Below are 71,631 nucleotides of genomic sequence, written 5' to 3' on the forward strand. Positions count from 1 at the left end.
CCACCAGGTGTACCCTCCCCCAAAAGAGCTTTGAAAATTGGCTTTTGCCTGATTTCATCTGGTAGCTCTTGATTCCCACAGTTTGGAAGCCAGTGAAACCCCACCAAGCATGTAAGCTCACTTTATTCAGTGTCACAGGTATAATGTAAACAGAATAGCAGCTATCCAAATATTTCCTCTTGAATGTGCCTGTCACAGAGGCTGGGGGAGGGAAGAGGTGGGGGTGGCTGGAGGGACATCGGGAACACTGGTGGTGGTGGAGAAAGGGCACTGGTGGAGGGATGGGTACTCGAACACTGTTTGATTGAAATATAATGACAAAAATTTGTAAGTCTAACCGTATCTCACGGGATTCATTAAGATAAAAATAAAATAAAATAAAATCTTTTTCTTTTATAAAAAAAGCCCAATTATTTCCTCTTATTAAAATATGTATATTCACATGCGCTGTGCATAGCAGGGTTTATATAAGAAATCCAAGGATAGTTCCACATTTAAAAAGTGTATCCTTTCAACTTACCATATTAAAGGGCTAGGAAAAAGACCAGAGGAACAAAGAGAGGAAGAAAGAATATTTCTTAGTTTAATACCCATTTCTGATTTTTTAAAAAAAACTCAGGAAACTGAAAACAAAGTTAACTCTTTAAAGACTTTGATACCCCAAGCCCTAAAGAACAGAAATCATTTTTATTGGATAGGATCTGGATACATTAAAGATCACGCTAGGGGTGCTGGAGTGATAGCACAGCATGTAGGGTGTTTGCCTTGCACGCGGCTGATCTGGGTTCAATTCCCAGCATCCCATATGGTCCCCCGAGCACTTCCAGGAGGCAGAGCCAGGAGTAACCCCTATGCATTGCCGGGTGTGACCCTCCCTCCCAAAAAAAGAAAAAAAAGATCAGGTTAGGACTAGGGATAACACACCTGCCAAACTTGATGTTGCAGGGTGCAGTCAACACTGTAAAGCAAAAGACAGACATAAGAGACATGAGAATTGAAGAAGAAAATGAAAATCTTCCCGTGCAGGATGGTCTTATAATAGAAATAAGGAAACGTGGCAAGAATAAGTAAGAATAAGCAGGCTTGCTCCAAACATTTGTGGCATCTGAGAGAAGAAGGCAAATGAAACCTCACCATATATTAATTAACTAAAAGGAAAAACCAAAACTCTTGAAGTGAAGCCAACATGGAAGTCCATACATAATGCTGATGCACTGGCAGGCTCGCCATTGTTTCGTCTCCCAACACAATCCTCTGAAAGTAGAGGCAGAAAACAACATTTCTTTCTGATGCTGTGCCAGATGGTCTACATCTAGGTCAGGTTGCCTGGAAATACACTCAAGGCAGAGTTTTGCATGTAAGTGGTTTAAAGAGGAACAACACCTATAGTGTAGGATGAGGCTTGTCTGAGGGCAATGGTATTGAACAGATGGAGTAACTGAGACATTTCATTTAATGTTTGGAAAAAAAATAACTATTAGGATATGCCTTTTTAATACAAGGAAAACTCAATCCATTCTATTTCCTATTTGAACTGTCAGTGTGAAAATTCACTATCATGCTTCATGCACGCTAAGTCTAACCCTAACATATTTTTTGTCTTTTGTTTTCAGTGTTTTGATTATGATAAGACTAGGTGGTACTTTCTTTGAGTTTATTTTGGGGAGTCACTCTATTTCTTCAATTTGTAGAGTTTGTCTTCCCCTGGGTTTGGGGAGTTGTCAAACATTATCTCTTCAAATATATGTTTAGCCTTGCACTTTGTTTTCTCTTTCAGAATTCCGGTAACATGCCCCTTGGTCACCCAGGAGGTGTTGATTCATTTTTTTTTTTGCAATCTCTGTGTTGTTTGGTTTGGTTATTTTGTATTTCCTTTTCTTGAAATTTATCGACTCTTCCCTTTGTAATCTCCACTGTGATACTGAGGTCAGTAAGTGAGCATTTTCATTGCAGATATTGGATTTTCAGTTTTAGATTTTCATTTGATTCCTGTGTCTATTTATTTTGCTGACATTTTCTAGTTTTCCATGGGTTTTGAGTACTCATTATTGCTCTTAGGAGAAAATTTATGGTAGTCCTTTTAAAATCTTGGCCCTAAGGCTGGAGAGACAGTATAGGAGTTAAGTGCTTGCTAGTTTGATGCTTGGCACTAAGCATCACCAGGAATAATTTCTGAGTACTGTTGGGTGTGGCCCCCAAGCAAATAATATAAAATAAAATCTTGATCTATAACTCCAGTGCTCTGTCTTTGTTAATATAACCTGATGTTTTTTTCATGCAGGATAAAGTTTTCTGGGTCATTCTATGCTATTTAATAGTAGTGATTCAGTGTATTATGAGACTCTCGTATCTCTTTAAATCTATTTTAGCAGGCAGGCAACCCATTTAGATTTTGAACACATAGCCTGACCACATTTGTGGCTTGTGGCTTGAATATTAATTTAACTTTTGAACCTTTGTAGTCCTATTCTGGCCTCCCACTGTGCACTTATGCGAGACCAATATGAAGTCTGGGTGGTATTCTACCCTAGGCTCAGCTCTCAAAGCTTCTACTGTGTTGATTCTCGTCAGTTTAATGCTTGGACCACTTCAGAGATGAGCCCAATATTCCATACTTAGATTATAAAGATCTCTTTCTTCTACTCACTCCTCTTCATAATCCTCTTCCAGTCCTCTGCTAGGAAGGGGGAGGGGGTGGTGCCTTTATGCTGCTTTGTGCTGAGTGGACACTGTCATCAAGCATCCATCCCACAGTCCCTCACTGTACTTGGGGACAAGAAATGCTCTGCTTGCATTTACTTAATGCAAGTCAGGGATGGTGGGCAGAATCTTCCCTACAGTCTCAGCGGCAGCAACTGTACCCTTGCAAAGGGAAATGATAGCTGCTTCTTCGGGACATTCATCAAGACCCTAGTGCAGAGAATTACCGGGCTCTGTCTGTGGTCCTTTAGCACGGCAGGCAGGTGGGGCTGTGACCTCTTTTATGGTGCTTTGCCTGAAGAAGCACAGATTGAGTAAAAATGGCTTCATCCTCTCATTTTGGAGAGCCATCCTCTTCCTCGTCCTTCATTAAAAGCTTGTGTTTTTCTCCTTTTCTTGGTTCTTCTCCCCGTTTCCCTCCTATATATTTGGTAGAGGTTATGGATTGTACTCATTCCCAGAACAGGATATATTCAAAACAAAACAAAACAAAACAAAACAAAACTATCCCAATGAACTTGCTGCTGGTTTGCTCATGTCCTAAGTCCTAAGTTCTCAAGGCTACCACCTCCCTCCCCATTGATAGCTGCTTTACATGTTCTCTTAAATTTTTAGTGGGAATTAGCAGAAAGAATAGGGTATATTACACTGAATCTTGTCTTGAATGGAACCAACACCCTCTATCTTGGAGATCTGATCAATTTTATTTTATGTCTTTATCTTTACTTATTTTATAGTTTTCTTTCTGACAAAAAGGAAAGATTGAGCATGTGTTGTAGACAACAGAGTTGTCAGAAGCTTGCCATATGCATTTGTTGAGTTGTGCCAGATTCTATGACTACAGACTTTTGCTCGTAGTGTATTGTAGTGTATATTTCCTTAAGAACTCTGCTAGTCTCCTTGTGAGCCTACATTAAAATTGGACTTTATCTGTGAAAACTCTGTGCCTCTGTGCTATGAATTATATGTCTATGTTCTTCTAGAAGTGAGATTCTTTGTGTGTGTGTGTGTGTGTGTGTGTGTTTTGTGTCAAGGATATATATGTAAGATACAAGTTTCAACTCTCCATCTCTGCCCACAGACAGAATTTACTCCTGTCCCTTTGATCTGCTAAAATAAATCTCTTATATGTAACAACCCTACATTAAATAAAAATATAAATATTTCAAAGCCTACATATAAAAAATATAAAATATGGCTGAGGAAGTAAAAGACTAAAGTGAAGAAATATGCCATGTTATTGGGTTAAAAAATTGAACTAAGATGCCAGTTTTTTCCACTCACTGACTCACTGTAATCCCAACCAAAATTCCAACAATCTTTTTTTTTTTTGAGATGCAAGCACATTCTAACATTTCAAATAAATTATAAGTACTCAAAATCATTTTAATATTTTTTGTTAGACTTTAGGGATGGCAATGCTCAGGGGTACCTGGCTCTGTATCCAGGAATCACTCTTAGTAGTGGCTCAGGGGATCATATAGGGTGTTGGGGCTCAAACCAGGGTTGGCTGTGTGCAATGCAAGTGCCTTACCTGCTGAACTGCTGCTCCAGCCATCAAAAAAGAATAATAATATTGGAGAAATTATTTTTATTTCAACACTTACTATAATTAAAGTGATTAGAACTGTAATCAAAATAGCATCATGGGCCACACCCAGGGATCGCAGGGGCTATTCCTGATACTGTGCTCATGGATCATGCCTTACAGTACATGGGGGAATATACACAGTGCTGGGAATTTGAACCTGCATGCAAGGCAATGACTTCTAGCTTATAGTGTGTATGCAACCCTAGTTGGTTTTTATTTTTAGTAAGCAAAATCGTTTTTATTAAATTTACTTAGAGAAGTCTGAGAAGAGAAAGAGGAATATGTTCAAGAGAGAATGTGTAATTGATTCTTTTGACAAAGGTGTAAGAGATTTAATAGAGGAAGAACAATCTTTTCAATAAATGACACTGAAACTGTGGGAAGTATATATGAAAAAATTAACTTGATCCATATATTAATCACAAAATGAATTCCAGATGGTTCATACACCTAGGTATAAAACCTAAAACTTGTGAGTTAAACCTCTAACAAGAACACTTGGGAGAAGATATTTGTGACCATAACTCAGGCAAAAGTTTCTTAGGACACTGAACTATAATCTATAAGTGAATGCTTTTTTTTATTTTTAAAATTGTTCTTGGGCCACACCCAGCTATGTGCTGGGTTTACTCCTGGCTCTGCACTCAGGGATCACTCCTATCAGTACTCAGGCTGTGGTCCAAGAGATTGAACCTAGGTCAACTGCTCTCAAGGCAAGTACCTATCCTGCTGTACTATCTCCGCAGCCCTTTGTTTTTATGTATTCCTGTGCTGGATCAAATCCAGGGTCTCACAAATGCTAGGCAAATTACAGCGTCACATCCCCAACCTCAATATAATCCATGAAGGGAAAAAATAAGGAATTCAACTTAGTTAAAATGAGAACTTATTTTTAAAATATGCTCTTAAGAGAATAGAAACTGCTGGGGACAAATTCAGGAGAGGTTTCGGTGCAGTGGATCAGACTAACTGCTGATTCTTGTGGATAGTGAGTATGAATAGCATGAAGAACACCAGAAGTCTTCTATGTTACAGCTCTTTTTTCCATCGGACTGGTACATCTCTACAGGTTGGCTCTTCAATGGAAGCAGCAACAGCAGCAGCAGGTTGCAACATCAGCAACCTCACAGTCTGAGGCAGCAACCCCAACTCCTCTCTATAAAGTGATCTGAATGTATAGGTATTCCATATCTGCATGCTAGTTGGTTGGTTACACCCTATGTAAATGAGGATTTGTACAACTGGCCAATTGGATTGCGTATGTCCTATGCAAATAAGGGTCTGTGGAACCACCAATCAGATCATGTATGCAAAATAAGGTGACAATCAGAGGTCTTGGTTACCATCTGCCACTGTCTCCTCCCTTCCTCCAATTTGAGAGTTGGATGTGGAATGGTCAGTGAGGGGTTAGTGCACATCCTAGTACATTATAATCAGGTTCACTAGATTTGCTCCTTCAACCACTATCTGTTGCCTTCTTTGTAGCTGGAGCTGAAGACACAAAAGTGAACAAATCCCATGCGGCCTGAGTGATAGTACACCGGGTAGGGCGTTTGCCTTGTACGCAGCTGACCAGGGTTGATCTCCGGAATCCCATATAGTCCCCCAAATAATTACCGCCAGGAGTAATTCCTGATTGCAGAGCCAGGTGTAACCCCCTGAGCATCGCAGGTTTGACCTAAAAAGCTAAAAAAAAAAAAAAGTGATCAAATCCCACCCTGCCCATGGAGTTCTCATTCTGGCAAGGAAGCAGACTGGAGCAGATTGACAAACCCTGAAGGTCCTTAAAGGCTTCTTCTCCCAGGGATCTTCAGATGCAAGTCAGGTTTAGGCGGATAGTATCCCCATGCTGCAATTATCTATATCAACCTCTTTGAGCCACCCTGTGCCCGGACTGTGCATTATTTCTGGGAGTGTCTGTGAGGGAGTTTTTGGATGAAACCAGCATTTGAATCAGTGAACTCAGTTGATGGTGCTCCCGACAACCAGTGGGCATCATTCAATTCACAGAACACAAAGCGGAAGGAAAAACTCAACCTTTTTGTTTTCTGCCTGAGTAGTTGAGTTGGAACATGGATCTTCTCCAGACCTTGGACTAGGTAGGATTTACACCATTAGTGTCCCTGGTTCTTCATCTTTGGACTCAGATAAGAACACACTGTTGATTTTTCTGGGCCTCTAGCTTGCCAACAGCAGATCATATGACTTCTCAGCCGCTGTAGTTGAGTGAGCCAATGCTGTCATCAATCAGGAAGCATAATCTAGGCAAGTCAGGGTTCCCACAAGGAAAGCAATGCCAGATAATGAGAAACACTCAAAGCAATAAACTCAACAGGGAGAACTAAGCCCCTCTTCCCAAGGAATTTTCTAGGGGTTTGGTGGTTGGGTTTGGCCACACCCAGCTGTGTTCACAAAGCATTCCTTCCTGTGCTCAGCAATCACTCCTGGAGGTGCTTGGGTACTATATGTACTATTGGGAATTCAAACCAGGGTCAGCTGTGTGCAAGTGCCTTAACCCAGATACTGTCTTAGACAAAAAAGAGGTGCAAAAGGTTTACATCTTAAAATGAACACAGCCTTGAAGAGCAATTTGTTGCTTCTTGCATTTCCACAGGCCATACTGGTCTCCAAGTTGATGTTAATAAGTCAATAGAAGTTAATATAGATATCTAAGTTAATATAGATATCTATAGATATCTATAGGTCTATTCTGTATCTATATGCCTTCACTACCATCTCAATCTCGTATATATTCTTATCTATAATGAGACAACCATCTTTTACCTTATTTCACTGTATGAATGTCGTAGATTTTGTTCCCCCTGCCAAAAGTGAGATGTGATCATGATGTGAAACATTATTCTAGAAGTGACAGACCAACTTTTGGACTGGAAAAAAAATCAAACAAACCAGGAAGCAACTATTATGCGGTGATGACAATGATGCAATAAAATCTTGTTAAGACTGACTGAAACTGGTAACTTTCCCCCCAAAAGCCTCCTGGTTCTCTCACTGGGCAGCATCTGAAATATGGACAATAATTACATAGTATATGTGTGCACATTCCAACACTGTATCTTCAACTATTACTCAAAGAATAAAGTTCCTCATGAAATCTACAATTGTTTCCATTCTGATAATTCCCAAGGAAAATCCAGCTTTACTCTAGTATGTCCTTAGAACGGTTTTTTTTTTTTTTTTTGTGGGAAGAGATGGCATGTCACACCTAGCTCACCACTCCTATGCCTTATGCTCAGTGGACCATATGCATGCCAGGGATGGAACTGGGATCTGCTGAGTGTAAGGCAAGCATCAAGTCCCTGTACTATCCCAGGAATGGTCTGGTTTGAACTCAGCTCATGTCATCTTACCCGTCTATGAAGTAGAGTGGGAGTATAGCCAACCATCCGAACTAATCCAAGCCAATAGTTCAAGTCACATATCAGACCCTTGAAGCCTACAGTAAAATAGACATTTGTATATTCCAACCTGGAGAAGACAACTGGACTACTGCAAAGGCTGACTTCATCTTCTCCAGACCTTCTTCCACTCATCAGCTATCAAAGCAAGTCATGTGATAAGGTACCAGCTAGCCATTTTGCTCAAGGTCCATTCAAAAGGCATCCTGAAGGAAGTGGTGAGGTCCAGCAAGCCAGGACCTTCCATCCAGTTACGTTTGGTAGGAGAGAGGCTATTGCCTTTGATTTCAGAGAAAGAACACTAAACCCCAACCAGACACCTTCACTCAGTGGTGTTGCTGGCACTCACAGTATTGTCCATGGATGTGGCTTACTCAAGGCTTGAGAAACAACTGTTTACCCAGATTTACTTGGCCAAAGTTATCTATCTGTGGCTGCAATTCTGATTTGTATCGTATTGAAAGCTTACTGGAAATATTACACATACATCTCTTAATTCAATGAAAATATTTTTTGGAGGCAGGTGGGATCATAACACATATTTGTTGTATGTCACTTAGGAATTTTTTCCAGCTAGGTTTTTCTTCCTATTAGTAGATGACTTTCAATTAGTGACTTAAGTGAATTTTCTTAATATGGTCTCCTACATGTTACTGGCTATTTGCTCTGTTCCCAGTGATCACTGCATATAGTAATCACATGATCACACTTAATATTCTGATGGTTTTATTAACAAGTATATAATACATATATTGCATACTGTATATAGTATATGAGGACTGTACAGTACAAATTTATGTTCACAGTTTGACATGACAAAATGTCATTACTGAATTCCCATTGGACTACAGAGTAGAAACAGAGAAGGTACGTTAAACATTCACATCTTTAGTAAGAAAGATTACCAAAATGTTTCAGTATTTGCAAGTATACTAATGCATGCTAAAAACCTTTACCCATTCAGTCTTATTAGCTTATAAAATATATTACACTTTATTAAAAATTTCTGCATAGTTTATACAAGTATTAAAGTACTGTAAATGTAATAATCCTGCTATACTTGCAGGCATGGTTTAAGAGATGCTAAGCAGAAAGATTATTTTGACCCTCTAAGACTAAGTACATAACAGCAAAAAACAAAAAAAAAAGTGCTAGTATTTGTAAAACAATATTGTTGTAGCCCTCATTTAATGCATGTAAAAATGGCTTTGTAAATGTATTATTTCTTAAGTGAATTTGCAATCATTTAGAAATTGTTAACCTTGACCAAGAAGAGAATAAAGACAACTCTGAGCCATTTCATGTATGACAGCAGTTCCTTCAAGACTGTATTTCCAAAGCAGATGATTTAAAACCTTAGATCTCTGAGACTGTCGTTAAAACAATCTAGCCAGGCAGAATGTGCAGGTATACAGGATCTGCAATATGGTCTTTCAAATTCCACATTAGTGCAACACTGATAGTGCAGACGGGCGCTTAATAAAATAGAATATACATACATAGATAGTTCCCCTGTAAATCTGTTCCAAGGTCCTCGAAACATCTGAGTATTTAGCATTTCCTTAGTTGAACATCACTATGCTGCTAAGACATTCTCAAAACGAAGTGATTTAGAATGTTAATGCCCATTTATGGTAGAGATTCACATTTAGAACTCTAAGACAGGATGGATTTCAGATTTAATTTTTCTGACTTCTTTCCCAAGATGACACCTGGATCACCATAGAAGAAATTCTCTTAAACAGAATTTGTACAACACTATAACTTCATGTGTATAAAACATTCTTATCGATTCAAAATATTGCAATGAGAAAAATCACCATTGATAGTAACATGGCACATCATTAAAACCACACATTTTAAGGGCATCTTGTATTTGAGGTCTTCCACATTAACAGCTAAAAAGGACTAAGAGACTAAATTTCTCAACTATCATAGTAAATACAAATATATATATATATTTATATGTATAAAGACATTTGGATAAGAGCCAATTGGTAACTAAAGTACACAAACCAGCATGAGAATAGAGAATGGCCTCTGCAGATTTCCTTTCAGAGTTATAATGGATCTTTGTTAATGAACTTCTAACAGAATCTAAGCAATGTCATCTAAGCCACATGATACAGCCTCTGCAGGAATCTGCTTCCTCCTTTGAACAAAAATTTCATATGCCATAGCAGACACATCAAATTTCATGAGAAACCCATTGAGTTTTCTATTAATTGGACTCAAAACTCCAAGCTAACTATTTAAAGATCAACTCTACCCTTTCTTGTCCCCTCCCTCTCCCCCACCTTTTTCACCTTTTCTCTGGGTTGGAAACACATAAACGGGTTAAGCTCTATCAACACAAACATTCCTTGCTTTCCAACTGAATTCTTCAGTGTGTTATGGAAGGACTATTTCAAGAAATAAATGCCCTGGCAGGAATGTGACTAAACATTTATAAGACAGACCAGTACCCACTTTTCCAAGAGCCATTTTTATCCCTCAAGTCATGTTCTAGTTGCAAAAGATGAAGAAAAAATAAAGCCCAATTAGTATGTTTTAATCTTCTATACAAATTTTGCAGTGCTTACAAATCAAACCAAACCAAGTGCCAAGGTAACACATCACTTTGCATGTCTCAGCTACCTTCCCTCTGTTGGTTCAGAGGGCTGGTCACAGGTGAAGTCCCAACAATTCCTTTTATGAGCATGGCGCCATCCAAGTCAGCTCCCCACACGATTTGCAGGCCTCCCAAGTAACTCATGCACCGGTGTTTTTATAAACAATAAAGCAATGTATTCCTCCCAGGTAAGACTGGGTGGGATCCTGATTTGCAGCTGGGATGAATCTTCAGGATTCCACTCTCCTTTCTCCATCTTTTATCGAGGGATGATGAAGGCGCGTTTGGTTCTATGGACCCATGTTTGACCACCGTGGCCCACTTTCTTCAAATCTGACACCAATGGCTTTTAGGCGTGTGGAGTATATCTCACGGGCATTTAGACTATGGTGCTCAAAAGCCTGCTTTTGAAAAACTTCCTCCCAATAACGGTGCTCTCTATTTTCAACCTGAACAGGAGTCATTTTCAGTTTGTTCTTCAGACAGGAAACTTGATAGTGAGGAGATGACAAGCTCCAATAGCAAATGGGGCATTTTGAGCTACGTTAGGAATCCCTGAATTATGTTTTTCCTCTATTTTTTGGAAATCGGTCCCCCCCCACCCCCAATAAAAGTTGGTGTGCTTCAACAACTAGCTATATTTACAGACAGTGTCACTTGGGCCTTCCATTGGACGCATTGACTAAAGCATGGGAAGGTGGTCATGTGTGTGCATGAACACGGATGAGAGCCAATTTGGAACCTTGGAGCTCATGGGGACGAGTGTTTGTCTAAAAGCTGTGTCATCGATATGACAGAATACAACAACCAGAGCTTCGGTTTGCCAAAGAACAAAACAAAAAAACAAAACCCTGTATATAAGTAGTTTAGGTCAAAAAAAAAGGCCATCCATATTGTCACCCCAAAGATTTTTCTTTCTTTTTAACTATTACTGGGTGGGTATTTTTGTGACATCCCTACTATCAATACTTGACCGTCCACGTGAAGGTTACCCTAGGAATGGGAACAGGTGCGTGGATTTGGCTTGGCCGTGACATTCTGCAAAGCTGACCATGCAGACACAAAAGCCCAGGGAATGCACCACACAGTCCCAACGATGCTCCCACAAAAACCCAGGCCTGGGACCAATAGGAACAGAGGCTGATTCCTCCTCTGCTCAAAGCCCCCTTTGCTCTTCCTCCAGGGACAGCCTCTGTCCCTAAAATTGATGGACACAAAGGTCACAAAGCAAGGCTGGGAAAGGGGTGGCCCCACTTCTAACTGTCGCGAGCACAAAACATGATCCCAGGGCTTGGAGGTATGTGTGTCTCTGGCAAGGACTAGCAGGCTGGATACTGTATTTCTAATACATTTACTTTTTGATGTTATTTCAAGGAATACACGGAGAAACTGACAATAGATAATGTGAGCTGACATGTTCCCTTGTTCTCATTACATTAAATGTATCTCTAAGAAGGGTTTGCTTAGCATCCCCGGAAAAAAAGAAAAAAAAAAAGTGTTCACATTCTTTAGGTCTGACCCGTGGTAAGGAGAGGGAGGACGAGAAAAGCTCTACTACTGACCATGTGGAGGTTTGATGATAGAAATTCAGAGATTCAGGCCAGCTGAATCAAAGGAAAATGTACATGTAAAAAATGCGTTCGAGAATGGGAAGGAAGACAGTGAGGGAGCCGGGCACGTGGCAGCCCCGAGAAGGTGGGCGCGGGAGACGACGAGGGGGGTCTTCACACCAGCATGTGGCGCTTCCTGTGCAGGGCAAGGTGGTCTGAGCGAGAGAAGCTACGGTCACAGTCTGGACACTGGAAAGGTTTGATACCAGTGTGTTTCCGGAAATGTCTTGTCAGTTCATCGGACCGAGCAAACTTCCACGTGCAACCTTCCCATGTACACTTGTACGGTTTTTCTCCTGCGACAGAAGGTGAGAAATGGAGAGAGTTGATTTCTTCTGGAGAGCAAACGGCTAGCAGGAAGTAAAGACAGTTAAGGATTTTGAGGCAAAACCTCTTTTGCAGGAGAGATGGTGAGGGAGCCTCAACCTGGAGGTGTCTGGGAGGCCCAAGCCAGGGGCTCCCACATCCTTGGAAACATCTCCCCCCTTCCCCCAAGCTCAGGTTTTTACTGAAAATGTTATTTCCAAGACATTTTCATTCCATCACCCCTCAATAATAGTACATACGCCAAAGCTAGCAAGAGAAAGTGAATTCATTTTTATAAGTCAATAACTCTTGAAACACAGGAAGGCTTTTAAGAGTTCTTAAAAACAGAGTTTTGCATACAAGAGGCCCAGGTTCGAGCCGAGGCACCAGATGATTCCCCGAGCACTGCCAGGTATGATCCCCAAAACAAAAGAACCAGAAAGTTCCAAAGGCATGAAGCCACTGAAACCCACGCCAAGGAGAGCTAGCTAAATTTGCTTTGCCCTCAGTAGCCTGGTTAGAAAGTCTGCAAAGCCCTTGGTCACCCTGATTTGAATAACCTCCGTCTTCAACTCAGTAACTCAGTTGCTTACTTCCATGCAGCGAAAACTAGTAACGTGATGAGGAGTGCAAATAGAAGTCTGTGAGGTTTTCTTACTCTAAGCAGTAGTTGTCTAAAAACAGGAAGCTCTCTGATGAAATATCTATCAGTATGTCAATGTCTGATCTTTGGGTCCACAAACTGCAAGCAGGCTGAGGTATCGGGCTTTTACTCAGGAGCACCCTAACCAGAGCAATTCCTCGCCATTTTTTCAGAAGCCCAGCTCCCACACTCACTCCCAATGGGCACCCAGTAATGGCCAGGTAAGAGCAGAAGAGGGTGGGAGGGACAGGGACGGGTAGTAAGAAGGTGTTTTCCATGGGACAACCATGGCTGTTTCACCTGCTTTAATGCCTAATCAAGGAAAACCAGTCAATGCCCCTTTAACCAACCTTCCTATCCACTGTACTGTGCTAGAGCACAGTACAGTGCATAGGAAGCCTCTCTTGCACAAGGCTGACCCAGGTGCAATCCTTGGCACCCCATACGGTCTCCTGTGCCTGCCAGATGTACCATCCCCACAAACAAGGGTACATAGCCGCTTTTCCAAAAAAAGTCCAATTCCAGTGAGATATTTGGAATCTGTAATCACAGGCTTTGCTGTACTAAATACAAATGCTAAAAAAAGCATTTTTCCCCGGTCTTATTTTTTTCCAAATAGTATTATACTGACCTCAGGTTGCAGGATGAAGACATTTCCCTTAGTGCCCTAGGGTGCTCCTAAGAACAGATTTGGCTTTGGGGCTAGAGAAATAGTACAGCGAGTAGGGCACCTGCCTTGCCCACAGCCAGCCCAGGTTCAATTCCTGTGCCTGCCAGGAATTGATTCCTGAGTGCAGAGCCAAGAGCAACCCCTGAGTGCCACTGGGTCTGACCCCCAAACAAAAACAAAACAAAGACCTTGGCCCTGGCCACTGGGAGCCGCCCTGAAGTAGCTTCTCTCTGCAGCAATATGACCAGCCAGAAGCTACTGGGTCTGTGCAGTCCAGTGTTACCTCAATCCCTCTCTGCCACCTAAACCTGATCAATTCCAACAATTTCCCCCTCTCTGGGTGGTGGTAAGATAGAATGACTCTTAGCCTGCATTCTGAGGTCATCCATCCAGAGCCAGGGTCTCTGCTATGCTAGCTCTCACACCCTCGCGGGCATAATTACAAGTGATTGAGTGGGAGTAGAGATGGGGGAGGACAAACCTCGAATATAACTTATTAGAAAAATACACGAACAACCCCACTTTGTTTTTGAGCCACACCTGACGGTTCTCAGGAGCTACTTCCGGCTCAGCATTCATGGGGATCGCTCCAGATGGTGCTGGGGTGAATGACGTGGTACCAGGGATGGAACCCAGGGCCTCATGCATGCAAAGTGTGTGGTGGGTCCGCTGAGCCCTCTCCTCAGCTGCTTAGCACCATTTCTGGGACAGGAAGCTGGAAGGAGTCGGGAACGTGCCATTACCTGTGTGTGTCCTTCTGTGTGCTTTCAAGTGAGAACTTTTCGTGTACACTTTGTTGCATCCCTCATAGTCGCATCGGTGTATCCTCCGCTTCCTTTGCGTGTCGGGCGATTCCACAGGTAGCGGTCTCTTCCCGGGCTGCACAATGACCGAAGGATGATTCCTAGGGAAGCCAACGGGAAGCAGAGCCTGTTAAATGCCAGGGCACCTCACTGCTCCTCCGTCAACCGAAAGCGTCAAACACACCAGAGAGAACCCAGCAGGAGAAACCAGAGGAAATGAGTGGATCAGTCCATGCTGTGAGAGTCAGTCCATGAGCCAGGAGGGAGCACGGATGTATCAGGAGCCAGGCTCTGGGTTCAGCACTGGGACCTGGGGATGCAAGAAAATGGGGCTCCATTGGGGCTGGAGCGATAGCAGTGTGTAGGGCGTTTGCCTTGCACACGGCCGACCTGGGTTCGATTCCTAGCATCCCCTGAGCACCGCCAGGAGTGATTCCTGAGTGCAGAGCCAGGAGTAACCCCTGTGCATTGCTGGGTGTGACTAAAAAAAAGCCAACAAAAAAATGGGGTCTCTGCTCCTCAAGAAGTTCACACTTGGGGAGACAGACATGGGGATAAGGCAGAGCAGTGAGAAGGGCCTGACCTAAAATAGAGTAGGAGGGAGGACCAGGGCAGTTACTCATCAGTACCCACTGGCCTGGTCCGAGAACGCTGTGATCCTGTGGGGACAATGTGAAATACTATGCACCCTTTTCCTTACCCAAGCGGCTCTACTGTTCTTGGTGAAATGAAAAGGTCAAGCTCCTCACTGTTTTGAAGGGTGTGGCAGGAGGGACTATGCACACTGAGCTGTTCTCAGGGTTTACTTCTGTCTCTGCTCAGGGATCACTCTTGGCAGAGCTCAGGACAGCACATATGTGCTGGTAAGCAAGTTGGGGTTAGCAGGGGACACTGGATCAGCTGTGTGCAAGGCAAGTGATTTATACCCCTGTGCTACTCCTCTGGTCACCTTTTTATTTCTGAGGTGCTGGGAACTGCAACAAGGCTCCCATATGCAAGGCGAGAGGGCCTGCCACGAGCCACCTCCCTGGCCCTAACGGTCAAATCCTTAAATCTCAGCAACCAGTATTTTTGCCCTGACATTCAGCTGGAATCTCCCCCCCTCCCCCACCCTTCTTGCCATGCTGGGTATGTTCCTTGGCCTGCAGACATGGCAGGCATGCGCCAATTCCTACAAAACCTTTCGGTCCTGGGTATCTCTCTCAGCCCTAAATGCTGGCATCACTGTTTGGCAGAATCAAACTGCTGCTGTTCCCATTATTGCTGCTGCAAGAGGAATCCAGCAGAGTGCTAGGAGGCGTCTTGGGGTGCAGGGGTTCCCTCACACTGACCCACAGAGGCAGGCGCCTGGTGGTACCTTGTCCTGCTCGCTCTTTCACCTACATCCACATTCCAGGATCTACACAGTCTTCTGGGGGCAGGGCGGGGAGAAAAGGGAGAGTCAGGCTGGCTTCCTTGGCGAAGTTGGAGACTTTAAAAGAGTCCAGATCTGGGAGCTGGAGCAATAGCACAGCAGGTAGGGCGTTTGCCTTGCATGCGGCCAACACAGGTTTGATTCCCAGCATCCCATGTGGTCCTCAGAGCACTGCCAGGGGTGATTCCTGAGTGCGGAGCCCTGTGCATCGCCAGGTGTGACCCAAAATGCAAAAAATAAAAAAGTCCAAATCTCAAAGATGCTATCTTGTACGAGTGTGGAAGAAAGGAGACTTCCCAGGAAGGAAATTGATGTGGCTGAAGTTTTGAGTGTAAAAAAACTAAATACAACAATGCAGTCCTTGAACTGAAGCTGTTCTCACTGCCCTCCCTCCCACCCCCCAGGCTTAATTTATGTCTCTGAACTGGCTGCAGTTCAGCATGTCTGGGGCCTGGACTTGTTTCCCAGCACACGGGTGTGGGGGGGGGGGGGGGGCTAAGGAATGACTACTGTGAAGACAAAAGATTGTTTTGCTTATGATTTAGGGAACACACTGGTGGTGTTTAGGGCTTACTCCTGACTCTGTGCTCAGGGATCACTCCTGGAGTGCTCGGGGACCATTGGGGTGCTGGGGACTGAGCCCATATCGGTTGCAAGCAAGGCAAATGCCTCCGCCTGTTGTACTGCTCCGACCCCCAAGAGGTTATTTTAAATGATCTGACGCATTTCTTAGCTTAGTATTAGAAAAGAAAGCTGTCAGTTTTAAGAATTACTTCAGCTTTCTATCTTAAGACATAGTAGGGAGATACAGATAAATAAAATCACCAAGTTTTGGTAAAGGAAAAGTGGCTACGAACCCCCGCTTGGGGGAACAGTACACCCAAGGACTTACACACGTGTGTGTAGGTCTAAATACAGATGAGCAGGGAACACAAGAGGCTATGAAGAGGTGCTATAAAACAGTTCTCAGCTTATTTTTAATTTTCAACCTGAATGCCATCGATTGAATGTGCTTCCTTTACATTTCAGAGAACTTCAGGGAAGGTGCACTGGAACGAGCAAGGTTAAATGATGAGGTCTGGCTGATGTGATATTTAACTGAGCCTCTGGGCTCCTGGGAGCAGTCCGATGACCCGGGAAGTCTCTCGAAACGAGCAGACTCACGGGCTGGGATGGTTAAGTGTCTATGCCATTTTCCCCCAGTGGGCCTCTTCTGTTCTGTCCAGGAAGGGGCTCGCCAGGGCTGTTAATTCCCAACACTCTCACTGCCAGGTCCTCTGTCTCTCAGATGGCCTCTCTGTGCCTCAGTTTCCCCTCTGTAAAATGGGGGTGGTCATCTTCTCTCAGGGGTAGCTTGTCAGCGAGTACACAAAGCACTAGAGACCAGGATGGATTCTTCAATGAAGCACGTCCCCCTCCCAGGGCCCAGAGACCCATGAGCACCTTCGGCCCACAGCTGTTCCTCTCAGAGCATCTGGCTCAGCACCAGGCCAACATCTCTTCTTCCACAGAGGGGTCCCCCTGTGGAAAGGTGAACTCCTCTGGAGTGCATGAAGCAGCTCCGGCTTGCAAATGTCAGGGGCTGGGGCAGGCTGCAGGGAGAACTGTTTGTTTGGGATCATTATGATCGAGGCATCAGAACCACCCAGAAGTGTGAAATGTATCTGGCGGTGGTTTGGAGTCCCTAATCCCCCTCTGAGATAAGACAAAAATCACACACGCAACTACGTGGGGGAAATTGCATCTTCCAGCTTTGATCCTAGAGTTCTTTCACCTAAATAACAGAAGATTGGACTGGAGAGATAGTACAGAGGTAGGGTGCAAGCCTTAGCACAAGGCCAACCTGAACCCCATATGGTCCCCTGAGCACACCATGTGTGATCCCTGAGTGTAGAACCAGGGTAAGCCCTAAGCACCACTGGATAGGACCCCAAAACAAATCAAACCAACAAAAATTTAACAGAAGAGTTTGGATCAACATAGGAGTATTCTGAAAAATAATTCTAGGGGCACAGGCCTGGTATGTGGGATGCCCAGGGTTCCAGAGCTGGCAAAACTCACACACTCCCCACACCCCCCAGTAAAACAGACAAACACACAGTGACATACAAAAGGATATTAAAGCTGTGTCTTAAAGCCTATCTCTGGAAAGGGAGGGTTTTCTGAAAGCAAATATTATCAAGGCTGCCTCATCACAAGGGGACTGGGCGCTTGAAACTGGGTTTCAAGTGATTCTTTCCTGGCGAGCTGGTTTCCTATGTGGGCCGCTACTGGGCGAGCTCCCAGACATGACTTAATTACATCTGTGAGAGCATGACTTGGAAGAGCAACAAACTAACTGTGGCTCATTTTGTTCAATTTTTTGAGAGGCAGGCTACATTTTTTAAGTCGGCATTAAAATAAGCTGATTAATCATGAAAGCCGCAGAGCTCGGGAAAATTAAAATAACCTAATGAAAGGAAAGTGGAAAAAATAAGAGTGCTGACTTTAAATATCTTTCTCCAGTCATATTTTATGCTGGATTTCATGGCCATCGAGATTCGGGAATATCTGGATCTATATGCCCCTGTGTGGGTTAACTTGACTTTATTTTGGTTTTGTGGGGATGTTTTGGGATCACACCTGGCGGTGCTCAGGGATCACTTCTGAGCATGCTTGGAGAATCACACAGGGTACTAGGATTTGAACTTGGATTGGGCTGTTTGTGAGGCAAATGCCTTAACTCCTGTAGTATCTCTCTAGCTCCTAACTCTTTTTTTACCACATTGGCTGGTCAACTTAAGTCACAGTACGTAGTACATAGTACATAGTACATAGTACATAGTACATATGATCCGGTCAGGGACACTGCCACCAACACACACACACACACACACACACACACACACACACACACACAGAATTCAGACTATCAGATGTATCCATCTTGATTCATTTTCCTGGCTTTTCCTTTTGCCTTAGAGCACGAACAGATGCAGTAGGTCAACCACAGGCAAGAAGGCAAAACAAGGACCCCCTGGAAGCTGGAGTTCTTGCCCAGCCCCCGAGGCTATTAACAGGATGATTACAGTCAAATTATCTAATTATCTAATCATCTCAGCAGTTTTCCATTTGCTCTAACTCCCACATGCTTTTTTTTTGGGGGGGGAGAGGAGAATAATTCCTCTGATAATACTTGGAAAGATTTTTGGCCTAGGGTGAGGGTGGCTAGTGACTATGGAAGATAATAATGTAAAACAATTTGGGGGACATTCTCTTCTGGAGGATGCACCTGTGTGATATTTGTATACTTGTTTTCTCCCTGGTCTAGTGTACAAAACCCTCCCCACCTCCCCCCAATTTATTCTGTTTGGTACAACAGCCAAGTAATACATGAACTCATTAATAATCTCTACCTACTTGGATAGAATGTGGATGCAGTTAGACTATATCTAAAATTACAGAAAACAGTTTCTCTTACACTAAAGGATTCATTGGGATGTCAGGAAGAGGGAGTGGAGAAAATAAAAGAAAGGTGGGCAGAATGTTGAAAGGTAGGATAAAAGATGGAATCGAAGAAGCTGATGGAAGGAACCTTAATGAGACAATAGTTGTTGCCTTTGTACTAGAAAAGAGGGGACAAATTCAATGCTAAAAGCACCAGAACCAAAGACAAACACAACATGAAAAATCACCATAAAAAAAAAAAATTAAACTAGAAGCAATGGAGGTAGCAAGATTCACTAATCAGCCCAAGTCCATACATTAGGCGAGAGCAGAGTTGGAATCCAAAGGTCAACTCAGCTGCCACCAACATGGTCACCAGTATTATTGGTACAAGTCAAAGTTTATCTCTGACAGCAAATCCCATAAATGGCATTATTTAACCTATATGTGGTACATTACGCTAGGGCTAAAGCCCTGTTACTCGGATGCCAATCAATACAGTATCCAGTACTTCTGGATGATAGTTCGAAGGCAGAATTTTTTGGTGTGTTTTGCTTTGGAGCCACACAAGGGGCTACCTTCAGTGCCAGGGATACCCCACTGCACTGTCTCTCCTGCCCCAAATACTACTCTGTTAAGTGGTGAAGGAGAAGATATGTCCATGGGAGAAGTTCTCATTATAATACGACTTCAACTGGAATATCTGGAAGACCAAACTCGAGTTATAGTGGAATTGAGATTAGGGGCAAACTATGGATATATAGCCTGGAAGGAAGGAAAAAAAATTACAGTATGTGATAAGGTGGAAGAAACAGCAACTGAATTCACCCCAAACTTGATGCAACTGCAGTCAGGCAAGAGATTGTTAAGGCAACGGGATGCTCTGCTTTTGTGGTGAAATGCCGTCTTGCCCAGCGGCTGCCACAAGCTACAAGGTGATCTTGGCGATTTGCATGTTGGACGTCTATGCATCTGCCCTGTCCCAAGATACCCAGCCGTATGAATACCAGGAGCCCCCTAAGTACTTACTCTTGCAACAACGCTCGTGGAGGTGAAACTGAATCCATTAGAGGGGGTGACATATCTTCAGGATAGTAGTCTGTCCTCTGTGGTTCGAGTCCAGGTTCTATTTTAATTTTTTTCTGTAATATGGGCTTCTCATATGATTCAATGACAGGTACTAAAATTTAAAAAAAAGGGAAAGAAAGAAAAAGTTTATTCTATGTCCAACTGACCAATTTCAGTCTATAAATAAACACAGATTCTATGTAGCCTTTGGTTAAATTACAGCAGAAGAACACCTTTAGGGTGCTCTCACTTTTCCCGAATACTACTTTTCCCAGCATGCAGAGAACAAAGCATCTAGATTTTTTTAAGACATTAGAACCAGACTTGATTATTTCTGGTTTTTGGTTATCTTATTTTAGCCCCGCAGTCTTCTGCTTAGAATCAGTCAGCAAACAAGACAACTTAACAGTAGCTGTGAGCACCAAGATAAAAAACAGACAAACAAAAAAAACAACCAATGGGTTAAATGCCTTTTATTTAATATACGTAAAACTGCAATGGAGACATTAAAAGTCTTTGGAAGCTGAAAATTAGGACGGAAAGAAAGCAGGAAGACAGTTGGATTCCTGGCAGGTCTTCCAGTATCAAAATTAAAAAAAAAAAAAGGAATGATTTTTTGATGAATACAGTATTTTGGTTTTGGTTTTTGGGTTTGGGGGAGGAGAGGAGGGTCCACCCAGCAGTGCTCAGAGCTTATTCCTGGCTGTGTGCTCAGGGATCACTACTGGTGGGGCTCAGGGAACCAGGTGCAAGGTAAGCACTTTCACGCCTTTCACTCTCTGTCCTCTCCTTTTTTAAATACAGGATGGAGGCTCTCAGGGCTGCAGCAGATGCTTTGTAAACACAAGACCTGATTCATTCCTCAGCCTGCCGGTTCCAAGCTTACCAGGAGGGACTCCAAACTGCTAACTGAGCTGGGAGTAGCTTGGGTGAGGCTCAAAAACCAAAGAAGCAGAGAAAACAATTAGTGTGGTGTGGGCACCTCCCAAGCTGTGCTCAGGGTCCCTGGGATCACTCCTAATCGGGCCTGCTGGTTCAATGCCCTGAGACCCTCACTCCTAATCGGGCTGGCTGGTTCAATGCCCTGGGGCCCTCACACCCAATCGGGCTGGCTGGTTCAATGCCCTGGGACCCTCACACCCAATCGGGCCGGCTGGTTCAATGCCCTGGGACCCTCACTCCCAATAGGGCCGGCTGGTTCAATGCCCTGGGACCCTCACTCCTAATTGGGATGGCTGGTTCAATGTCCGGGCCCCAGGACCTGAATCTACTTGACTCTACAGTGCGGCAGGCCCCCTGGGGCACCCCAGCAGTGCCCTGGGTTGGGATTCTCCCTGTGCTATCTTCCTGGCCCTTTCGTCCTTCCTTCTTGAGAAGAACCCCATCAGCATCTCATATGGTCCCCTGAACACTGCCCGGAGTAATGCCTGAGTGCAGAACCAGGAGTAACCCCTCAGCATCACCAGGTGTGATGTGACCCATAAAGATAAAAAAAAAAAAAAAGGAAAGAAAAAGAGGCACCTCCCTCCCGGCTTTATTTCCTCTCCCCCCACCCTCCCAGACCCCCAGAAAGGAGAGACGCATGCTCTCACCTTGCATGCTGCTGTTGGAATTCTCCATCTCCTCCGACAAGGAGACCATGAGCGGCTGCTGGAGGTGGCTGGTGTACATGAAGGGGACAGGCTGGACCACCACCGGCTGGATGACCGGCAGGATCCCCGGGCTCCGGATTCCATGCCGCGAGAGTGCCGCGGCCATCACCGGAGGCATGGACAGCGGCACCCCAAAGGGTTGCACTCCGGGGGGTGGGGGCGAGTACTTTTTCATGGGGGGGCTGGAGGAGGGCATGCTCAGTCCCGGCGAGGCTCTCCGGTGGGACGTCTGGAACTTGAGCGAAGACGGTGAGCTGCCGGTTGACGGGGGCGAGCTCCGCTTGTTCACTGTCAGGTCCACCGGCTCCAGCTGCATGCCGTGCGCCAGGCCCTCTGGCGTTTGGAAGAACTTGTCGGACAGCGGGGTGGAGTAAATGACCCCATACTTGTTGGGCTTCATGGACTCCATGTAATTTGATGGATAGGACTAGAAAAAGAGAAACAGAAAAGATACAGGTGAAGGGCCCAGTTAATGCATCTGCTTCTAACCTGAATTTTAAGATGAAAATGTCTTAACTTTTCAGTGACGTGGGTTGCTGAGAGCAATTTGGAGAAAGGTCCTTATGGATGGAGCTGGTCTAATAAAACACAAAGATGAAGGAGATGGTGGCACCCACACAGGCATGTGGACAACTTCACTGAATTCTAAGCGGAAAGATTCTCAGGGGGCAAGGCGAGGGGTGAGGCAGCACCCGACAGCACCGTGAGCAGGTTCTAAAACAAGGCTCAGTATGGTCCAGACGCCAGCCTGGGGACCCTGCTGCAGGCCGGGACAGCTAATGCAGTTGCTTTCCTGGTGGGACTGCTTCTCTTTTCAAACTTTCAGGCTCGGGGCTGGAGTGATAGTACAAGCGGGTAGGGCATTTGCCTTGCACGCAGCCAACCTGGGTTCGATTCCCAGCATCCCATATGGTCCCCTGAGCACTGCCAGGAGTAATTCCTGAGTGCATGAGCCAGGAGTAATCCCTGTGCAACAATGGGTGTGACCCAAAAAGCAGAAACAAAAAAAACTTTCAGGCTCTTGATTCAGCAGTGGGGCATGTACATCTAGACGATCTGCCATGTTTGATAGAGAAAAACAGCACATAGTGGTGGCCATTTACGTGAGCTTCCATGGCTGAATGGTCCCGGCCTAGAGGACCAGCAGTCCTGGCTGGCAAGGTCACACACCCCAGCAAACCTGAAAAGCAGGTCGGTGTGTTTCATGACACACCCACGAGCTGCCCACCCTGGAAATGACAGGCCCTTGGCTACAGCTGGTCCGCTGTCTGATTCATCCCGGGACTGAAGCTGCAGAAGATGACCCAGTCCCCAAATAGGTCTGGGGTGCACCCAAGCTGAGGCCCAGGTCTCCCCCAAATCTTTTCTCCCCACCCCCAACTTCAGTTTTTGGGCCATATGCAGCAGTACTCAGGACTTACTCCTGGCTTTGTACTCAGGGATGGCACCTAATGTTGCTTGGGGGATGATATGGAATGTCAAAATCAAAACCAGGCCAGCAGCGTGCAAGGCAGACGCTCTACCCACTGTGCTATATTCCTCCAGTCCCTTCCCCCAAATCTAAAGAAGTGACCAGAATTATCTTCAAATACCTTTCTCTGGAGCTGGCAGAGCAATTAAGACGACTGACCTGCAGCACACTTCACCTGAAACCACCAGTAGTGACCCCTGAGCAGAGCCAGGAGCAAGTCCTGAACACCCTAGGTATGACACCCCCGCATAGCCCCCACTTCCCTGTATATCCTGCGGGGCAGGGGGACCTTTCTCAGAAAATCAGGATAAATGAACTCGCTGCAACGGCATTCTGGTATTGCCCTCAGCTTTGGAATTCACCTAGGAGTACTTCTACCCTAACTCAAAACAGTAACAAAACCTTTGATGCAGAATGTTTAAAAACAAAAACGAACCAAAAAAAAAAAATCTCAACCTAGGAAATTTTTTTTAAAAAATTGTAGGCCTTTTTAGGGAAACTGAACGCTTTCTTGATAACATGTCAAGTCCGCAGGCAGAAAATTACTTGGATTTGAATGCTTTGCAGTGAAAGGGACAAGCAGCACTGTGCCTTGCTTCTAGCTCTGCATTTATGATGCTGTGGCAATACTGACTCACAGTCTAACCCAGGGATCCCACCCAGGGGGCCTGAAGTACAGAAGTAGCTCAAGCTCACTTACTACTCATTCCAGAGCCTACACCCCCAACCCCAGCAGTAACGGGGGAAGCAGGGGTTTGGACAGGGATTCCCACTGAGGCCCAACCTCTGCGCTCCGGGTCCACATGGGGTGAGTGTCCATGGGGCTCTAGGCATTGGCAGAACCTCCGAAGCTATCTTTAAAACCCTGGAAATCTGCCATGTCTGGATAGTGACACGGGGCACATGAGGTGGTAGCCTTATTCAAATTAAATAATAAAAATGACTAACAGTACGATTCTCAGGGGCCGTCATGGGGGGTGGGTGAGCACTGAAGAGAGCTCAATGGGTAGGGCACTTGCCTTGCATGCAGCCAACCAGGGTTCAATCCCTGGTAGCCCATATGGTCATCTGAGCCCCACCAGAAGTGATCCCTGAGTGCAGAGCCGGGAGTAAATCTTGAGCACTGCCAAGGGTAACCCCAAACCAAAATAAAAAAATAAGAGTTTAAGTAATCAAGTATGTGGATGAAAGGGAGAGCGTTTTCCCAGTTCTGAAGTTTCACATGCTATAGAATAGTCCTCTAATTATCTATTTTTTTTCTTTTGGGGGGTCACACCTGGCAAGGCTCAGGGGTTACTCCTGGCTCTGCACTCAGGAATTACTCCTGGTGGTGCTCGGGGGACCATATGGGATGCTGAGGATCTATCCCAGGTAGACCTCGTGCAAAGCAAATGCCCTATCTACTGTGCTATCGCTCCAGCCCCTAATCCTCTAATTCTCCAATGAGGATTTCCACTGTCTTTACTGGGAAACTATATGGGTCATTATCTAGGTGTGTCCCCTGTGTGGAGACTGTGTACAGCATCCTTCCATGGAGCCACTTGTGAACATGGGGAAAAGAGCGAGTCCCGGGACAAGCCACCCCAAGCAATCCCCACCCCCCACCCCCCAGGCAGAGTTCTGAGGGCAGGAGGGCGGGTGCACGTACGCCTGCCACTGGCCAAGGCCCAGAGCATGTCCCTCTGTGCAGACATGCTCCCAAAGCACGCTTCCCAACTGGCTCATCAAACTGTGGAACAACTCTGGGAGAACAGGGCATGTCTGTCAGGCTGTGAGATGGAAATTTTCACCACGCCAACAGACAAAAACAAAACTGGAGAGATAGTACCAAGGCTCATGCCTTTCTTTCATGCCACTGACCTCTGATGGATGCCAAGTACAGAACATGGTCCCAAGCCCACTCAGGAGTGACCCTGGGACAGAGAGCCAGGAATAAGCCCTGACTAATGACAGGTGTGACCACCCCCCTCTAACAAAAACAAAAAGATAAAGAAAAAGGGGGGGGACAGGGGGAGAAACGGGAATTTGCCTTCAAAAATAACCTTCTGGGAGGATGAGTAGGGAAAAATAACTTTATTACAATGGCCGGAGAAATACTACAGTACCTAAGGGGCTCACAGTACTTAAGGTTGCAGATATCTAACCTGGGTTCAATCAAACACCACCAGATGTGGCCCGGAAGGTTTTTTTTTTTTAAAGAATTAAATTTGCTTCTTGAATCAAATTCTTTCATTTTCACCCTTCTTTGTAAGAGCATCGATAAAACACACACCTTTGGGTGTCATTTTATAGGCACTATCTCACATTTTACAATCTCCGATTTTGCAAATTAAAAAAAAAAATGACATCCTAGAAAACCCCTAAAAGCCCAGGAGGCGCAGAACACAGCAAGTGATTTCTACCACTGCTGCCCGGGCAGGGTGCGGCCTCTGCAGCAACTCCTGCCTGGGAACAACCCCCAGCCTTGGGAGAGCCTTGTCATCTGCCTGAAAGCACGCAGGTCGGCAAAAGAGTGTGAACGCCTGTCTTTTGATGAGAAAGAAAGAGCATTTTCTCCCTCACTTTCTCTAAGCTGCAGAAAAAAACCATGGTGCTGCAGCTTGGTGGCACTACACATATGCCTTGCAGGAGACGAGGCGCTGGGCTCGAACCCTGGCACAATCAAGAAAAAAGGGTTTGAAAGAACAGATAAGTCACTGTAAAATAATTTTATTCCTATGTGGCATGAAAAAAAAAATCTTTGCAAATGTCCTATGTTGCCTTCATGTTTAGAACGCTGACTTAAATAAGAAAGGGAGAAATGAGTAATAAATCAAGCTTAATACATACCAACAACGAGGGCAGGACAGATGAAATCTGAAGATTCAAGAGTGGAACAAAAGCTTTTAATGTTGTTCTATAAAACATATTCCTCTCCAAATATTTCCACCTTGCTAACTAGGAGTTTACTGAACGAAAGGGGAGGAAAATCCTTTAATGGAAGACCGTCACTAATTTTGGGTGAAAAGATCTAACTCAATTCTGGAAGCATCAGAATAAATTTTAAAATCACAATAAGGGGCTGGAGTGATAGCACAGCGGATTGCGTTTGCCTTGCATGCAGTTGACCAGGGTTCGATTCCCAGCATCCCATATGGTCCCCCGAGCACTGCCAGGAGTAATTCCTGAGTGCATGAGCCAGGAGTAACCCCAGTGCATCGCCGGGTGTGATCCCCCCACAAAAAAAAAATCAGAACAAAAAAGACTACTTAGTGCAAAAAATACTTCCATATATTTTAACTGCATGTACCTATACAACTTACAGCACTGAAAGGAAAATATTACTTGAATGTCTTGTGTGTTCTGGGGACATGCCTGACTGTGCTCAGGGGTCACTGCCAGGGGTCCTCAGAGTGAAACCAGGTCTCCTGTAGGCAAGAGTGCCCACTGAACACTCTCCCTGGCCCCAAAACTCATTTTATTTCCTTTCATTATTATTATTTTTTGTTCAGTGAAGTGCATTTCTTTGCACTTAATTATATCATACTAAGTTAGCAATGTGGCTCTTCATTTGTGCTTGAAATTAGGCTCTTGAGCCCTATTTTCACGCTTGATTAAAAGCATTAGAAGTATACCGCGTAATAAAATGCATCATGGATGGTTCTGCATCACTTATACAATTAATCATATCTTCCGCTCCTAAAAGCCTATTCATATTTCAAGGGTATAATTAATGAGGAAATTTGATACCTTAATCTACCTCCAACATGGGGGAAAAGGGGTGATGACTATGACAACAGCATGAATACGATGAGAACATCAAATGAGTCTTTTGATTAATAAAAGTCTTATTATGGCTCAGTTCTCATCATCTTAAGACACTCAAGTTACCCAGTGATCACGCAAGAATGTAAATGTTATTTCCTACAAGCCTCTGAGACTTAACTTTTCATGGTAGGGGGGAAATAATTCACTGGCTTCTCCAGGAGCATCCAAGGCAACTTGGGTCCATGGGCCTCACAGAGGATCCCTCTAGGTCCAGCAAAAATATTTTGGGCAGGAGCCTCTGGTAGCCAATGCAGAAGATGCATCTCCTTTTGCATGTGTGTCATTAATAACTTTTGGATACATAACTCAGGCCAAGCTTCTCTCCCCGGGATTTTCCAAGCCCACGAAGACAAAGGCCAAGACAGTCGGCAAACTGGCTGGTGTCTTCCTCTTTCCCACAGTTTCTCCCCCACACCCTGAAGTCCAAACCTTCCTGGGTCCCATCACCATGGAATCAACTGTGCTACCTACCTGAACTCAGGCCTCAAAGCATCCCCCAGGGTCAGAGGGCAGGCTGAGAAGACAATGAGAAGACTCTCCTCAGCCAGAAACCCTTCAAGGAAGACAGAATTCCACCCTCGCTGTCAAGTTCTTTCCTAGTTTGTCCTCAGTCGTCTCTCAGACACAGCTCCAAAGGGCTGCTACCACTGGTTTCCAGCAGATCCTTTTATTATTTCATTCTTAGCATAAATATGGGGACTGGGGGCACACCCAGTGTGCTCAGAGCTTCCTCCTAGCTCTGGACTCAGGGATCACTCCTGGTGGTGCTCATGTGACCTGATGTAGTGCTAGGGGTGACACCGGGGTTGGTCATATGCAAGACCGGTGCTTTACACCCACCTGTACTATCTCGATTGCTCCGGCCTCTTCCTGCTATATTTAGACTATCAAGATTTCACAAGTCAAAGGACTGAGTAGTTCTTATTTTCCTGGTTTTATTTTTTCCTTGGGCTGTAGCGGCAGCACAGCGGTAGGCATTTGCCTTGCGCGTGGCCCGGCCTGGCCGAGCCAGGTTCGATTCCTCCACCCCTCTCGGAGAGCCCGGCAAGTTACCGAGAGTATCTCACCCACACGGCAAAGCCTGGCAAGCTCCCCGTGACGTATTCGATATGCCAAACACAGTAACAACAAAGTCTCCAGTGGAGACGTTACTGGGCCCGCTCGAGCAAACTGATGAACAAAGGGAGGACAGTGCTACAGTGCTACAGTTTTTTCCTTGGGGCTTGGGAGAAGAGGGGGTTGAGCCTAGGGCCTGCCACATATGAGGCATGCAAATTCCATTGAGCCACACACATCCTTGGCCCCCAGGTTTCTGCTTTATTAGCAGCTTTGCAGTGGAGACACACAATACTCCAGGAGAGACACTAGAATAGCTTCTCTCCAGAATTAAAAATAAACAACCTGAGGCCGGAGAAATAGTATAGCAGGCAGGGCACTCGCCTTGTATACACCCTACCCAGGTCCAATCTCTAACATTTCAGATGGTCCACCCAGGCACTGCCAGGAGTGATTCCTGAGCAGAGACAGGAGTAACCCCTGAGCACCACCGGTGTGCCCCCAAATCAAACAATAAACCTGCACCATTTATTTTTTTTCCTGGTTTTTGGGTCACATCTGTCGAAAATCAGGGGTTACTTCTGGTTCTGTGTTCAGGAATCACTCCTGGCGGCTACACCAACATTTCTAAAAAAAAAAAAACCCACATCTGGCATGGTGATGGGGTGTGAAAGGCATCTCTAAGGCATCACGTCCCTGATGTGGACGTCTTGCCCGAGACGTTCGCTTCGCAACCAGAACAAACATCAGGCACAGGTTTCTAACCCTCCCTCCCCTGCCATATCTCTAGATGCATGTTAATTAAAATGATGATGATAATAATAATAATAATAAAACCAACCCAGTCTGGCCAAACACGTTGGTGACAAAACTAATAAACTTAAGAGCTGGAGCTAAAAAAATGGAGGCACTTCTGTAAACTGGTCTCCGTGATGGACAGGTCTGCCCATGGCCCGTGTGGCCAGTCTGGGCTGTGGCTGAGGGAAAGCAGGGATCTCTGGGCTGAGGAAAGCAAGGATCCCCTGAGACAGGTATGCACAGTCCCGAGGTATCCTGGGACTGTCAGGAGCTCCAAGAAAAGCTCCCCCTAGAAGTGCTAAGGGGCACGGACAGGAAGAGGCGTGCAGTGTCGGGAAACTTACCACCGTGACGGGGTCCATGGCCTCTTGCTTGACGGGCACCGGGTCAAACATGAGCATTCTTTTAGTTGAGCTTTTCTAGGGTGTTCTGGGTTTGCGCCTAGAAAACAAAACCGAGTGACATCTAAATTCCAGCGCACCTTTCCATTTGAACAAGTGAAAAGAAGAACACACAATATTCCTTACCCCTCTCTCCTCTCCCTGGTCCCTGAAAATGGCGGCAATTTGTGCCCCTTACCTACAGAAGAGGTCAGCTTGGGTTCATTCAAGCCAGATACCATGGTCCTAACCAGACGAGCCCCAACATGCATTGCTACCTCAAACACAGACACACCCAGCCGCCGTTTCTGGGACCGTCTATACGGTCCCTTCTGAGATGTGAAGTTTGCAGGAGCTTGCTATACAACCCAACAGAAGTGTTCATTATCTATGACTTCTCCTTCCTGTATATTTGTTCTGAAGAGTCAGGAAAAGACCAGCGAAAAGAAATACCCAGAAGCAACCACTGCTGTATTTTATTCTTCCAAACTTTTTCCAGATGGAATCCCAGCAGCTAAGTGTTTGAGTGGCCACAAAGGCTCACATATGCCTTGTATCACCAAAGGCAGCACCTCTGAGCACCAAACTGCATCTGATGTTTTACTGAGTCACTGCTTCTTTCCCCAGCCATCCTGGTTCCTTCTCATCAGATTCTGAGGGCCACTGTGTCAATGGATTGTTCACTGTATCACCCCTTGTAGGGCATTTCTGTGGCTTCGAAATTCTCACTCTTGGGGCCAAAGCAGGTAGGGCCTTTGCCTTGCACGCAACTGACCCCAGTTTGATCCCTGGCATCCCATATGGTTCCCCCAATCACCACCAGGCATAATTCTTGAGTGCTGAGCCAGGAGTAACCCCTGACCATTGCCGGGTGTGACCCAAAAAGCCAAAATAAATAAATTCTCACTTTTACACATAGAGCCAATCTTTAACAGTTCTACTGTCCCGCACAGCTTTTGTCTGATGAGTTTTTTGAAGGGACGTTATTGGGTGAGAACATACTGTGTTGTAAAGCATGATGTAACATCCAGCAAAGACACTCTATTTACTTCCATCAATAAAGAAGAACCTATTTCCTAACCCTTCTATTAGCAACGAGCATTGCACAGAGCCAGGAGAAAGGCCTGAGCACTGTTTGGTGTGGCCCCAAAGCCAAAACAGAAAATTAAAGGAAGGAAAAGAAAGAAAAGTACTTGGGACTCTCTGTTGGCATCAACTTGCCCAATTATCTTCATTCTGAACTGATACATTTTTTGATACACCTTCCCATCTTCATTTCCATTACTTTAGGGGGTGGGGGTGTCTTCGGCCAACACCCAGTGATACTTGAGGGCTACTTACTCCAGCTCTGTGCTTGGGGACCAAACCATCTCAGCTACATGAAACCCAGGCACCTTAACCTCTGTTCTTGCTCTCCTGTCCTACTATTTACATTTCTTCTTCAGAACAATGCCTATCCTGGTCTTAAACCACCAACACTCACACACATTCCATTCACTGCTTTTTACTTTTTATATAGCAGACTTATCTGTGTGTACACATTCCAATTTCTCATTAGGCGATCTTCAGACTCACGGAAAGGCAACCTTTCTTTATCCTGGTCCTGGTCCTGTTTCTCTTCTCTAGTTCGCCCCCATTTTCCTTTCAGTTCCTTCTGTGGATCACCCTCACTCTCTCCCAATGCCCATCTTCATCAAAGCTTGGGCTTCCTCCCGGGACCCAGCCGAGGGTCACTGCTAGGATCCAGAAACGCAGTCCGGACCCTTCTCAGCTATTTCAGCCCCCACATTAGGTTCCCTCTTGTCCAAAAGGAGTGCCCAGCTCAACCGTTTGGAGAAAGGCAAGGTCCTGGCAGATCACATGGGCTGGGCGGGAAGGAGGACAAACTCCTGATGGAGTGCGACCCGGAAGAGCTGCCCAGGGTGCTGCTTCTCCGTCACCAACTGCGCGGATCCCACCGTGGTGACAGCCAGCCCGGGGCCCGACTTGTGCCAGATGTTAACACGCAATGACCCGAGTGCTACCACGGCGTGCTTGCACTTCCACTGTTCGATGGGAGAAAGCATGTCCTGGGTGTCATGACAACACGTGAACACTACCACGAACTCCACAGAAGGTCCCGACTTCCAATGTTCTATGCCCCTCCATGACAGGGCGTATTATCATCTGGGAACAGCACCAGGCTGCTCCAACCAACGGTTATCACCACTGCCCCCCGCCTCTGCCCACACCCCCACCCTCGATATCCCAGCAAGAACAAACCCCAACAGCCAGTGAAAAATGGATGATTTCATAAGGAAGGATGAAAACCTCTTTTGTATCTTGGATCTATTATTAACCAGTTCCCAGCCCAGCAGCTGTGCAGGACGACCCGGGGCTCTGGACGGCTGCCTGAGTCCGATCTCAGGAACAAAGGAGGTGAGATCTTTGAGGTCCGATAATTTAGCTTTCATCTCCCTGGCTCCCTCAAGCCCGTTACCTGGAGCTGGTCCTTAGCAGAAGACCCTCGCCACTAGCAGGTCTCCCGCGGGAACCAACCTGACGTCAAAGGCAAGCACTCGCAAGAGGGCAGGTGTCTTGCCAACCTCCACTTCCTGTGCGAGATACAGATGACATCTCCCTCCCTGGCCTGTTTCCTACAGCCTTTTGTACATAGTTGTAGGAAAATCAAGTAGGCCTTAAACCCAAACGTTTACCCTTGAATCAGTCTTATCAATGAGCATATCCTCTGTATCCACAGACACCCACACAGGTTAGGGCTAGGCATGTCATTCTCCACAGGGATCATGGTCCTTCCTTCTGGAGCCTTCTCTTGGCTCAGATATCCCCCCCACCCCCGCCCCACGGCTTAACCCTTTCAACCTCCCCCTGTGCCGTTGACAAACCAGTAAGGGCAGCCCCAAGGAATGACCATCGGTCGTAGGCTCTTTGGCCTACCATTTCATGGGCAACTTTTTCTAATGCCCATGGCAAGACTGAATTCAGAAATGAAACACAGGGTTAAGACGTGATCAAAATCACCTTCCTACTGTCCTCTTAATGTCTTTTATCTAAATTTAAGGAAGTGAATGCCTTGCAAAACGTGTAATCCCTGGGGTAGGATGGGGGGGAGGGAAGGGGATTGATATAAAGGAGCCAAAACCCGATTTATTTTTACTAAAATATTGTAAAATCCTAGTGTTACTGGGCTGGAGCAATAGCACAGCAGAAGGGCGTTTGCCTTGCACGCAGTCGGCCCGGCAGAGCCGGGTTCGGTTCCTCCGCCCCTCTCGTAGAGCCCGACAAGCTACCGAGAGTGTCTCGCCTGCACGGCAAAGCCTGGCAAGCTCCCCGTGACGTATTTGATATGCCAGGCACAGTAACAATTGTCACAATGGAGACGTTACTGGGCCCGCTTGAGCAAATCGATGAACAATGGGAGGACCGTGCTAATAATAATAAACCCAGTGTTACTATGAACAGAATCAAACTCATGGCCCATTCGAATGCATTTCTAACAGCATGACACGCGCAAACTGGGAACTTCTCAAATGATTGATTATACTTTCAGTGCTAGTCACAGGATATGGAACGAGAGATGCAGAAGGGCATGCAGAGAAAACAGCACCTCCCAGCTGTTAACAAAGCTTCCTGGGACACACGCAACAGGGTGCACATCTGTGAGCTAATATTTAAGCGATCCGATTTATAATGAAAACTTCAAAACAAGATAGAAAAGCCCACACTAGAAAATCAAATTTAGGAAGAGAATCAAACACATATAAGACATGATCAGGGCTCTGCTCACGAGGCTGCAGAAAACTGAGCTCCACACTCAAGTGCCTGATGGGTCTGAGTTTGCCATCGGCACTTGGCTGCCTTGGGGTTTGGGTAGAAATCAGATGAGTGCAGCATTTCCAATGTGTCTTCCACAGAGCTGGGAAGTAAACACTGGAAAAATCAGGGTCTCTAAACTTAGTGGCTTTTGTTATGCACACTCAGCTCAGGGCTCTGGGGATAGTACCATCATTTAAAAAGAATGCTCAAGAAATTACGAATGCTGCAGAAAACTGATTGCACAACACTGCCAGCAATCTTAAGCGCCACCAGTAGGTGGAGCCCTTACACAGGTATTAGAGCCTTGGCTAATGCCGCGTCTGCCCTCGCCAGGGTCCTCAGACCTGTCAGTGGGTTTTAACTACCGTGGGGAATTCTGTTAATCATTTTATGTGGGTATCGCAGGGATGAGGTGGCCTTAAACATGATGCTACTCTTCCTTTCAACCACTTTCCAATCACGAACAGATTCACATGTACATTGCACATTCCCTACCCCCCCCCCCCCCCAAAAGGCATGTAAGCAACTTGGGAAACAAAATCTGTTTTAGAAAACAGGGGCAACACAGGTCTTAAAATATCTCCCGCGTTAACGAGGTGCCTCAAAGCAAAAATATAAGAACATTATCATTGCCAGAATAATTTTCCATGGATGGAGCAAATGTTCTTCCTCTCCCCTGCCCGAACGCGCTGTCTGGCTGGTCAGTACCATGGAGCTTTCCTCCAAAAGGAAGCAGGTTTCCCTTCAACCTCTCACCACTTAAACTTCTGACTTCTCGAGTGTCAGATTCTTGCCAAAAAGCACAACCGCGTGATCACGTATTAAAAAGCTTGGTGAATCAGCTACAACAGTCTTCCCGCCCTCCCCCCATCATACACAGTCCTCCTGGCCTGCCTGACAATTGCTTTATGGGGGTACAAACGAGCTGCGAGCTTAGAAACACACAGTCCCAGAGGTTAGGTTACCGAACCTCCTTTGAAAGTAGCTTGTCCCGAAGCCAGAGCCATGTTTTATTACAAGAAACCACCTTCTAAAGCGGGGCCCTTCTTGTAAAAGCCCAAGCGAGAAGAGAATGTGGGCAGAGAACCGGGTATCTGAAACTATTTCCTGGGTCTGCAGCTGCGGGGATCTGCCTCTGCCCTGCTCTCTCCACTCATCCCCCTCAGAATCCCCTCTCCATAGACTCCTTTCCGCAGTGCCTCCAAGGAATCCTGCATTCATCCTCCGCCAAACTCCGCCTGACCCTCACAGCAAATCTGTTTCCCAGTGGATTGCAAACAGGTTTAAGGGAGGGGGAAAAAAAACTAGCGCCGCCAAACCAATAAGTGATTCAAAAAGGATGAGGCCTGCGTCTTTTTCCCAAAGTTTACCTGGGGTCGGGGAGTAAGGATGTGAGTAGCTCCTTCCTGGTCAGGTGCAGGACCAGGTAGTAGAAACACTGCATCCCTGAATCCCAAGCTTCCGTTCCCACGGAAGTTTGCTTTCTTGACTTCCAGACCCCAAGTCTTCCAGAGCACAGATTATTGAATGGCCATCACCCAGGCCTGACACACATGCCTGGGACCCAGCGACAGATGGGAGCTGATGCTTCAGCCGGGAGGTTCCGGAAGGGGCAGGCGCCTGACCTACCTGGAGAGGCGTCCTGCGTTCCTAGCACTTGAGTCCCACCTACGGTCGCCGTCTGGAGTTGGCTCCGGAAGAAAACATTCTGCAGGAGGACATCTAAATCTTTGCCCCTCACAAATGAGTTATTTTGCACCAAAAAAAAAAAGTTTTGGAAATGGGAAAGAAGTTAATTATTTAGTTTCAGATTAAATATAATGATCCGGTGAGCAAACAATCCGCCCTCTCTCCTCTCTCTGCTAACAAGCCACCCAATTTTACTTCCCCGCCTCCACCCATCTGCTCCACCCTATGGAGGGCTGCCAAGGCGAGTCCAACTTGTCCAAACAGGACACGGCTTCAGATAAGATTCTGCCCACACCCTGTACTTCGGAAAGACCAAGTGAAGCAATTGATTTTGCATGTAAATAAGGACAGGTGCAAAGGTAACAACCCAGCAAAATCCTTCCAGAGCTCACAGCCAGGGAGGCCCAGAGAAGCAGGCGTTGGGGTGGTAGTGGGGGGCTTGGGTGGGGGGGGGGGACTGGCCAGACAAGACCCCTTCAGGCAAGCTCGAGTTCCATGCCACCTGGGGCTGGGCACAGGCAGCCCTCTCTGGAACCCTCACGCCCCCGCCCGCGCTCCGGGGCGAGGCGTTATATAATCACATGCAGCAGGGCTGCGTGAGGCCTCCTCCCCGCACGCGGTCCTATCGCGGGGCGGCCCACCCCACTCCACCCTTGGGGCCTCCACCCAGTGGGCCCCACCCAGGGAGTGGGAGGCTGGGAGGGGCCGCTGGCTCCAGGAGGCAGCCAGTTCCTGGAAATTCCGGCCTGAGCAGGGATGGTGGAAATCTTCAAAATAACCAGCCTGGAGAACCGTGCGTGGGGCCCTGGTTATTCTGGGGCTCAGAGCCAGGATCGCCCACCACAAGCCAATCTCATAGCCCCCCACCCCTCCTCAGGCTTTCCCGACTGCCTGCTCCCTTCAAACAGGCAACAGCAAGGGGCTTGGGGTACACTGTGAGCAAAATTAACTCCAAGTGTCCCTAAGATCCTGGGGTGACCTCCCCCCAACACCTATTTTTCAGGCCATTTGCCATGGAAGCTTGGGGGTACCTTTTAAGTCTCCCTGGCCAATCTCTCTTTCCATGCCTCCTACTGACCCAGGGCCACTGGGTGTTTTGGGGGTGGGGTTTTCTCCTCCACCGCACCCCTCCCATCCACCCTGATCCCCAAGTCCCCTTCATTTAGCAAACTTGCCCCAAGATGACAAAGGACCCTCCCATGGGCCCCCAGGACTGGGTGGGGGGAGTGTTTCAGGGCTCCAGCCGGGCACCCCCTCCTCCCTCAGCTGTCCCCCTGCTCCAACAAGAACCCTCAGGGCGGCTGCCGGGTCCCCCACGCCCCCACCCCCACGCCTTTGTTCATATTTGGCCCTGATGCTGGGCAACCAGGGTGGAATGCCCCGTCCCCTTCCGGCTTATCTAAATCCTCCTAATTCTTCAAAGCAGTTCAAGGCCCTCCCCACTCGGCCTGCAGCTGACTGCCCTGCCCTGGCCGCCTGCTGAGGCCCTCACCTACTGGCCAGCGTGCTGAGCGGGCTCCCACCTGCAGACCACGCCTGCCCTAGGCCTTCTAGGTGGGGTCCCCCACACACACTCTCCCAAGAAGGCCAGACACAAGGTCGGGCGCTCGGAGCTCTGGGCCCAGGAGAAAGGAGTGTCCACCTTTGAAAGGCACCGGGAATCTCACAGTAACTGGGACGGGGGCTGGGCGGCCTGGCTCTGCGGAACCTGCTAAACCAAAGTGCCGGGGCGGGGGGAATTAAATAAATAAAATAATAAGACTGCTCCGAAAACAGCCTATTGTAGGAGTTTCTCCAGTGATCTTCAGGGTATTGTTTTCAAGGCCATGATCACCCACCCTGAGCCCTTCCTAATGGAGTCAGGGCCTCTGCAGTCTGCCCTGATCCTGGTACTGGAAGCAAAGGCCTGAGGGATGCAGGGACGGCCTGAGGGGCCCAGGGGGCGTCCGTCCTCCAAGACACGGGCAACAGCCCAAGGGTTGTCTGTGTGTGCATTCTGCTGCGACTGGCTATGTCTTTTGGGGCCTAGGAAATGCACACTCCCTGCTCATCGCCCCCTCCCCCTGTGCTCAGACCCCCTGATCTGGGGGTCACTCAATGTTTGGCGACCTTCCACCCTGCCTTCCATCCGTGGGGTGAGAGCCACAGCCCCCGAGCACCAGGCAGCTGCCTCGAGCCGTGTGTCTTCAAGACAGGTGGCCTTGGACCGGCCCCAAAGGCTAAGAGCAGAAGCACTGTGGGCACAAGGCCAACGGGAGGGAGGGGCGCTCAGGCACACCAGCAGGGCACAACCTTAGCAGCAGGGTTGATCCCGGCCCAGCCCATCTCTCAACTGTGCACTAAGACTTGGACCCGAGATCAAAAGACATCTTCCGAGTGCCCGGGTACGGCTATTCTTCCTGGCCCAGGCACCTGCAACTGGTCCATAAAAGCACAGAGGAAAATCCTAACTGCCCCCCAGACCGGCACGGAAATCCTAAGAGCCAATGCGACGATGGAAAGGCCAGGTCCTTGGCCCCCACTTTCAGAAATGGGGGTACGAAAATCCTCCAAATTCAGAGTGGCCTGCTGCCAAGGCCAAAGTATCTGGGTGTGCCGGCTGGCTCAGGGCTCTTCCTGCTCTGCTTGGGAATCTGGACTGTGCATCTACCTTCCAGAGTCTTTGTGCCTGGCTGTGGTCACCCACACTCCCTGTAGGAAAATGTGGGAGCTGAGAAGGAATCCCCCCCCAACCATCCGTGTCTCCACCACCACTCTCCAGTTCCCTGTGGGCAGGTTCTAGTGGGCAATTAAGACTTGCAAATGCCACCTTGGGTTAGATGGCTCAGGGCGGCTCTCGGCTGGCCAGGCCGAGAATAATGAGCGCACGTGATTCCAGATCAGCGCTCATGAGTGGATGCTCAACCCATGCTCGGGAGAGGAATGAATGAATGGACGGCCCCCTAAGACTCGCAGCTCACCTGCTCGGATGGAATGAAGGGCAAGGCCACATCAGAAAGGACCATGCTAAGAAGAACGGCTGGCCAAGCTTGGGGGTCTCATACTCTGGGGGGGGAGGGGAGGTAGACTTAAGAGCGCAGTAGGAGCTGGACAACTTCCCGTGTGCGAGCAGCTTTGGCGGGCATGGCTTGGGATGGCAGAGGGTGTTAAGTGAGAAAGAGAAGAGCGAGCACTTCAGAGAGGAGCCCGGAAGAGGCACTGTGGGTAGCAAGCAGGGGAGATCTAGCCGCGCTCACAGGTCACTCTCTGGGGTTGGGAGCAGGCAAGGAAACCAGTGGCCATTTGGTTGCTGGGGTTCAGACCAGGTCCTGCAGCACTGCGCTGGGTGCAGCCTAGCTCCAAGTCCTCCCTGGTCATCCACCCTCCCCGTCCCTTAGAGACAGGGCCCCTTCTCCTGCTGCCGCCCCCCACGCATAAAGGGTCCTTCTGGGAGGGGGTTCTGAGCAAGCCCTGGCACCCACAGAACCCATGAACTGAAAGGCCAGCAGTTGCCCACATGCTGGCCAGCTCCCCTATTCATGAGAAGGGGGTAGTAATGTGTTAGGCGAGTCAACACAATGTAGCATTTCCAAAAGCACCAGGAACTTGACTAAGAGACTTGACTAGGAGACTCCCACCCTGGATACAAACTATACCAGTAATATGTTTCAGGGAACGGTGAACACACAATTTCTCACTCTTAAGGAAAGGAAGTCGGAGTTCTGGGTCAGAAATGACTGTCTATGCCCGTTTTATTGCTCTTGCATTTCAGGGAACTCCGCTGAGGAGGGGAAGCAGGCTACCCCCCTTAGACAATACTCGCCCTTATCAGGGCAGACTGCTGTCTGGCTTCCTGTCTCGAGCTCTGGCACGACTGTTTTAAGATGAGAAACCAGTCTCCGAAAAGGGACACACACATCAGGCTTGAAAATGCAATGAAAACCACTCGCAATCCTTCTCCAACTCCCTCTGCAATGAATTTGGACTAGGATACCATCCCCATCAGCAACCCAGCGAGCAACTGTTTCACGATTCCAAAGGCTGTTTTAAGTTAGAACCAGTGAGAAATGAAGCCCCAGCTCCAGAATAATGGGATGGCCCCGGACTTCAAAAATGAAGCTGCCTATTTATTTCTGGTAGTGCTTTAGATCACCTTAAGGGGGGTTGGAGGGAGAGGAAGAATACCTCTCATTTTTTATAAAGTGTTTTTTTCTGCAATATTAAAGAAGCAAGCATCTAATGGGAATGTGGAGGGAAAGTGGAACTGAATTAGGAATGATTTTTGTAGGGTAAAGCCATCATTTTTATCTTTTTTGTAATTATAGTAACTATCAGCTGGTATAATTTCCCCAATTGTTCAACATAACCTTTAAAAGTCTGGAAGTTTTTTTTTCCTTATGGGCAACTCCCAGTCTCTCTATTAACCACCTCTCTTCCTCTTCCCACAAACAGGAGGAAACAGTTTAATTTGGGGTGCCCCTGCACCCTAAATGGGGGGGGGGAGCCACTGGGTTGTTAACAAAAAAAGCTTCATTTCGATTACTGATGCATTTTAGCTTCAAGGCCCCAGGTGCAAGTCAACTTGACATTCCAGTTTGCTTCCTCTAAAGGGGGAAAATATGATTGAAACTATCCCAAACGCCTCCTTTTTCAAGAATCAGCAGCTGACATTTGATCCTAGTGTTTTTCTTAATGTCATAATGTCTATTTCCCTTTTATCCATGAAGAATGTGGTGGGAAGTGAAGTTAAAACCAGGGAATTATCAATTTTTGGAAGGACCAGAGCCCATTTGCTGCCTCAGCAATTCTTTTCATTTCACTTGAGAACAGAGACAATGCCATTAGATTGTAAAGAAAATCACAAAGTTAAGAAAAAAAAAAAGGTGCCATCTTTTCTTATCCAACCATTTCTTTAAAACTTTAGTTCTTGAAGGACCAAGGGGCAAGGGAAGACCCTCAAAGACCTCACTGACCAATAATCTATGAAATATTCTTAAAAAATGTGATTTCTAAGCACTTACTGTAAAATAATAGGCAGAGCATTCTTCTGTGTTAAAAGCCTAAGACTTTTAAAATTCCCAAGGCTTCATTAAATGAACGAGTCTGCAGTTCTTTCATTCTTAAGTTTGGAAATTAGGTACAGAATGCAGTTTAAAAAAAAAAAGGAAACAAAAACAAATTGTCCTAATATTTAAATCTTTGTCTTAGAAATGAAATAATCCTGGGATTTCCCCCCCATCTATCCTATGCTTTGCCTCAATAGTTTTCCTAAAGATTTCTTCCTTAAAAACACGAGCAAGATTGAAGTCAGCCCAAGCTGCCAAGGTTGCTCCTTCCCCATCCCAGAGGCCACTCCCGCCACTGTAAAATGGGAAGGAGGAGCGTGGGGGTGGGGCAGAGCATTCGGATAATGCCACCTCCTCTCCTCGGCACTGGAAGGTGGAGCAGGGCCAAACGCCTATCCCTGAGTGAATACCCACCTGCCCTCCAACAAGCATCACCCAAAATCTACAACCTCCGCTTCGGCCAATAGGCAACCCCCCACCTTCCTGCAAAATCACCCTTTGGCAGTGAACAATTATCCAAAGGCAAAAGTATTTATTCACCCATATACACACACTGGAGCAAAGGGTGCATGTAAAAAGGTTAACTGACTTCTCGTTATGACATAACCCTGACATCTTAGGCAATCGTAAGTGTGTAGAGACATGATCACTCCCCCTGGGTGGAGAACAGGAGTGTAGGGGCAGGGACCACGGCCTGGTCTGGGCTACTGATCTACCAGCAAACAGCCTGCAACAGGAAAGAGCACACATATGCCACTTGGAATGTATGACGCAAACCCCAGCCTTGAAACAAAGAACAGGAAACAGCTCTGCTGGCTGAGCTGGAGAGAAAGCACAGAGAAACATTTAGGCGGCCCTCCCTGACCCTATATTCATGAGCAGCTGGAGTTTTTTAAGACAACAACAGGGGGGTGGAGGTGTTTGTTCTATGGGTGTGAATAATAACACCAGCTTTCAAACAGGGGATCTGCCCTATTTACAAATAGGAGCTTCCACACACAGTAAACATCTTAAGTGAACATGGGATTTTATCATATTCGAGCAGCTGAGCCCTTCCTAATGAACACCAGCTTCCCTCTCTCATTCCTTTTGTCTCTCTCTGACACCCCCCCACCCCCCATCCCAAAAGCTGGTCTCTAACCATCATCAAATTCTGGGCTGGGGCTAATGATTACTGTTCAGCCTCAGAGTATCAGGAGTGAAAATGAAGGTTAGAGAACCGCTTTTCAGAATTCTTGGCAAATTCTACCTAATCCCCCAACTGAACCAATTTTCAGCATTCCCTTGTCACACAACTAAATTCTACACCCAGTCCTGGACATCTAGTCGCTTCCAATGTTGGCTGATTTTTTTCCAACTGCTTGGTTATGAGCAGTTGCGCACAGTTGCACATCTGCAGAAATGCACCTTTGGAGAAGGCGTTTCTCTTCCTGACATTCATTTCATCTATTCCAAAACTGCGATACCATCTGTAGAATACAAGTTATCCTAAAATGTTTTCTTATATCTTTACGCATGAAATTCTTTGTGCATTTCCCACACTGCTCTTTATTTCGTTAGCCAGGATTGTCTAACTCAGGTATCCATCATCAGAGATTTTAAAAATTGTGTAGACATAACTACAGATTTGGGGGGGGGGCGGAAGCATCACTGTGCCCATAGCAACCAGAAGACTGGGTTTTAATTTAGAAATTTGCATTGGGGGAAAAAATAAAAGCAGAAAAACAATAGCTTTCTCCAAAGCTATGTTGCTATGTTTTGTAGCTGACAAGTTTCTGTGGTCAAAGTAGCTACTTTTGTTATTCTTGCATTAGGATATTTACACTTACATTCTTCATGCAAACCCAATGTTCTTAAGAATATCTCTCTTGAACTCATCAGTCATACATTAGTTTTTTTTTCTTCTAATGCTGCATCTGCAGTCAACCCCACTGAACTGTAGAAATTGATATATCAGTTTCTCTAAGGATTTTAAATTAATCAAACATCTCATTTCAGGTTTCTGTTAACAGCCTGTCAAGGAATATGCTCCATTCTGGAAGCCAGAAATAACTCATTTGTCCACTCCTTAAGAAAAAATTTAAAAATACCACTAACTTGCAAAATTGGGAAGATATGCCTGCAATCATTGGTCCCCACCTCCCCAAAAGCAAGTCTTCCCTCGGGTTAGGCAGATTATCATCCAGATGGATTTCCCTCATAAAAATGCTCCTTAAAAGATAAAAACACTCAGAAAAGGACAGCACAAAATTGCTCTGTGGAAAACCCTGTAACGAGCAACTGTCTTCTTGATCTTGATCTTGCTTCACAAATAAGATCCTAAACCTAAATGAATCAGAATACTTCATATTTTCCCCATATCCCACACTCCTGAGAATAAAAATCAATCTATTTACAGTGCCTCAGATGATACTAATCAAAAAACAAAACAAAAACAACCCACATTGAGTTGGTCAAAAAATCCAGTGTAAAGTGTTTATTTTTAGAGATATACAAGCAGGTGAGCATTATGTTCAATTTCCGTTTCGCCTGACTTTTTTTTCCCAAGACAAGTCTCATTCAATACAGGTTCATCGGGGATTATTGCACATTGTAAGAGTCAAAGGCGGGTGGGGGAAACGGCGTTCTTCTGTTATCTGCCAAAGGAACAGGGCAGTTCCTGGCATTATCTGCCATCTCCAAGAAAGCCACTCTGGAAATGTTAGGTAAGTCCGTCCCCAGGGTGCGGGATCTGCCCCTCGGTCCCCATCCGGCTCCGGTCCCTAACGCTGCAGGCATCGCCTAGGGCGCTCTCCGCCTCCCAGCCAGGCTGCAATCCAGACACTGCGGCAGGTTCTCTCCGTGCCCCGGGGAGGGCGGCCCTCCCACCCGGCCCGCTCCCTCGTCCTGCCCCCGAGGATGCAGGCGCCCCGGCCGGCTCCCGGGCTTCCAGGGCCCACAATGGGATGTGGCCTCCAGCCCCCCCAGCGCCCCGAGTTTTTCTTCCCAAGAGGGCCGGGGAGAGGAGCTGCTCCAAGTTTGCTCCGGCGGCGGCGGCGGTGGCGGCGGCGGCGGGTGAGCGGCTGCGCGCCCCGTCCGAGGGGGGCGGCCGGGGGGCGCGGGCGAGGAGGGCGGGGAGCTGGGGGGCCTGCAAGGGGGAGGAGCTGGAGCGCGCGGCCTCCGCGCTACCTTTTCTCCAAACAACGTTTGCCACACGCGGAGAGCACCAGAGATTTCTGGGGCTTTGGAGGGAATCGCGGGCGGGCGGGCGGAGGCCGGGGGACCACACAGGTGAGCCCCCCGCCCGCAGCCTGGCTGGGGTCGCGGGGTGAAGGGGGGGCGCCGCCGGCCTCGCACCCCCGCCCCCACCCCCCACGCCGGATCCGTACAGTGCTTCCCCGAACCTCACACTTTTCCAGCCGCTGAACCCCGGGGGGCTTGGGGGGGGTGAGCACCTCCTGCCACCTCCCTCTCCGCCCCCCCCCCCCCGCCGCCAGGAGCTGTTGCACCTTACCAATCCCAGCAGGCGACCCCCAAGCCCCCCCCGTGCTGCACCCCCAACTCATCCACTGCGCACCCACACCCACACAGCCCCCACGTTGGCCAAGGGAGACCAGGACGGGCCGCCGGGGCGGGGGCGCGGGCGGGCGCGCGCGCGCGCGGGGGGCGCGGGCGAGGGGACTTACTTTGGGGGCGCGGGCTGGGCGCTGCAGGCCGCGGTGTCAGCGGCAGCGGCGGCGGCTCCGGCGGCGGCGGCTCGGGCGGGCGCTCCCTGGCGCTCCGGCTCCGCGGGGCCCCGGCGCGGCTCCTGGCTCCCCTCTGGCTCCTTGGCACTAACTCCGGGCAGTCACATGACGCCGGCGCCGCTCGCGCTCTGCGAAGCCTCCCGGGGCTGGCGGGGTAAGTAGAGGCTGGGACCCGGGGTGGGAGGGTCAGGGAGGGGAGAGGGGAGCCGCGGCGGCCGCCCGGGCTGGGCGGGGTCCCCACCCACTTGGGTGGAGGCAGCCGCCGGAGGGGTCGGGCCGAGTCACTGGCGCAAACACGCACCCCGCCCTGCGCCCTTCCCCCGCCGCCCCCGCCTCCCGCGCCGCCCCCGCGCGCCCCGCCCGGCACCGGGGCCGGCCTGACAGACACTCATTATTCCCCGGAGCCGGGCGCCGCCCCGCCGGCCCGACCTGTCCCGCGAGGCGCTGGCGAGGCCCGTGGGGCTGGGCGTGCGCGCCGCCCCGCCCGCCCGCGCCCTCCGCCCCAGCCCGGGGGGGAAGGAAGGGCGGCGCTGCCCCCTCCGGGCGTCACCGGGGCCGCGGCCCGCCGCGCCGCTTCCAAAACACACAGCCGGGCGCGCCGGGGCGGGGGGCGGGGGGCGGGGGCCGGCCCGGGCGGGAAGGGCGGGCCCGGGCGCGGCGCAGCGGGGCTGGGCTGGGCCGGGCCGGGCCGGGCCCCCGCGGCCCCTGCTGGGCCCGGCGCGGCCAAGTCTCTTAAAGAAAACGCCGAAAAAGAAAAGGGGGGCGGGGGAAGGCAGCGCGGGGGTGGGCGGGGGCGGGCGCGCAGGAGCGGCGCGCGCGGGGTGCACGCGGAGGGCAGAGGGGAGGGCGGCGGGGAGGGCTCCCACCCGCCCAGGGTCCCGAGTTTCCAAGGTCATTCGACATCCTGTTTGCAGCGCGCTCTTTCTTTGTGCCCCAGGGCGCCGGGTCCACCTCCTGGCCCGGCTGACCGAGGGGCGGGGGTGGGCTAGGGAAACGTCCCCGCTGGCCACGCCAGACTTTGCAGTTGGAAGGCCAGAGGACGCTGCCGCCCACCCCACCCCCAAAGCAAACTTCCCACGGGCCCGGCCTGCCCCCGGAGGGGGGAAAAAAATTAAAAAGGCGGTGGGGACAACCCACACCCCACACCCCACCCCACCCCACCCCCCCCGCGCGCCCGCGGCTCAGCCCAGCCGCGCTGCAAACTTGGCAAACTCGGGGTCGATCCCTTCCTCCCGGGTGGGTGGGAGAAGTCGGGGCAAGCCGAGGAGGGCTCCGTTGGCCCGGTGACCTTTGCATTTCGTGTCGCTTCCCCGGCGCCGCCGAGCGCCAGCGTGCTGCGTGGCCTGCACCGCGCCGCGCCGCGACACCGGCGGCGGAAACGCGCTGGCCCGGGCAGCAGCGGCGACAGCGCGGTCCCCGGGTACGAACGCGTCCCGAGTTTCTTTTAAAACAGTGCTAAGGTCATCAGGAGCGCAATAAAGAGAATCGAGAAGAAATTGGTTCAGTTGTTTCCGCAGTTTTATTTATTTATTTTTTTACACACACCCATACAAAACGCACAGGCTTCTCCAGTCGCGGGCTTGGTCCTGCTCCAGAATGTTTTTACGAGCCCTTTTCAGTTCACCGTTCTCGCTTCACTTCGATGCTTCATGCGGGCAAGGTCCAACTTCAAACGCAGCGATAGCGTGTATTCCCAGATCTGTCACGAAGCTCAGGGCATTAGAAAATTAGTGCAGCGTAACCCCAAGCAGTGAAGTTGTATGTTGTAAAAAAAAAAAAAAGACACGCCCATAGTAGGAAAAAAAAAAGCAACACACCCAGATGGACACCAGTTCTTGTGCCAACGATGCTGTCCCCTGCGATTACATATAAAAGGTGGGTTTTTTTATGCCTAAAAGCCACATGTGGGGTGGAGTGATAGTACAGCGGGTTGGGCGTTTGCCTTGCACACAGCCAACCCTCCCTGGCATCCCATAAGGTCCCCTCCTCCCCCTTCCTCTCCCTCCACGCCAGCTCCAGCTCGCCAGGAGTGATTCCCAGGAGTGATTCCCGGGCTCAGGGACAGGAGCATCGTCAGGTTTAAACCGCCCTCCCCTCACCAAACAAACAAAAACCACATGCAAGGGGGGGGGGGGGGGAAACAAGTTAAATGTGTGCCAACTGCCACTTGCAATTCATTGATCACTGACCTCCTTAAAGCTTAGTGATGACTGATGGAATTGTTTGTATTTCAGTGCTCAGTCTCCTGGTCCTAGTTGCTCCAAAAATACAGACTTGACTCCCAAAGAATGAGGAAAACTTGAAGCTCATAACCACGGGGTGAGGGAAGGTGGGGGGAAATATGGTTCACATGGGTGTGGCCCCAAAAGAGAAGAGAGAACTAGGTCTGTGTGAGGGAAAGTGTGAGCCAAGAGAAGCAGGGAGTGGTTTTGATAGGAAAGGTGGGGGAGGGAGAAGAATCTTAAAATGGGTTAATTAATGAAAACACTGTTCAGTGCCCTGTGGGAGGCTGCTCCAACAACTTGCCCCTCAAGGAACCCACCCAGGGAAGGACACCGCCATTTGTCCAGGTGCCTAAACCAGCCGGACCTGAAGTTCTCCTCTCCTCCCTCTCCATCGCTGGTGGTTGCCCTGGATGCAGGGGACCAACCCCTGACCACGCCCTCCAAACCCCCAAATCTCCTCCCTTCTGCCAGGTCCTGGGCCATTCCACAGCTCCAGCCTATTACCACAGTGAGAGAGAGAGAGAGGGAGAGAGAGAGAGAGAGAGAGAGACCGAGACACCTGGCCTGCTGGAAGTGAAGAACATGCTTCTCCGCAGGGCCAACCTGAGCTGGTCCCTTCCTTCCATGGCGTCCCCTCAGACACAGTCCAGGATTTTAGCGCTGTATGTAGTCTCCCTGCCTGTCCTTACACTCGTCCCTCCCTTCCTGCCCTCTCCCTCCTGCTGGCCTCTCCTCTTCTCTCTCCACACTCCTGACCCTTTGCATGGCCCCCTAGTTTTTCTTCCCCAGGGCTCCACATTCATGGCCCCAAGTTGCTTTCATTTCTCCACTTCACTGAAAGGGTATTTTCTCTAATACATCTTTTCTTATCACCTTCCCTCTTGACACCTTTGGAGGTGTGGGGTATCACTTTTGCTTTTGGGTTGTTTTTTTTTTTTTTTCATTTCTCTGGTTTTAAGGGCAAGGGTTTGAGATGCCACCCAACAGTGCTCAGGGCTTACTCCTGGTGGGGTTCAGGGGCCATATGGGATACTGGGGATCAAACCGAGGTCAGCCATATATATAGGGCAAGTGCCCTGCCTGCTGTATTAACTCTCCAACCCTGTCCTTACAGATGCTCTCACCATACCGGTGCTTAAACTCTGCCAATCCTTGATTCTTTGGGGGGAGGGGGGGAAATCACACCAGTCATGCTTACGATCTATTCCTGGCTCTGTGCTCTGGGGACTGTATGAGAGTCCAGCTGCACGACTGAGACAGCCAATGTGCAAGATAAGAGCCTTTAACCCCTGTACCATCTCTCCAGCCTATAGATTCTGTCTCAGGATCGACTCATCCTTTCTCGGGGACTGAAACAGAAATACAGGGAGGGCAGGCACCTTGTCATATTCCCAGGACCCAGACACGCAGACAGTGTTCCTCACCATGGCGCAGGAGCCTTTCTGCTGGGTCACATCCCTGGGGGTTGGGGAGGAGCAGAGTGTATAACTGGAAGGACACCCCCTGTCCCTTTCTCTGGTCCCAGCTGAAGAACCTTTGCTACTGGCCACCAGTCTTAAGACTCTCTTGCCAAGGAGTGGTTGGAGCATAGGTGTGACCTAGTTCTGGCCAGGGGACATGACGAGGAGCATGCTGTGGTTTGTGGGAAACATTTTTCTTTGTGATGAAAGGACATTCTTCCCAAAGATAAACTCAGACCTGCTTTGGACACCTGGTAGGTGAGGATGTGATGGCTGGTGCTATGGCATCCATCGTGTAATCATGAGAAGAAAGCCCAGAACTCGGTTCCATAGGGATGACTTTTTGCATCCTTGGTTTCTAGCTGAGTGTTAACCTCCCAGTTCACACAGTCGGGAAAACCCCTCCTTTGCCTCTCATTGCCTCATCTTCCTTCTTTACTCTCTTCTTTTTAGGGCTCAGCATCTAAAGAAGTGAAACCATGTTTGTTTCTTGCTTGACTTTGCTCCTCTCTTTCCCCCACGAGAACCTGAGACCCAAGAGGGCAGCCCATGACCTGGCCAGCCTTTCCCGCTGTGCTCTAGAGCAGTGCCTGGCAGCTGTGTCGTGCTGCTCGAGTATTTGGGGAGGGATGGATGGATGGATGGCAACCAGAGTAATAACACTCTGTGAAGGTGGATTCAAGAGCTCCAGGTCACAAGCCACTACCAACTTGCATTTTCTTTTTTGTCATTTTCAGTGGTTTTCAACCCCACCCCATTCCTTTGCTGGTGTGCAGGTGTGAAAAGGTTGAAACCACTGTTACGGTGTCAGAGAGACCATACGGGAATGAGGTGTTTGCCTTGCCGTGGATTGCTCCCATTTCCACCCCTGGCATCCCTTATGGGCCCCTAAGCACTTCCAAGAGTGATACCTGAGCACAGCAGGAGTAAGCCCTGAGCACCTCTGGGTGTAGCCCCAATCCTCTGTACCTCTCTTCCCCCTTCCTCCCCCTCCCCCCACCCCCCACCCAAAAGCCACTGGCTAATGTTCCAATTAATCCCATGTCAAGCTCTCACTTTTTCTTCACTTTCCCTCCCTTACCATCTACTCCCCTCCACTCTCCTCACCTCTTTTTTTCTGTTTTGGGGTCATACCTGGTAGCAGTGTTGGGCTTGCTATTTGCACTGCTCTCAAGGGTCACTTCTGGTGGGGCTTGGGGCTTGGGAGCCATATGGGGTGCTGGGGATCAAACTTAGGACAGGCACACGCAAGCAACTGTTTTACCTGCTGTGTTATCTCACTGGCCCATCTCTCTTTGGGGGCGAAGTGGTCCTTGGGGTCTAGGGAACACTCCTGGTGATTCTCGGCCAGTGGGCTGGAGATTCAGTGCAAGGGTCCAAGGATGCTTGGACCCTTCAATGCTGGGGACCACGAGAGGCACCATAGTGGTACTTGGGGGTCAGGAGGACTATATCCACGCAGTGATGCTTTGGGGAGGCATGTGTTATCATGTCAGACCTGGGACTCCTTTTCTGATACACATATACAGATGCCTGAGATTCTTCCTTCTTCACTTTCTTTCAGAGCACTACCATTCTGCACCCAGGAAGTTTTCTACTGGGCAGGAGAAGTGAAGCAAAGAGTTACAAAGGCAGGGAAGTGTCGTCATGAGCTTTTGAAAGGATGAGCAATCTGTTAGCTGTACCTTAGAGGATCCATATGGCTTTCCCCCACTTTTCTAGCTTTATTGAGATATTGAAGTAGGTAAGTAATATATAAGTGAACATGTAAAGTTTTACATCTAAATTTTGTTTCATTTTTTGGGGGAGGGGGCTACACCCGGCAGTGCTCAGGGGTTACTCCTGGCTCTGTGCTCAGGGCTGGGTTCCTGGCAGACTCCTCACAGCCGTGGGGGACCATGTGAGATGCCGAGAATCAAAACCAGGTCAAGTCAAGCACTCTACCTGCTGTGCTCTTTTTCCAGTCCCTAAAATTATAGATAAGGCTGTGTCCTGTGCACCTGCACAGTCCGGCCAGCCCGGGTCAGCCTGAGCTGCGGATGGACGCCGCGATGTTCACCCGGTTTGGGGGGTCGCGGTATGCCCAACTGGCTACCGGGGATGTGGGGCGCCTTGAGTGCCATGGGGCTGGTGTGGACCACCGATTGGCGTCTGACTCTCGAGTGGGTCCCTTACGTCAACGGCAAATTCAAGACAGTTAAGAACATGGTTGTCCACGCACCTCCGTCCCAATACTGTGTCTGGCCGAGCGCTCAGTCAGGCTGGAAATGGCCACTTGAACAAACACCCCCTTAAAGCTCCCTCTGAAACCTGAAAAAAAAAAGAAAATTATATAAAAGTTTAAGGTTTATAAACAGTGATTAGATGCACATATACTTTGTAAAATAATGACCATAGTAGGGTTAGTTTAATACCTCCATCAAATTGTTTTTTCTATTTTTTATTTTTGGGTCTACCCTGTGTAGTGCTCAGGACTTATTCCTGGCTCTGCACTCATAGATCACTACTGGCCAGGAATTAAACCCGAATCATTTTGCATGCAAGGCAAGCACCTTTTTTGCTGTTCTTTCTTTTCTTTTCTTTTCTTTTCTTTTCTTTTCTTTTCTTTTCTTTCTTTCTCTCTATTTCTTTCTCTTTCTTGTTTTGAAAACATTTATGATCCATTCTCTTAACTTTTCAAGTATCTAGCCCATTATTGTTATTATATTCACCCAAGGAATCCTATCTAATATGCCTCTTGCTATACATTAGAATCCCAGATCTAATGTGTCCCATAGCTAGAAGTCTATACCTTTTAACTGATAATTCCCAATACTCCCAGCCCCTAGAAGCCAGCCAGCATCCTTTTATATTTCTGTGAGTTCAGATTACTTCGATTCCTCATGCACTCGTACAATATCTAAAGTCTTTTTTTCTGACTTATTTACTTAAAATCCTCTGCCCCTCTTGGAGAGCCTGGTAAGCTACTGAAAGTATCTCGCTCTCACGGCAAAGCCTGGCATGCTACCCGTGACATGTTTGATATGCCAAACACAGTATGACAAACAAGTCTCACAATGTTACTGGGCCTGCTCAAGCAAATAGATGAACAATGGGAGGACAGTGACAGTGATAATAATTTACTTACAATAATGCCACCACAATCCAGCTATATGAAGCTTCTCCCCACCCAAATTTTCATTTTTTGTGGCTAAATAATATTCCTCTATATGTGTGTGTGTGTGAGAGAGAGAGAGAGAGAGAGACAGACAGACAGACAGACAGCAGGCAAGCAGACAGGCAGATGCTTTCTTTACCCAGGAACTGATGGACACTTAAGTTTCTCTGTCTTGACTATGATAAAGAACACTGTAATGGGTGTGGGAGAGATAGTACAGGAGGTAATGTACTTGCTTGGCATGCAACTGAATCAGCTTCCACCCTGGTCCAATTCCCAGCAATGCATATGGTCCCCTAAGCACTGCCAGGGGTCACCTCTGAGCACAAAGCCAGGAATAGTCTCTGAGCACTGCTGAATATGGCCCAAACCCTTCCCCTCAAAAAAAAAAATCTAAAAAACCCCAAAACCTTGCAATGGGCATGCCAGTGTAGTTCTCTTTGAAATGATGACTTCATTTCCTTAGGAGAAATACCTAGAAGAGGAATTGCTGAATAATAAAGCAATTGTGGGGTTTTTTTTTCCGGGGTGGGGATGTCACATGCAGTGATGCTTAGGGCTGACTCCTGGTTCAGTGCTCAGGAAACACTCCTGGCAGAGTTTGAAGGTTCATATGGGATGCCAGGGATAGAACCCAGGTTGGCTGCTTGCAAGGCAAGTGTTCTACCTGCTGTAATATCACTCTAGCCCTCAAGAGTTCTAATTTTTATTTCCTTTTATTTTTTCTAATTTTTATTTCTTCAGGAAATCCATATAGTTTCCTTAGTGGCCCCCTAATTCACACTCCATCAACAGTTCCCTTTTCTCTTCATCCTTGACAACACTCCCTCTTATCTTTTGGGTAGTAGCTAATCCCTTTGGATAACAGCCCATCTAATAGGTGAGAGGTGACACCTCCCTCATTGTGGTTTTGATTTTCATTTCCCTATTGGTGGGTGGTGTTGAGTATCTTTTCAGGTACCTGTTGACCATTAGGATGTCCTCTTGGGGAGAAATGTTGTTTATTTAGATCTTCTGCCCCTTTTTTGAAATCAGATTCTTTGTTTTCTCGATATTGTGTTGAGTTCTTTATCTATTTTGGATATTAACCCTTGATCAGATGGCTGTTTTGCAAATATTTTCTCCCATTGTCTTTTTATCTTAGTGGTGGTTTCCTTTGCTGTACAAAAGTTTTGTTTCTTAAATATGAGATTAATACCCAAGAATAGCTGAGATCAGCATCAGGAGGATTACTCCATAGCTTAGTGGCCAGCCGAGCATTCTAGAGGAAAGGGCAGCTCAGATAGAGAAGGGAACACCAAATAAAGGGTGTTTGGAGGATCCTCCCAGGAGGGGATATGCATGTCGAAAGTAGACTATGGACTGAACATGTTTGCCACTCAACGCCTCTTTTGCAGACCACAACACCCAAAAGGAGAGAGAGAACACAGGGGATTGCCCTGCCACAGAGGCAGGGGGGGATGGGGGGATGGGGGTGGGAGGGATATTATCCATGGTGGTGGAAAATGGGCACTGGTGGAGGGATGGGTATCTGATCATTGTATAATCGAAACCCAAGCACAAAAAATTGTAAATCTACAACTGTACCTCATGGTGTTTCACTAATAAAAAAATTAAAAAATTTAAAAAAAAGTTTTGTTTCTTGTTTTGTTTTGTTTTGGGGCCACACCTGGGGATGCTCAGGGATTACTCCTGGCAGTATTTGGGAGGCCCATATGGGATGCGGGGATTGAACCTGGGTTGACAGCATGCAAGGTCAATGCCCTACCTGTTGTCCTATCTCTCAGCCTCCGCTGTGTGCAAGTTTTGATGCAGTCCCACTGTTTAGTTTTGCTTCTATTGCTTATGCTATCAGTGTCATATCCAAAAAAGAAAAAAGTCACTGAAGTCTGTCTCTGGAGTTTACAGATTTGAGTCTTATGTTAACTGGTTAATCCATTTCATCTTTTTTCTTTTTTTTTGAGTAGTGTGAGACTCCAGTTCCATACTTTGGCATATGAATACCCTATTTCCCTATTTCCCCCATACCGTTTAGTAAAAAGACTGCTCTTTTTCTATTGTATGTATCCTGGGCTTCTTTTCAGATATTAGTTTATCAGTATAGGAGTGGGTTGGATTTTTTTCTAGACTATTGTTCCATTTGTCTCTGGGTCTTCTTTTTGTTTGTAAGTGTTAGGGAGAGAAGCTAGGGGCTCATATGTGCAAGGCAGCACTGTTCCACCAAGCCACGTCACTGGCCCTAATGTGTCTGCTTATCCCTCTTTCTTTTCCAGTCTCCCAAGCAATGCTCAGGGAGCCCAATACACTCCTAGTGATACTTAACTAACTGGGTTGCTGGTTCAGTGCACAAGCTCAAGGATGCCCACTTGTGCCTGTGCCCTGCAGTATTGGGGACCAACCACCAGCACCAGATATGATGGTGCTCAGAGAGCCTTCAGGACTATACCTGGTGATGCAGGCATGGTGGTAGTGGGAGATGGGGATGCACAGGTGACATTGGGACCAAACTATGTACGTAAAAGATGTGCCCTAACCCCTGTGCTATCTCCCTGACCTTGTGTTTCTAGTTTATTTTTTAATGCCATATTATTTGGTACATTAAGTACAAATATACAATAATGTGCCTTTGTTCAGACCCTTTTGATTCCTATAGTTTTGTAATATAGTATTCAAAATTGTTGGTACCTGCAACAATCTTCTTTCTTCTTCTCCTGCTCCTCCTCCCCTTCTACTCCTCCCCACACATTTTTTTGAGGGGAGACCCTTTATCTCAAGCAATGGTCAAGAGGTCCTGCGACACACCTATGATTCTTGGCCAACCAAGCCAGTAGTTCAGTGAAGGGTTCAAGGAGCTGGTGCCATGGAAACTGGAGCCAACTCTGCAGTGCTGAGGCCCAGTACTGACTTCTGCTCAGGAGTCACCCTTGACTGTGCTCCAGAGACCATGCACTGCAACAAGGAGCAGACGTGGCCAAGGTAAGAGCATTAACCTGTTGTTTAACATTTAGAGATGACACGGCCCCAGGGATAGCTTTGAGAGTGCAGGTGGGAGTCGGGGGCTCCCTGAGGATGGAGAACATCTCAAAAGATGAGGAGACCAAGGGAAAGGGTGGCTGAGGTACTGGATGGTGTTCCATGTGGATACTGAAATCAAGTATCTTCAGGTTAGGAGAACAACCTTACTATAGTCACCAAGAAAGTGCAGGGCCACAGCTGGAGAGAAGGCTTCAACGCTATCTAGAGTCTTTCTAGAGTCCTGAGCATTCGAGTTAAAAAATAGGCATTCCTGTTTTGTTGTTTATTCATTAGTTTGTTAGTAAATTGTTGAAGTCTAAGTTCCTACTGTTTATGGCAGGATTAGCAATTCCACTTTCTTGGTAGTTTAAGCCAGCTTTGGGGGACTTCAGGGATCTTCATTTTAATTTATAATATTTTTAGTGATTTCAGTGCTTGAGTTTCATGACCAGCAGGAGAGGGGCCTCAGACCACATTTTGGAAATGCAAAAGGTCCCAGCGTGGAGGTGTGCGGGAGCAGGACCCAGTGAGGAGGGATGGACCCCAGGCAGGTAAGGTGGGGATGAAGGGGGCAGGATGTAGGGAGACAAGGCTGACGAGTTTCAGGTTCTTGCAGCAGACATTGGGAAACCATGGGGAGGTTTCTGAGCAAGACAGTGGCATGACACCATGTAAGATGACAGTACATATTCAACTGTGTGCCATTGCAGGCTACGGGAAGCAGGAGGGCTGGAGAAGTCACGGGAATATACACATCTGTACACACACACACACACACACACACACACACACACACACACACTCCTCCCTTCTTAGTAAATAATGCATGAATGCATGTGTACACACATCTGTACACACACACACACACACACACGCACTCTCCTCCCTTTAGTAAATAATGCATGAACACACATCTGTACACACACACATACACACACATACACACACACACTCCTCCCTTCTTAGTAAATAATGCATGAATGCATGTGTACACACATCTGTACACACACACACACACACAATGTGCACACACATACCCTCCTTCCTCAGCAAATACGCAGCAGTGGGAGAGTGTGTGAGCTCTGCTCTAGGGAGTGGCTGGTCACTGTGCTTTTGGGTCCCTCCCCAGGGTGTTGTGTTCAGGGCCTCCCTCAAATCCCAGGCTCTCAGCATTTCCTGACCTGGCCATTCTCATTTAGGCCCCTCCCCTTCCAAGTCCCACCTGCTTCCAAAGGCCTTGAAGGGGATGGGTAGGTACGTGAAAAGTCAGGGTTCTTCACACACTTCACGGTTCACTTTGCAGACAAAAGAGGACATTAAACCCGTAGTAATTGTTGTTGGGCTGGAGCAATAGCACAGCGGGTAAGGCATTTGCCTTGCACGCAACCAACTTGGGTTCAATTCCCAGCATCCCATATGGTCTCCTGAGCACCACCAGGAGTAATTCCTGAGTGCAGAGCCAGCAATAATCCCTGTGCATCGCTGTGACCCAAAAAGCAACAAACAAACAAACAAAAAAACATAGTAATTGTTGTGTAAAAGTCATAGGAATGAGGCAGGTATTTTTCCTTAGTGTTTTCAACTCTTGTGTTTTTTTCCTTTGAGCTTTTAAGACATTTTTTTCTTCTTTTTTGGGGGGGGACCACACCCACACCCACAGGGTGGGGGTGGAGGCACTACTTCCAGCTCAGTGCTTGGGGTCACTCCCTGTGATGTTTGGGGGATCATGCAGTGCTGGAGATAGAACTCAGGGCACTTCTGTGGGCCAATGCCTCACTCAGCCCTTTGACCCAACAGTCAAGCTCTCCTCAGTGACCTTTGCAAGAGGAAAGAAGCTTGCTTTTAAGATGAGCCAAGGAAGAAACTCAGGTGTTGTGTGCAATTAAATGTGGGACCTCAAGCTCACTTTTGCAAGCTGGCTTTGAGCCAGCACCTGGTTCTTCGAGGTGGGGTGCTCGGTTTATGAGTTCTGTAAGCAGCGAGGGGTCAAGGAGGTGAAGGCAGAGGGAGAAGAGGAACTTCTTTTATCAATTGGCTCTTTGAATTGATGTAAGCATTACTAGCCTTGTACAGGTTCATTCTCTCTCAAACTACTGTGTATTTAAAAATGACTCCAAAGACAGACAGACAGACAGAGACAGACAGATAGACAGACAGGCACACACACACACACACAACATGTGTACCAGAAAAAAAACACCCCAAAACAGAAAGCCCAACAGATGACACTGAGTTGAGCTGAAGTTCCTATTTTCTCAAGAGGTAGAAATATACTTCCTGGAGCTCAGGGGCACCCCGCCCCTCCCTGGGATCTTTCCCAGGGATCTGTTGGTGTCAGGTGAAAGGAGCATCAGGACTCCCTGGAGTTGAAATTATGGGTGCTTCCCTTTGGTCTCCCACACCATTAGGGGGCCCCCACTTGGTCTCAGCCAGGGGGGGTCCTAGCTGGCAGAGGCTTCTTTCTAAGGCTCCTGTTTGTTATTGTTCTGAAGGGTTTCTGGGTAACTATAAGCAACAGACCTTGTCAGTTCCTCTTGAGATTGCCCACTACTCCCCACCCTTATTTCTTACCTCCTGGCATCCTGTTTGTCTTCCTACCTCTGTCCCCCGCCCCATCCCCACCCCATCACTGCCACCAGTCCCTTTAGCCAGGTTCTTCTTCCCTCCGATCATTTAAAATGTCTAGTTTGGTCAGTATCACACCAAGGGAGAAACGCCATCTATTCCATTTTTTAAGTCATTGGCTTGTGGGGGGTTTCTATGGTTGGTACCTTGAAAAATACACCTGGGTGAATGGTATAGAGTCCAGACTCATTCTACTTGCAAAAAAAGGAGGCAGAGGAAATTTCGAATAATGTACTGGAGGATTTTGGAGGTAAGTAAAATGACACGGTTATCATAGAGGCAGAGAACTGACACTGTATATTGTGTTCATGCTTATGTAAGTACCATCTTTAGTTTATTGACTTAGAAATATTTTAACCTGTGAAAAATTTCATACGAACTTTTTTAGACTTGTATTTAATTTTTATGCATGATTGTTGAAAATGGATCTATTAGCTGTTTACGCATGTAAACAGCTTGTATTACGCGGTCTTGCACCTTTAAAAAATCCTGTAGGTTTATGAGAAATGTATTTTTTTCAAATTTTAGCATTGTACTATAAACAAAGTCACTGGCACCATAAAATTTGACCATCATAGCATTTTCACAGGAGAAAAAAGTTGGTTTGTGAAAAAGGAGGGATTTGGGGGCTGGAGTGATAGTACAGCGGGTAGGGCGTTTGCCTTGCATGCGGCTAACCTGGATTCGATTCCCACCATTCCACCACCATTCCTGGTGGTCCCTTGAGCACCACCAGGAGCAATTCCTGAGTGCAAAGCCAGGAGTAACCCTGTGCATCTCCGGGTGTGACCCCCCCCAAAAAAGGAGGGATTTCCTTTTACAATTCATCAAGTCCAGCTTTTGCTGTGCAATCATTTATTGCTTTTGTTTTCTGTGCTAATAAGAAGAAAAAGAAAGGTGGAAAAGAATTATGATGGTGGTAGAATGCTAAATTCATTTCTTTTAATACATTATGAATGTCTGAAAAGAGATGGCTCTCTAGATTGACAGATGTCCCCGCCTTTAAATATGTGTGCATTTTGGACAGAAGTGCGGTCTGGTAAAATGGGAAGTCTTCATGGAGAGACACCCTCGGTAGAGTTGTTGTTTGCTTTGTCTCCGCAGAAGTCACTGGGCTTCCTCTTCTGTTGCCTTGGAAAGTGCCTTTTCAGAGGAAAGGACCACTTGATTTAGGTGGTGATGCTCCCAAAGGCACAACACCAATTGGATGGCCACCTTTGTCAGTGTATTTCGCTTTGCTTTTCTCAAACTTGAAGCAGAAATACACTTAGAACCTATACAAAAATTTAGTTCATGTCAACTAGCCCCTTTGTTACCAATAATCTGACAAAGCATCATTGTCTACTTCAGACACAGTGACAGCTATGTCTGATGCCCTCCCCAATAGCACTGTTGATTGTATTATTTTAAAGCTAGATGGCCATTTTTCTGTCCTATGGTCTTTAGAAACTAGGGGAGGAAAACTGAGTTTGTCTAGCTTATTTTCTTTCTTTCATTCTTTTTTTTTTTTTTTTTGGTGGGTGCTCCCTATGGAATCCAGGCCTATATAGGTGCAAAGCATACTTTCTGCCGCTTGTCTAACTATTTCAAAGAAAATATTTTCTGTAGCACTGTTTTTTTTTTTAATGTGTATGACTCAAATTTTTCTTTACAGATCTCGAAAAAGAAATCCTCCCCCCAAACCCTTTTTGTTTTAATGCACTGGAATGACCTCCACACTCAGCCGCCAGTATATTTCTACTTAGCTTGAACTAGTGTAGTTGTTTATAAATTCATTAGGGAAGGCCTTTATCTTTCTATAGTTCCTGTTAGGGCTTTAAAAAAAAAAAAAACCTGAGTCTTCCACTTGCAAGACAGACGCCCTGTCATCAAGCCCCACCCTCCAGATCTCCTGCTCCAACTCTTTCTAAGAAGGTTCTAGATGATTCTAACAGCTAGGATCCTGGCTGTGTAGACGTCTTTTTTTCTCTTTGGATTATTTATCTCTAAGAGGATTCCCAGTAGGTGGGCCTGAGCAAGCACCCCAACCGTGCGTCAGATGGAGCCTGGTCACTGCTGAAATAACTGAGATGTGGGAACAAAATAAACATATAAAGGTTATCTGTCTTCTGACTTACATAGTCCTGATGGAAGTTCTTAGATTCTATACCTTATTGTATATCCAGCTGCTTCTGTGTTTCTGAGTGAGCCTTCTGAAAATAAAGTGGTGTCTGTTATTAGAGCCCAACTGTCCAAGGAAAATAAAAGGTTGCATTAAAGATACTATCTTAACAAGTTTTATTCAGAATGCCTTCTTACAACAAAATAAAAATGAGGAGTGAAATGAGGAAAGATTGCCAACAAAGTCAAAGGTACGATCCTCTGTAATTAAGTTCTCTTAATTTCCTCATTATTTCCTGGGTCCAATTAAATGAAAACATACACACAGATAAGAAAAGGAAAAAAAAGGACCAAAGAGATAATACAGCAGATAAGGCACTTGCTTTGCACACAACTGACCCAGGTTCTATTCCCTGTACCCCATATGGTCCCCTAAGCCTGCCAGAAGTGCAGAGCCAGGAGTAAGCCCTGAGCACAGAGCCAGGAATAACACTTGAGCATAGTCGGGTGTGTCCCAAATCCCCTCCCCAAGAGAAAAAAAAAAGACTAAACAGTAAGGCCTGGAGAGACAGTACAGCAAGTAAGTCACTTACCCTGCATAGCAGCTGACCCTGTTCTATCCTCAGCACTGCACATGATTCCCAGAACCCCACTGGGAGTGATCCCTGAGCACAGAGCCAGGAGTCAGCCTTGAGCAATGCCAGGTGTGACCCCAAAATAAGGAAGGAAGGAAGGAAGGAAGGAAGGAAGGAAGGAAGGAAGGAAGGAGGGAGGGAGGGAGGGAGGGGAGGGAGGGAGGGAGGGAGGGAGGGAAGGAAGGAAGGAAGGAAGGAAGGAAGGAAGGAAGGAAGGAAGGAAGGAAGGAGAAACACAATAGCAAGTGTCTTTGAAAAGGTCATATGAGGGGCCAGAGAGATAGTACAGTGGGTAGGGAGCTTGCTAGCAATGGCCTACCAGGTTTTGATCCCTGGCACCACATAATGGTTTCTTTAGTATCACCAGGAGTAATTCCTGAGTTCAAAGCCAGGAGTAACCCAAGTGTCTCTGGGTATATCCCAACAACAACAACAACAACAGAAACAACAACAAAAATCACTTAATATTTAAGAACTTTTTAAGCTCCATCTAAAGGGGTTCAAGTTATTCCCATAAAGGTGAGCTTCTTAGAAATATGGATAACCAAAGGACAGCATGCTGAACTTTGCACAGCCTTCCCCCGAGGTTTTTTTTATGTGGGGGGTAATGAATTAAATAAATCAGTGAATAATTTAATAGCATTGTAGCACTGTCCTCCCATTGTTCATCAATTTGCTTGAGTGGGCACCAGTAACGTCTCCATTGTGAGACTTGTTACTGTTTTTGGCATACCGAGTATGCCACAGCGAGCTTGCCAGGCTCTGCCATGCATGTGGGATACTCTTGGTAGCTTGCCAGGCTCTTCGAGAGGAATGGGGGAATCGAAACCGGGTCGGCCATGTGCAAGGCAAACACTGTACCCGCTGTACTATTGCTCCAGCCTGAGTAATTTAATATAAATTTGATATAAACAAATTTGATTTAATATTGAAGCGATAAGGTTTTTTATGATGCAAAATGCAAAATTTGTGTGAACTTTGAAGATGAAACTATTTCCACCTTTAAAATCTCTTTTTTTAAACGGAATGCCCTGCCACAGAGGCACGGTGGGATGGGGGGGATGGGGGGTGGGAGGGATACTGGGATCTGTGGTGGTGGGAAATGGGCACTGGTGGAGGGATGGGTATTTGATCATTGTATAATTGAAACCCAAGCACAAAATTTGTAAGTCTACAACTGTACCTCATGGTGTCTCGCTAATAAAAATAAAAAATAAAAAAAATAAAATCTCTTGTTTTAAGTGTGTCATCAGTTCAGAGATCTATAATCCCCTACCTCCCTATGCCTCGTATCTGACAGTTCTTCGGAGAAAAATCTGTGAACTTCTGAGCCCTTTCTCCTTTCAAGCTTTGCAGCAACCCTGGCCTATTCTCCCTGTTTAATAGATCAGAAAACAGAGGCTTGGCTGGAGAATCTTACCCGAGTTACTGCATTTCACCACAGAATCATTGCCGCTTTTATGCTTCTTGCTTTAAACAACAACAAAAAAATGGGGTGTGCCCATCATGTGCAACTTTCAAAATAAGAGCGCAGGTATTAAAAACAGGACACTGGGGCTGGAGCCAAAGTACCACGGGTAGGGCATTTGCCTTGTACACGGCCGACCCAGGTTCGATTTCCAGCATCCCATATCATTCTCTGAGCACTGCCAGGGGTAATTCCTGAGTGCTAGAGCCAGGAGTAAGCCCTGAGTACCACTGGGTGTGACCCAAAAAGAAAAAAAAACAAAACAAAACAGGGCACCGATGAAGCAGGGTCCCACAGTCAGCAGCGATTCTAGGGCATTGGGCACCAGCACACAGCAGCTCCTTCTGGGCTGCGCAGAGGTCAGTAGCATGGGGCTGGCCCAGCTCTGCATTTCCACGTGTCCCAGCCTCGTCCTTCCTGCACTCCCCATCTGCGCATCTGATCAACCAGCATCTCTGAGAGTTTCCTATGTCATGCTTTACATTAGGCCCCGAGGACCTGGAGGTGAACAGAGAAGGCCAGTCAGATTTCCTTTCCTCCTAGAGCCTAGAGGCTCGTGGAGAACAGATATTCATCAGTCACCAGAAGTATTTTCAAACTGTAGTAAAGGTTCTAAGGGAGAGATAGACTATTCCGTAAGAGAGAAAGGTAAATTAATTTTGTTCACCGGAGACCTTTTTAAGGAAGTGGAAAGTGATCTTTGATCAGATCTTTTTGTTTTGCACTGTTTTGTTTGGGGGCCACACCCAGTGATACCTGAGGTGGAGGGAGTTCCTCCTGGTTTAGGGCTTCTCCAGCCAAGCTCAAGGGACCATGCAGTGCTCAGGGTGAACCTGAGCCTTCTGCAGGCAAAGCATGAGCTCCAGATCTTTGAACCATCTCTCTGGCCCTTGATCAGAGATCTTAAGCCTGAGTTAGCTAGAGGCAAACTTAACTTCTACTTAAAATCCTTGCGCATAGCCATCCTACATCTCCATCTACCTCCATTAGATACCTTCTGTTTACGACAAGAGTGAATTCTCACAGTGCCTGAGGTCCGGTCAAAGGCACTGTGGTCTGAGGGAGCCACAAGGAAGAGGGGAGGCGTGTAGCACTCTGGTGGCGGGCATGATGTAGCAGCAAGTAGAAAGCAATGACATTGGGACTGTTGAAAAAACTACATGTAAAAATGATAAAATCATCAAAATATAAGTAAATAAGGAAAAGAGAAAAAGAATCACAACAAAAGGGAGTTATCTCCCTCAGCCACTCTCTCCTTTTCCATTATGCTCTGTCCATCCACCCACCCATCCATCCATCCATCCATCCATCCATCCATCCATCCATCCATTCTTCATAGTGCATCTTTTCTGAACCTGGCATTGCTGTGCTGACTCCTTTCACTTTTCCATCTTCTCTCTATTTTTCCTCCCGTGTTAACATTCTGCCTCCTCATCAGATACTAAGCCAATCACATATTTGTAAAACGTATCACCTATCTTTGGAGTAAGACATATTGTAGACCAAGAGCTGGAAACATTTTCTTAAGTTCATAGATAGTAAATGTTTTTGGCTTGTGAGTTAGATGGTCTCCATGATCACAACTCAGTTCTGCCATTATGCTATAAAGGCAACCATAGGCACACATAGATGTCCCTGTGTTCCAATAAAACTGTATTAACAAAAAAAAGTGGTCAGCCCTTGTGCTGTACTTTGCTGTTCTTTGCTCTAGGACAGCTTTGTCTAATAGAAATATAATGCGAGCCATAAATGTAACTTTATTTTTAAATTTTTGGGTTTGGGGGCAATAATTGTCAGGGACTACTCTTGGCTGTGCTTACGATTGGGGGAGAGGTCACTGCTCGTAGTAATCGTGAGATCATGTGTACTGGCCATTGAACCTGGATTCACGACAGAAGAAGCATGCATTCAGCCCGTGGAGTTATCGCTCTGGTCCAAAAATGTAACTTTAAATGTACAGTAACCATGATTTAAAAAAAAAAGTTAAAAGAAATAGGTAAATTAATGTAGTAATACATTTTATATATTCAGTATACACACATACACACACACACACACAGATTAGCACTGTCTGTAGCACTGTCCTCCCATTGTTCATCAATTTGCTCTAGGGGGCACCAGTAACGTCTCCATTGTGAGACTTGTTACTGATTTTGACATCCCGAATATGCCATGGGGAGCTTGCCAGTCTCTGCCATGCGGGTGGGATACTCTCTGTAGCTTGCCGGGCTCTCAGAGAGAGGCGGAGGAATCGAACCTGGGTCGGCCGCATGCAAGGCAAACGCCCTACCCGCTGTGCTATCGCTATATATATATTTATATATATACATACATATATAGTATGTATGTTAAAGATATAATCAATTCAACATGTACTCAATATAAAATGTATTAATGAGAAAGTTTGTATTCTTTTAAAAATACCGTTCTTTCAAAATAAGACTATACCTTTAACACATCTTAATTTAATCACATTCAGGTAGCACACGTAGCTAATGATTACAGTGTTGAACAACACAGCTCTCGCCTCACTCCAGTCAAGCTTAAAAACAGATGTCGAAGGTAAGACTAGTGAGCAGCTCACCCCCTGCCAAGGAAAGCCGAGTGTTCTTTAAAGGAAACAGCGTTATGCGAACATCTAATAATAAAGCAATGATAATGTCTGCATCACATAAAAAAAATTCTGGTTAATTATAGGGAAATGGAAAAAAAAGACATATACCAAGGAAAAGAAACACTTATAGAAAACAGAAATGCAATAAATGGTAGGTCAGTAGAGTTAGCAGACAGCTAAAACAGATTCCATTATATAGTACGCATAAACATTTAAAGGAAGTATAATAATAATCAGAAGAAAAACAAAAGAAACAGAAAAAGAACAAAATGAGATCCTGGAGGTGAGCAGAGATGGCATGAACTAGAGGTAAGACTGAATGGTATTAAATGCAGATTAGGTACAAGGGAAGAGATTAGAAATCTGTATACATAGTAATTAAATGGATCCAAAATGAAGCACAGAGATAAAAAGGACTGAAAACAAAATGAAAGGAAGCTCTGATTTATGGAATATTACCAAATGATTTACCATAAATTTAGAAAAGGAGATGAAAATTATTTAAAGAAATAATGACTGGAATACTTCAAAGAATTACTGACAATTATTGTATTTTGTAAATCTAAAATATTTAGATATTCATGAGCAAAGAAATAAAAAATATATAATAATCAACTTGCTGAAAACTGATATTGAAGAAAGAATCTTTTAAAGACAGAAAAACACACATTAAGGGCCAGAGACATAGTACAGTGGATAAGATTTGCATGCACCTTGCATGCAGCCAAGTGGGGATCCATCTCTGGCACCCATAGGGTCCCCCAACCACTGCTGGGAGTAATTCCTGAGTGCAGAGATAGGAATAAGACCTGAGCATGTGCCCCCCTAAAAAAAAACAAAAGCAAAACAATAAGCATAACTATGATCACAAACTTCACCTTAAATCATGCAAGCAGGAAGACAATGAAAGAATGGACTGACAGATGTCTTCTAAGTCTAGTAAGAAGTCTATATGCAGTGAAGGCATCTTTCAGAAATAAAGAAGAGATAAAACTTATTCAGATAAATAAAACATGAGGGAATTTGTTGCTCACAAAGATAGACTGCAAGAAATTTAAAAGGAAATTATTCAGCCAAACCCAAAAACCAGAGAGAAATGTGGAGTCAGTGTGGCAAGAATGGCGAATGTGTGGATAGATAGAACTGTTTTATTTGTGTGTGTGTGTGTGTGTGTTTAATTCTTGAAAAAATTCATTGCATAAAATATAAATAACATTTTTTAGATTTATAAAACATACAAGATGTATGGCAGTAGTTTGAAAGACATGAAAACGAAGATAAAAGTGTGTAGTTGCAAGGATTTTTTTATGTTATACATTCAGTGGTATGATATTTCATTGTATATTCTGAATTAAAGTGAATATTATAAAGTACAAAGTGATCACCAAAAAAAGGGTTAGAGTATATATATATGTATGTTTATTATAGACACATGTTAGATACACTGGCATTAGGAAGAACATTTAATATTGGATTGAACATTCCTTTATTCCTGAAATAAAAATAATCACAGTTATTATAGGTATATTGTGAATATTAAACTATATATGAAAACAAGCAACAATAGCCAAAATCAAAATCACTACCCAGTCTGAACAACTGGAAAGAAAATGTGAAAATCCACAATTACAGTTGGAGTATGAACATACTTAGTAATCAATGAAGAAAGAAAACAGAAAATCAACAAATATCTTGAAAACTCAAATAATAACCTCAATCAACTGGACCAATTGGCATTATAGAACACCAAATAACAACAGAATAGAATGCTCATTCTTTGCAAGTTCAAATGGAATATTAACCAAGGGAAACCATATGTTAGTTATAAGTCAAATCCTCACAAATTTAAAAGTGTTGAAATCATAGACTGTGTCCTCTCACCATAATGAAATTAAATTAGAAATAAATAAGAACTATTTGGGAAATCACCAAGTATTTGGGAATTAAACAACACACTTCTAGGTATCAAAGGAGGAGTCATTAGGGAGTTCAGGAAATATTTTGCACTGAATGAAAATGAAAGCACACATATCAAAGTTTATGAACTTTTAGGCAGTTTAAGCCATGTCTAAAAGAAAATGTATAATACTCAGTGTTTACAGAAGAATGTCCTAAAATAAATTGTCTAAGATTCTCCCTTAAAGTAAGCAATGAGGAACAAACTAAACCCGAGGAAGATAGAAGATAAAAGTAGAAATCAGTAGAGCTCAGTGGTATATGGGGCAAAAAATTATACATGAAATCAAAGGCTGGTTGGAAACTTTCAACAGAATTTTAAAATTGCTCACTATGTCTATTAAGGGAAAAAAGAAAAGAAAAGGTAGAAGTGAGCAGATACAAATGATCATGTCCAGGCCTGAGAGATAGTGCAGCAGGTGGGACACTTGTCTTGTGAACTGCTGACCCTGGTTTGATCCCCAGCACCTTATGGTCCCAAACACTTCCAGGAATGATCTCTAAGCATAGCGCTGGTCCTGAGCACTTCCGGATGTGACCCCAAAGCTGAAAAGGAACAAATAAACAGAACACCCAAATGATCAATATCAGTAATGAAAGTAGAGCACTATGGATGATACAGATTCCAAAACGATAATTTAAGCAATTTTATGTCAGTCAATCCTACAATTTAGATGATTGGGAAAATTCCTTAGAATGGGCAAGTTACAAAATAAGACTGGGGAAGTGGAATATCTGAATATCCCCATGTCTCATAAAGAGAAGAAATGCTTGAATTAAAAATTTTCCCAAAAAATTTCTTAAGCCCTTATGGATTGCTATTATATTTTAGAAATAGGGGGCTGAAGATATAATACAGGGGATAAGGCACTTGCCTTGCACACAGCTGGCCAGGGTTCGATTCCCAGGGCCCCACATGGTCCCCCCAGAGCCCCACCAGGAGTAATTCAATGAGTGCAGAACCAGGAGTAAGACCCAAGCACCACTGGGTGTGGCCCCCAAACCAAAATAAATAAATAAATAAATAAATAAATAAACAAATACATTTTGTAAGTAAAACATAGCAATATCTCAGAAGCCTTTTGAGAAAATAGGACAATGGAATACTTCCCCAGCTCATTCATGGACCAGTATTACATTGATATGAAACGCTGACAGTGGTATCACAAGAGAACAAAGAAAAGCAATAACTAGAGGACAATATGTCTCATGAATAGAGACATAGAAATCCTTAGCAAAATACTAGCAAGTTGAACCCAGTATCTCTTAAGCTATATATCGTGACATAGCTAATTGATAGTTATTCAGGAATCTAAGAGAATCCAGAGAAAGACCACTGAAGATCAGTGTGTATCGATGGGAATTAAAACATAAGAGTAGGAGCTGGAGCGATAGCAGAGCGGGTAGGACATTTACCTTGCACGCGGCTGACCCAGGTTTGATTCCCAGCATTCCATATGGTTCCCCGAGCACCGCCAGGAGTAATTCCTGAGTGCATGAGCCAGGCGTAGCCCCTGTGCATCACCAGTGTGACCCAAAAAGCAATAATAATAATAATAATAATAATAATAATAAAAGTAGAAAGGGATAGTCTTGATTTCCATTCCTCCTGCAGCTGACTACTGAACATTTACAATGTCCCTGGAAGCATATTCAAAGTTGTAAGTGAATTCTATTGTTCCATCTTTAGCAGGATGCCATGGGGTAGATACTATTAGAGCCATTACCCCCTCCCTTCCTTTGTGGTTGCTGCAGTGTCTGGAAGTCACATCCTTGGCTGTGGTGCTCAGTAGGGATTGTATACTTGATTGTGGTGCTTGTGCATTTGGTTGCAGTGCACTGGAATCCCCAATTGCACCTAGGATCACATTCAACCAGTGTGTCAGAGCTTCGGTTTGAACTTAAAGCCTCACGCTTGCAAGACAGGCACTCTACCTCTAAGCCACATACCCGTACCCTCTGGGAACATTCTAAAAATGAATACGCAAGGCTGGAGCTTTCAGAAATCCCTCAGTGGCTTTAAAGCTGTTAAGATTTGGAGCTCTGCTGTCTGCTCTCTGATCTTGCGCTCTTAATCATTGATTCACCACTGTACACTTTTCCCTCTCTCCCTCCCTCCCTCCCTCCCTCCCTTCCTCCCTCCCTCCCTCCCTCCCTCCCTCCCTTCCTCCCTCATTCCCTCCCTCCGTTCCTTCCCCTCTTTTTCTTTCTCCTTCACTCTCTCTTTTTCCATTTTTGGGCCACACCCAGCTGTGCTCAAGTATTCCTCCTATCTCTGCACTCAAGAATCACTCCTGGTGGGCTTGGGAGACCTATGGGGGTGCTAGAGATCAAAGCCCCCTTGGTCATGTGCAAGGCAAGTGCTCTGACAACTGTATTATCTCACCAGCTCCCAGAACTACTCATTTTCTATGCTTTTGCCTGGCAAGTTTTCTTTCATCAATCCTCAACATTTATCCATTTTCAGTGCCTAATTAAGAACTGCCATCTGAGTCAAATGTTAATTCAAATGCAAAATACATCTAAAAATAAAAGTATATTTATTAAGTTACAAAAGCATAGAATACTAGGGTGGAAGATAAGCTCCATTATCCTCTCTTAAATTTGTATCTGCCTACAAATATAGTTGTCTCTAAGACGTAGAAAAAAAGTACTTTCTCTGTGTAAAACAAAATGTCTTTTTATGGAGTGAGGGGTGACATAACTGGGCCACACCCAGATGTGCTCAGGGCTTTCTCCTAGCTGTGCTGGGAGATGGGGGAGGGTAGCCACCCTGAAGGGCCAGGGATCCAACTTGGGTTGGCTGCATGCAAGGCAAGCACGGTATTCCTAGTATTATCACTCTGACCCTATTAATTCTTTTTAAAAGTAAAATAAATGCTAAAGCAATAGGAGTTATTCTTGGCCCCCGAATAAACAAAACCTTATTTATTTTGATGCATTCAGTTGTTTTATTAGCTAGTCTAGTTAATTTTAAAAAATATTTTCAGAGGGCTGGATAGTACAGTGGGTAGGGCATTTGCATTGCATGTGGCCGACCTGGGGTTGATTTCCAGCATCCCATATGATCTTCCGAGCGCTGCCAAGAGTAATTCCTGACTGCATGAACCAGGAGTAAACCCTGAGCATCGCTGGGTGTGACCCAAAAAGAAAAAACAAACAAAAAAGATCAGACACCATGACCAAGTGGGATTCATCCTGGGATGCAAGGATGGTTTAACATATGTAAGTCAATAAATATAATACATTATATCAATACAAGAAAAATTAAAATCATATGATTGTATCAGTAGATTCAGAGAAAACATTTGACAAGACCCAGCACCCATCCATGTTAAAGACTCAATAAAATGGGAATTGAAGGAATTTTCTTCAACATAGTCAAAGTCATTTACCACAAGCCCACAGAAACCCTTACTGAGGAAAAACTAAAAGCCTCCCATTTAAGATCAGGCACAAGACAGGATTTTCCACTCTCACCACTTCTATTCAGTATAGCAATTAGGCAAGAAAAAGACATTCAGCTAGGAAAGGAAGGACTCAAGCTCTCACTATTTGCAAATGACATCATGATAGAAAACCTTAAAGACTCTACAAAAAAAGTTCCTAGAAACAGTAGACTTGTATAGTACAGAGGCAGGGTATAAAATTAACATGCCAGTGCCCAATGCCCAATGCCCATTTACATAGACTTTCCTCTATGTAAATTATGAAATACAAAACAAAACAATCCCATTTACATCTGTGTCTCAGAAAATCAAGTACCTAGGAATATGAAGCCAAAGACCTATACAAAGAAAACTACAAAACACTACTTAAAAAAATAAAAGATCCCTATGATCATGATCATCCTGTTGTTTGTCGATTGCCTCAAGCAGGCCCCAGTAGCGTCTCCTTCATCCTAGCCCTGAGATTTTTTAAAAAGTGCCATATTCAAGGCTCTTTCAGGGTTAGGAGAATGAGACCCATCACTGTTACTGGTATATTGGGTACGCCACGGGGAGTTTGCCAGACTCTGCCGTGTGGGAAGGTTACATTCAGTAGCCTGCCAGTTTGTCCAAAGTAAGAATGAGATCATTAGAGATAATTTATTTAATAAATAAAAGAGGACATGATTAAATTGTCCCTGCTCATGGATCTGAAGGATTAACATCAACAAAATGGCAGTACTCCTCCAAACATACAGATTCAATGCAGTTTCTAGAAGAATACCCATGACATTTTTCAAAGAAATAGATCAAACTCTCCTCAAATTTATATGGAAGTTCTCTTTAACGTGAGAGAGTGTTAGTGAAGGAGAATGACATGAGAGGGGAGGGGAAATGATGCAAAGGGCGGGTGTGCTTACTTTGTCTGTGGAAGGTCCAGACTCTGCTCCCTCTCCCTGAGCACCCTTGAGGTGTGACTCCAAGTCGACAAAAGAGAGCAGGTGGAGTTTGGAGAGGAGAAACAGTTCAGGGATTAAAGTGCTTGCCTTGTACACAGTCAACACCAGTTCAGTCCCCATGGGAAACCAGTGAGCAGAGGACAGGGGTCACAGCAAGAGATTTCAGAAATACTGAGGCCATCGGATTGATATTAGTGACTTCTCTGATTAAATAAATAGGCTCCGGATGGGTTGTATTAAGTGTTTTGAACTCTGCTAGTCCGGTGCTAGAAGCCATGTGCTTATTTCCTGTGTCAGCTGTATGAGCATCCTATGTATATGGTTTATTTTTAAATAATGTGATGGACCCAAAAGGAGAGAAAGAACAAAAGGGAATGCCCTGCCACAGAGGCAGGGGGGAATTGGGGGTGGGGTTGGGGAGTGGAAGGATAGTGGGATCCGTGGTGGTGGAAAATGCGCACTGGTGGAGGGATGAGTACTTGATCATTGTATAATTGAAACCCAAGCACAAAAATGTGTTAGTCTACAACTGTACCTCATGGTGTTTCACTAATAAAAATTTTTAAAAAATAATGTAATGGAGGGGGCAGAGTGATAGTATAGCAGGTAGGACATTTGTCTTCCACACAGCTGACCTGGGTTTGATTCCCCAGCATCCCATATGGTTCCTCAAATACCTCCAGGAGTAATTCCTGAGCACAGAGCCAGGAGTAAGCCCAGAGCATCATTGGTGTAACTCCTCCAAAACAAACAAAAATATTCTGGTGGGGACCCACTCCAGCCAGTGTTGGAGAGTGTGGAAGGCGCTTGCTACAATCCCTCCAACGCCTATCAGACAAATGCCCAGATCTTATGAGGTTTCCGAATTTTGCTGTTATTTTTTTTTCATTTCATCTTCCGGTTATTCGTCGATTGCCTCGAGCAGGCCCCAGTAACGTCTCTTTCATCCTAACCCTGAGATTATATTCAAGGCTCTTTAGAAGAATGAGACCCATCATTGTTACTGGTATTTGGCATATTTGGTACACCACGGGGAGTTTGCCAGACTCTGCCCTGTGGGCAGGCTACATTCGATAGCCTGCAAGTTTGTCCAAAGTAGGAATGAGATGATAAGATGTCATAAAAGATGTCCTGATAAGATGTCGCGCGGCCGCGAATGTGGCCGCACGGTTCCGGGAGCTGGATTTTATAGTCTCTGAGTCTTGGCCGTTGATGGGATTACACGGCGCCAGGGGGCCAGGTGGTGGGTGTGACCCCTGCCTACTGGAATTTGGAGGATCTGGGTGGAGGATGCTCAACTCCAATCCAAGTAGGCTGGGAGATCTCGGCCCCGGAACCCGCGTGGATTTGTCCCTCTGCCAGTACCTTCAGGTGTGCGGAGAGTGGTCTCAGCATGGTGGTGGCTGGTCCTGGAGGTCTTCAGCTGCTGGAGCCCTGGTCGGGGTGGGGAGGAAAGCTCAACCCGCTCCCCTCCAATGGGTCCCGGCGAGGAACAGCCAGGCTGAATTTTGCTAGAAACTGAAATCAAAAGGAGCATCTTGAGTTTGTTGTCTGCAGATTCTGGCCTGTAAATATAAGGACTAGTAAGAAGTGAGTTCAGTTTTTCATGTCATGCCCTGTGGGTGGTAAGGATTCTGGTGAGAAAAAAAGAAGGTGAGAAACTAAAAGGCTGTGTGTGTGTGTGTGTGTGTGTGTGTGTGTGTGTGTGTGTGTGTATTCACTGCCTTTCATTTTTCCTTTTTCCATTCTTCTGTTGCAGTTCTGTATTCTTTCAGTAAGCTTTTCTTTTCAAGTTTAAGATCAGTCTTAATATTCTCTGAGTGAAGCTCACAAAATGGAAAAGAATATTTACCCATAACCCAACTGATAAGGGGTTAATATTCAGGATATACAAGACACCAGTAGAGTTACACAAGAAAAAAACCTCCAACCCCATCAAAAAATGGGGATAAGAAATGAAGAGAAGCTTCCTCAAAAAAAAAAAAAACACTAATGGCCAAAGGACACATGAAAAATGCTCTACATCACTAATCATCGGGGAGATGCAAATCAAAACAATAATGAGATATAATCACACATCACAGAGACTGGCACACATCAAAAAGAGCAAGTTCAACCAGTGCTGGCACAGTTGTGGAGAGAAAGGGACTCTCTTTCATTGTTGGTCAGAATGCTGACTGGTCCAGCCTTTTTGGAAAGCAATATAGGCATTCCTTAAAAAAACTAGAAATTGAGCTTCCATATGACCCCGTAATATCACTTCTGGGAATATATCCTGAGGGAGCAAAA

General features: G+C 46.3%; 2 protein-coding genes across 2 annotated transcripts; one reads left to right on the forward strand and one right to left on the reverse strand.

The window, feature by feature from the left end:
* Positions 1-8,413: 8,413 nt before the first annotated feature.
* Positions 8,414-44,270, reverse strand: KLF3 (KLF transcription factor 3). Its single transcript, XM_056125531.1, has 7 exons — positions 44,130-44,270; positions 43,641-43,846; positions 29,390-29,486; positions 21,854-22,340; positions 20,223-20,373; positions 14,294-14,454; positions 8,414-12,227 (listed from the first exon to the last, which is right to left on the reverse strand). The coding sequence occupies exons 3-7, from the start codon at positions 29,444-29,446 to the stop codon at positions 12,046-12,048; spliced, it is 1,038 nt and encodes a 345-aa protein (XP_055981506.1). The 5' UTR covers positions 29,447-29,486; positions 43,641-43,846; positions 44,130-44,270; the 3' UTR covers positions 8,414-12,045.
* Positions 42,916-49,034, forward strand: LOC130033971 (putative uncharacterized protein FLJ13197). The gene is made up of 3 exons (XM_056125569.1): positions 42,916-43,029; positions 43,632-43,854; positions 48,950-49,034. Exons 1-3 carry the CDS (start codon positions 42,916-42,918, stop codon positions 48,997-48,999), a joined length of 387 nt encoding a protein of 128 aa, XP_055981544.1. The 3' UTR covers positions 49,000-49,034.
* Positions 49,035-71,631: the final 22,597 nt, after the last annotated feature.

Source organism: Sorex fumeus, unplaced genomic scaffold (assembly GCF_029834395.1).
Source record: "Sorex fumeus unplaced genomic scaffold, SorFum_2.1 ptg000055l, whole genome shotgun sequence".
NCBI classification, from domain to species: domain Eukaryota; kingdom Metazoa; phylum Chordata; class Mammalia; order Eulipotyphla; family Soricidae; genus Sorex; species Sorex fumeus.

Excerpts from the sequence above, each read along its gene's own strand:
- KLF3 (XM_056125531.1), bottom strand. The coding sequence starts at position 29,446 with ATGCTCATGTTTGACCCGGTGCCCGTCAAGCAAGAGGCCATGGACCCC. Across the intron at positions 20,374-21,853 it reads TTCCAACAGCAGCATGCAAG|TACCTGTCATTGAATCATAT; the intron begins GTGAGAGCATGC and ends TTTAAATTTTAG. Across the intron at positions 14,455-20,222 it reads CCACGAGCGTTGTTGCAAGA|GAATCATCCTTCGGTCATTG; the intron begins GTAAGTACTTAG and ends TGGCTTCCCTAG.
- LOC130033971 (XM_056125569.1), top strand. The coding sequence starts at position 42,916 with ATGGGATGTGGCCTCCAGCCCCCCCAGCGCCCCGAGTTTTTCTTCCCA. Across the intron at positions 43,030-43,631 it reads GGCGGTGGCGGCGGCGGCGG|GGGACTTACTTTGGGGGCGC; the intron begins GTGAGCGGCTGC and ends GGCGCGGGCGAG. Across the intron at positions 43,855-48,949 it reads AGCCTCCCGGGGCTGGCGGG|AGCACTACCATTCTGCACCC; the intron begins GTAAGTAGAGGC and ends ACTTTCTTTCAG.